At 47.1% G+C, this 72,089-nt stretch overlaps 1 protein-coding gene and 1 long non-coding RNA gene across 5 annotated transcripts; one reads left to right on the top strand and one right to left on the bottom strand.

Annotated features, from left to right (window-relative positions):
• Window positions 1-36,710: 36,710 nt before the first annotated feature.
• Window positions 36,711-55,920, bottom strand: Asb1 (ankyrin repeat and SOCS box containing 1). 2 transcript variants are annotated; one of them, XM_059278032.1, is made up of 6 exons: window positions 55,580-55,920; window positions 55,076-55,188; window positions 51,114-51,255; window positions 48,188-48,490; window positions 41,038-41,423; window positions 36,711-38,027 (listed from the first exon to the last, which is right to left on the bottom strand). In XM_059278032.1, the coding sequence occupies exons 2-6, from the start codon at window positions 55,122-55,124 to the stop codon at window positions 37,900-37,902; spliced, it is 1,008 nt and encodes a 335-aa protein (XP_059134015.1). In that variant the 5' UTR covers window positions 55,125-55,188; window positions 55,580-55,920; the 3' UTR covers window positions 36,711-37,899. The 2 variants fall into 2 exon arrangements, with proteins under 2 accessions (XP_059134015.1, XP_059134014.1); XM_059278031.1 differs by having other exon boundaries at window positions 55,076-55,920.
• Window positions 55,371-62,460, top strand: LOC131923122 (uncharacterized). 3 transcript variants are annotated; one of them, XR_009382526.1, is made up of 4 exons: window positions 55,382-55,914; window positions 56,951-57,046; window positions 59,363-59,489; window positions 60,751-62,460. It is a non-coding gene; the product is annotated as an uncharacterized LOC131923122 (long non-coding RNA). The 3 variants fall into 3 exon arrangements; XR_009382525.1 differs by lacking the exon at window positions 59,363-59,489 and having other exon boundaries at window positions 55,388-55,914; XR_009382524.1 differs by lacking the exons at window positions 56,951-57,046; window positions 59,363-59,489 and having other exon boundaries at window positions 55,371-55,914.
• The last annotated feature ends 9,629 nt before the right edge of the window (window positions 62,461-72,089 follow it).

Raw genomic sequence — 72,089 nt, 5'->3', positions numbered from 1 at the left:
CACAAAAGCTCTAGTTTGGAAAGGTTGTGGTTTGTTGTTGTTGTTGTTGTTTTGGTTTTTCTATTTTTAATAACTCCATGCACTTCAGTAAAACATGAGAAGATGTAAAGTCTATTTGAAAGTGTGTGAGAGAGAAAAAGAGGGGGGTGGAAGGGAAAGGGGAGGAGGAAAGAGAGGACAAGGAACAGAAGATGAAAGCAAGGGGCTTAAAGGGACTGAAGCCCTCCATCATGGAAGCTGGCCGACGATGTCTGACTTAGCCTACTGTTGCGGCAACAAAACACCGGATGCTGCACACTTGGTAGAGGAAGGAGGATCAAGGGGCGCACAGTTTGGGAAGGGCATCAGAATGGCGGGAGCAGATGCAAACGAAGCCGCCTGTGAGTCAGGAAGCCAGAGACAAGGTGGAGCCAGTCCTCCTTTCCTAACAAATCATTTCCATGGGAACTAACCAGGTCTCATGAGAGCTGCATTAGTCCTTTCCTCGAGTAGCACCTCAGTGGCCTAATGACTTTGCATTGAACCCCACTTTTCTTTTAATGTGTATGTGGTGAGTGTGTGCATGTGTGCAAACATGCATACATAGTGTCACCACAGGTAGGTGTACACAGGCATGTGCCTGTGGAGGTCCAAGGTTGACAGTGGGAGTCTTTCTCTACCATTCTCCGCCATATTCCTTGAGGCAGAGTTTCTCAGCTGAACCCACAGGTCACAGATAGGACCTGTCTAACTTGCTTGCTCCAGGGATCCCCTGTCTCTTCCTTCCAACACTGGGATTACAGATGGGCCACAATGCCCATGAAGCATTTACTCTGGCCTCACATTTCCACTGAGCCATCTCCCCAGGCCCAGCCCCACTTCTTAAAGCTGCACCTCCAAATGTCACCACACAGAGGGCCAAGTCCCCAGCACAAGACCATTCACAAAGCACACGTGAATCACGTCGGTGCCCAAAGTGAAGAACCAGACACAAGGAAACATGCTTCTCAGAGACAGCAGGGGAACACCAGAAGATTAAGACAGAAGTGTGGAAGTCCTGCTGTTTGCCTGCTTGGATCTTCAAATACTCTGCATGTACCACTGATTAAAAAAATTTTTTAATTAAAAATTTAAATCAATGTAGAGTCAGCACCAAGACTGAGAATTTTCAGCAACTGTCATTAGATGCCCAGGCAAGGAGATGTGCAGGTCCTAGGGGAGTACTGTCCTTCAGTCGAACTCCAGGCCATCCTTACACACTGCCCCCAGCCCCCACATACAGAAACAACGGTTCACACAGAGAGTCCAGGCAGCATCAAGCCAAGTCCTCTTAACCCTCTGCCAGGTTGTCTCGTAAAGTCTTCCTTGGTGGAAATTCCAAGGAAGACTGTGTTTGCTTATCACTGATCTAACAATTCACTATAAATCTAAAAACATCATGGGGTTATCGTACTCCTACCTGGGACTCAGAAATCCAAAGCCCATCTCCCTGGGCTAAAATCAAGCAGAGCCCAATCCCTTCCTCCCTTTCCCACCTTCTAGAGAACTCTCCATTCAGGACACCTCCATCCCTCCTAATCACATCTGTAACGGCTCCACCATGGTGCTCTTGTGTGCCTGCCTGCCCCCTCCTGATTCTGATTCGTACATCCATTTCTATTCTAGTTCCACTTCCAATACTGTGATAAAATATCTTGATAAAAAGCAATTTAGGGGCTGGAGAGATGGCTCAGAGGTTAAGAGCACTGCTTGCTCTTCCAAAGGTCCTGAGTTCAATCCCCAGCAACCACATGGTGGCTCACAACCATCTGTAGTGAAATCTGGTACCCTCTTCTGGCCTGCAGGGATATGTGCAGACAGAACACTGTATACATAATAAATAAATAAATCTTTGAAAAAAAAAAAAAGCAATTTAGGGAAAGGGGTTAAATCGGCTAACAATGCCAGGTTACAGTCCATCATAGCAGGAAGGGATGGTAGCTGAAGCCTGAACAAGCTAGTCACATCCAGTCAGGAGCAGAGCATGTGCATGCTGCTTGCAGACTTTGGTGTCGGGTCCAAAAGAAACCCGGGACTAACAGCTAACTCTGGTGCCTATTAGCATGCCAACGCACGTGCCAGCCTCTAGGCACTCTCTCAGCATTTCAAGTACCTATTGTCAGAGTCCGTCCTTGCTCCTCTCCGCTCTTCTCACCCTGCCCCTACCTTAAACTTCCCCAGTTCACAGGCTTCCTTCTCCCAGCTTCTCATTCCTATATAATCCTACCATTTCACTCATTTGCTCCTCTGCTTTCTTGGCTTTCTCTTGGTTCTCTCTCTCTCTCTCTCTCTCTCTCTCTCTCTCTCTCTCTCTCTCTCTCCCTTCTTCCCCCCCCCCCCGCTCCTCTCTTAGTCTTTCTTTCTCAAACCCCACCCCCCCACACCACCACAATGGCCCAGTTCACTCTACTGGCCATGTTCAGTATCCTGCTTTCTTGTGGAGACCCCTAGTGAGAACTTACTCAGGGTCCGAGAATCTGAGCTTGTTTTACCCAGCAGGGCTGCGTAAAGGGTGATTTGACCACAGGCGTGGTTACCCTGTGTTTGGAAGGGTCTACACTTGGCTGTGCAGTGTCTACTCTTAGCTTTGATCTAGCAAGGGGGAGGTCTTTTGCCCCGCCCCTTGGCATTGTTATAAATGTTTTGAATAAACGGAAAGGGCCATCGAGTATTGACTCAGGTCCTCCCGAAGCTCTCCTATGTTTCTGTCTTTCTCCTCTTTGCTATCTTTCTACCTAATATTTTCTTACTCCTCTCTCTTCCTCATAAGAACCCTTGAAAAGGTGGGAGCTGGCCTCCCACACTTTCTCTCCCTGCTCCAGACTCTCCCATATGCCTCTGGCTATATTCTCCCTCAAGTTTGCAATAAAGACCTTCCTCTCAACCATACCTTGGAGCGGCCATGTCCTCACTTTATACACCTGGTGCCAAAACCCCCACTTTATACAATCAGGACCTCCTGCCTAGGGAATAGTGCCACCCACAGGGGACTGGGTCTTCCCACATCAATTAATTAAAACAACCCACAGACATACCTAGAGGCCAATCCGGTGTAGACAATCCCTCGTTGAGATGCTTTTCCTAGGTGGTTTTTAATTTGTGTCAATCTCATGATTTAAGCTAACCCTCACACTCCTAACCCCGGTGTGACGGGATACAATGCAGAGCCTTTGGGACGTAACGGAGCTACTAAGGCAGAGCCCTCATCAATAGGATTCGTGCCTTTCTGTAAGAATCTGAGAGCTGTTTGTCCATCCTGCATTTGAGAAGACAGTGACAGCATTTGTGAAGTAGTTGAGGCCTCACCAGACATGGTGAGGCCCTGCCTCATCAGTGGAAGCAATACACACCCGCTGCTTCTGAACTAGCCAACCCACAGTGTTTTGTTACAGCAGGGGAGTGGACAAAGATACTCTTCTGCTACCTAACGGAACACTCACAGTTCTGCAGATTATGATGGGACCTATGAGAAGCCAGCACTGAACCGTTCAGTCTGGCACCAGAAGCCTCAATAAGGAAAGCAGAGGCAGAGCCATGCAAAGAAGGGGATCTGAACCAAGGGGCTCTGAGCTAAGGGATGCAGGTAGTTCTGGAAGTTGTAATACATAAGGAAAGTAGGTTCCCCTTAGAGCCCTAGAAGAATCCACTGTGGACCACTAACCCCAGAACTGTAAGAGGATAAATGTGCATTGTTTCAAGCCACTAGATTTGAGGTTATTTGCAACATGGCTTTGGAGACACAGCCTTCCTGTAGTGGCCACTGGGCTGGAAAGCAAGAACTAAGAGAAGAAAGGCCAGAGAGAGTGAAGGTAGGGCCCATGGGTCCTAGGTGACCAAAGCTACCTAAGAACTCTGAAGTAGGCTGCATACGTCTCAGTCTGTGGGTCCCCCAGGGAGTGATCAGGCATCATGGCATCTAGAAGCAGCTCTTCTGGGCTTTCATAGCCAGGGCATTGACTCTGAAGAGCAGAGACATGGGCTCCTCATGGCCTGGGACAGTGCACTTCCAAAGTCAGTAAGGCTGGAAATGGCCTTGAGTCACCCCTAAGGTGGTATGAGCCTTGGAAACCTTGGCTAATAGACCCCCTTGGGGAAGCAAAGCCCAAATATCACAGACACAGGAAACCCAGCCAGGACCTGGTGCTTCTCTGTGGAGCCCAGGTAGAGGCAGAGGGTCCCGAGGCATTCCGGAGAACTTTCACACTGTCTCAGCAGTACATTCAGAACTCAGCCTGCAAGAGGCTGCAGAACAAGGAAGAATTATGACTTGTGACCTTGGAAATCGAGATCCAGCCTGGGCCTCCCAACCCCCACCCCCAGGAGACACTGGGGTGGGAAGTTCAGCGCAGATTTCAACTGCGAAGACCAAGGTGATTTAAAAGGTAAAACATTGGCGTTTGTGTCAGATTTCTGCGCCTTCCCCCTCTGGATCCCGGCTGCCCCCGCTTCCCACACCACACACTCCCCTCGCAGCCTGCTTGATGACAGCTGGCTTTGGGGGCTCATGTCTGCAGGTTGGAGCTCCTGCAACCCTCTTGCTCTCTGGGGTCCCATTGGAACTTTTCCTCGGGCTGGATTAGACGCAGAGGCCACCCAAGGGTGGTAACACTCCTCCCGACTGCGGTCTGGGTGCACACAGGGCCCAGCGCACACACTGCTCCATTGTACAGCTATGCTGCCTGGCCAGGGGCCAGTCTTGCCCCGGCTATTCCATGTTTTTCAAATCCCGTTTATGAATTGGGTTTGGTAGCTCTAGTTGATGGTGTACTTAATTTTGCCACTATATTGAGCCTTGCCGGACTGAAAGGAAAACACACAGATCTGCAACAATGCCTGGCCGGGCGCCCCGGGCACAGGTGTTTCTCATCTGCATTCTCTCCTGCATTTGCTCTGCGCCACACTCTGCTCCATCTTCTCCTCCAGGGTGAGCTGTACGGGAGGCAGGTTCTTTTAAACAACTGTGTGATAACTGTCTACTCTCTACTCCTATGGCAGATGATAAGCAAAATACCAGGAGTCCGTGCCTACCCAGGGAGGAGATTTACACCTAAACACACCCGTCCTTGAGAAAGGACAGAATGACACAATAAGAGGGTGGCCAAGTAAACCTACAAGTTTGGGGACAGTTGCTTTTCTATGGTACCTTAACTAGGGGGGGACACTCAGGTCAAGGGCAGAAATGTGTCTTGAAGGGCCTCAAGGTTCCCCTGTGTCTGACACCTGAGACCCTGTGTTTGGTGGTCACAGCTCCTACTGTCACCGCCTTGAGATCATAAAGACAGTGATGATGCAGCTACTCATCTCCCGATAGCAAGTGCCTCCCCACACACACCACCCCCAGCTCCTGCATGGGAGAGTCAGGGGAGGATGGGAGCCAAGGAGATGCCTCCCCACCTGTCACCTGTACCAAGTCACAGAGTGGACTTGGACTCCTGTAAGAGTCTAAATCTGTACGCTATTAAATAAGGATTTTAAAATACCATGACGATAGCAATCAAGAGAAAAACCACAGGAAAAGCTTCTTGAAGTAAGAGCAATATGTTTCTACTTTTCACTAAGCTAACAACCTGGATTCACCTGGGTCCCAACACCTCTGCACCCATCCCCACCCCTGCACTAGCAAAGCCAACTGGTGTAGGCCAGTAGTCTCACCTACTCAGGAAGCTAAAACATTAAGACTGGAAGTTCAAGACCTGCTTGGGTTACACAGCAAGTTCAAGGCCAATCTGGGCAAGTTAGGGATCTCCTGTCTCAAAATAAGTACAAAAGAGCTCAGGGCAAAGCGTTTGCTGAGCGAGCAACGAGGTCCTAGACTGAACCTCAGAATTTTTTTTTTTAATTAACCTCTATTAGGATGGAGCCAGGGCATAAAGAACCACAAGGGAGATGCTACACCCAGCACATGAGCCCTCACAGGGAGGAGTGGCTGGAGAACCAGGCCAGGTCATCTGGCAGGCCAAGTGTGGCTGCAAAGGCTGTGTACACAGGAGTCTCCTTGCAGATGATGTCTACAGCTGTTCCAGTGGAGCACCCAGACATCCTGAGGGGACCATTGAGCCTCCAGGGGAAGACGAGTGACCCCATAGGACATACTTACATGAGTAACAATCTAGGAAGCTTCAGGGAAATATATAGAAGTTTTAAGGGCTTCTCAGGACAGGTAATAGGATTTAAATTCTATTTTTTTTATATTTCTTATATGTCTCAAATTTTCAACAATGAACAGACACTGCAAAAGCTACCAATAAGAATCAATCCCTCTGGGTAGACTGTATGCACACTGCATAGATTCACTCACATTCCCAAGGCTGAGTCTGGCTGTCCCAGCAAGCTCGGTGGGCATCTCACTGGATAGCAGACCTAAGTGCTCATACTGTATTCCAGTAATTAGGCCGCCTGTGTATGTCCAAGCCACAATAGGTCCCAGCCGCTGACGAGATGTATGAAAAGCTAGATGCATGCGAGGCACACCCCAGGATACAGGGACCCTAGAAAAAAGCAAGAAAGCACGGAAGGGTTTGGAGTCTTGTGACACCACCCCATGTGCCCTCCCTTGGCCCTTCTCTGAGCCACAGGGCACTGCCTCTCATTTTCTGGGCATTCACTGCGCTGAAAAGGGACAAGATGAAGAAGTTGCATGTGATATGACAGGTGACAGACACTAAGTCCTGAATCCCAGCTCTGCCAATCAAATTGCTACACAACCACAAAAGAGTTCCTTTACCTTTTGGTGCCTCCATTCTCCCACCTAGAAAGTAAGTGCTGGACTCCCCATGGATGCTCTGACATGAGCACCTGACCAGGGACCACTCTCCACACAGTAAAGGCCCAGATACAACCTGTTACTTCCTGTACACCTGTGTGCATACACATCTATGCAAAGACACACAGGTGTCCTGGCTAACTTTATGTCAACTTGACACAAGCTAGAGTCATCAGAGAGGAGGAAACCTCAACTGAGAAACTGCCTCCATAAGATCAGCGTGTAGGAGGGGCAAGCCTCTAGGGCATTAATTGGTGATTGATGTGTGAGGGCCCAGCCTAATGTGGATGGTGCCATCCCTGGGCTGGTGGTCCTGGGTTCTATAAGAAAGCAGGCTGAGCAAGCCATGAGGAGCAAGCCAGTAAGCAGCATCCCTCCATGGCCTCTGCATCAGCTCCTGCCTCCAGGTTCCTCCCCTGCTTGAGTTCCTGCCCCAACTTCCTTCAGTGATGGACTGTTACTTGGAAACATAAGATGAAATAAACCCTTCCATTCCCAAGTTGCTTTGGTTATGGTGTTTCACCCAGCAACAGAATCCCTAAGACAGCAGATGTGCACACAGACATATCCACATGCATAGACACTCACACCACCTCCCAGTAAGCATAGTCCAAACTCACCCCACATCCCTTTTCCTTACAAAGCCCAGACTGGGTCCTTGCACATCACGAGAAATAGATGATTAATAGATAAATGCGTGGTGCCCTTTTTACACATTTGTTTTGCTCTTTCTGTAAGCCTGGGTGGTCCTACTCTTGACCTGCATGGCAAGTTCATCATGGCTGCTCTGAAACTCAAATCACGCACTTTCTTTTTCTTTTTCATGTAACCCAGGATGACCTCAACTCCCTTTGGAGTTGAAGATGACTTTGAACTTGAGGTCCTCCTACCTTCTCTTCCTGGGAGCTGGAATTACAGACCCACACAACCACAGCTGGTTTATGGGGTGCTGGGGATGGAACCCAGGGCTTTGCCAGTGTGACGTAAGCAGTCTACAAACTGAGCTACATCACCAGCCTACTTTTGTTCATTTCCAATGTCCTCTGACTCACAGGCAGCCTGGGACTAGAAGCCTCAGTGATGATCCACATCACAGCTCCAGCTTAGGGAGGGCAGTGGGTCAGGACATGAATGTGCTCCCTTTAACACCCCCATTGATACGGTGTTCTATAAGCCTGTATTTAAGACCTCCTCCCTCCTTCAATAAACGGCATTCAGCATTAAAAAAAAAAAAGCATTGACTTGAGGCTAGAGAGATGTGGGCAACGTGCTTGCCACTCAGCATGAGGACATGAGTCTGATACCAAGCACCCATGCTAGAAATGCCTGGTGAGTTCGGTAGTGGGGATTATAATCCTAGCACTGGGGAAGCAGAGATGGGAGGATCCCTGGGGCTGGCTAACCAGCCAGCCTAGCCTGCTCGGCCAGTTGGTCAATTCCAGGCTAGTGAAGACCCCGTCACTAAAGAAAAGAAAGAACAAACGAACCAATGGACAAATGGACTGGGACACACACACACACACACACACACACACACACACACACACACCTGTACACATGTGGAAACACAAAGAAACAAAAAGTGAGATCAATAGCAAGGTGTTTTCGGGTTTTTTTTTTTTTCCTCTGAGAGAGCACCAATGAATACACATGTCTGTCACCTACGACCAGTCCCAAGACATTTCAGCCAGCGTCAGCATCCTCTAAACTCCTGGTCAGAGCTAGCCCCGAACAAAAATCACCACGTAAGGACCCTGACAGCATCCACTTGGCAGGCAGCTTTGCTGTCACAGCGCCCTTTGTATTCTGCTCATAGCTAGGCTTGGGGAGAGAAAACGCATTTGCCAAAAGGGTTGTTATCACCTTCTCCGTGATTCATGGGAAGGCTCCCCTCCTGGGAAGGGTGTTTTATTATGACTTCTCAGCTCTAGCTCCTTCTTACCCACTGTGGGCTGGGCTACATTCCTGCAATCCTGGGCTGTTCATAAAACACAAACAGCCCATTCAACAGGCCTGGCCTCTGGAGGATGCGTGGCCCGCACCTAACCCAGCTGTCTCAGCCTCTTGCCCCTGATGAGCTGGCCAGGAGCCCGTGGGGACCTTGGGCTGAGGTGCCCTCTGCATCCAGGCCATGATTATCTTATACAGTACTCTCAGGCCTTGGGAAGAAAGACATGACTACCCCCATTCCCGATACTAGGACTTAATGAGGCCCCTGGGATGGAGACAATGGGATGGACCAGTGACCAGGTCCCCCATCTGCTACATCCTGTCCCACCCATGCTGACTCCATCATTGGCTGAATGCTCAGATCCTGCCCAGTCATCCCCCAGAAGAACTGAACAGTGAAACACCAAGAGAAGGTGGCCTCCTGTGGAGGTTTATAAGCAAGTCAGACTTTGCTAGAGAGAGAGCGTGCACAGTGAGCACAGTGCACTGTGGTTCTTTCCTCATCACGGAGACAAAGTACCTGCCAGAGAAGTTCAAGGAAGGGAGGGTTTGTTCTGGCTCACTGTGTGAGGATATCATCCATCATGGCGGGGGAGGCGGCTGGTCCTGCTGCATCCACAATCATGAGGCAGAGAAGGGTGAATGCTGGCAGGGAGATAAGATTCAGGTAAAGCACGAAATACACAGTCTGTCAGAATCAGCATTCTGTCCATGAGTGATAAATAAATAAACGTAGTGAGGGCACCTATGGGCCCAAAGTGCATCACCACTCATTAGAGACAAATGTCACTGGTCATCCTTGTGACAAGGGAAGAGAGAAGAATCCTTCTCTTCACATACTTAGGGAACTCCCAGCCCAGTTTAGTAGAAGAAGCCTGGATGGAGAGTCTCTGACATTCTAGGATCCAGTGGAATTGATAGAACAGAGGAGGCCAAGGACAAGAACACAGGAGCTCAGTTGTGAGGACACAAGAACCTAAGGCCTAAGGTGCAGGGAATGAAGAACGAATGTAGGGACCAAGAAAAGAGAACACAGGGATAGGGACAGGGACAGAACACAGATAAGGACAGAACACAGAAAAGGACAGAACACAGACAAGGACAGACATGGGGACAAGGACAGAACATGGACAGGGACAGAACACAAACAAGGACAGACACAGGGACAAGGACAGGACACAGGGACAAGGACAGACACAGACAAGGACAGAACATGGACAAGGACAGAACACAGACAAGGACAGACACAGGGACAAGGACAGAACATAGTCAAGGACAGGACACAGGGACAAGGACAGGACACAGGGACAAGGACAGAACATGGACAAGGACAGAACATGGACAAGGACAGACATAGACAAGGACAGAACACAGATAAGGACAGGACACGGACAAGGACAGGACACAGGGATTAGAAAACCCTGAAGTATAAAGATGTTCTTGGAGACCCTGTTTCCCCAGAGCTAGGTTGTAAAGTCGGGGGGGAACCGAGCCATCTAGGTGTGGAAGCATTTTCTCTGGCTACTGCCCTTGTCACCTACAGAGGACTCAATGGCTGCCCACTGGCTCAGTCAGCATTGGCATCATCCAATGGGCTGTGATCCCATTCTGCCTACTCTAGAAGTCCAGACTGTCACTGCTCAGATCCAGGTCTGCAGGGGACCCAAGGCCCGTTAGCAGATGAGGCTGGAGAGAGCTAAGAACCATTGCTCCAGAAGATGGTTCAATCTTTGTGTTCAGCTGCCTTCAACTCTTTGAATGTGCTTTTTGTTCTCTTTTATTCACATAGAGTGACTCACAAAAGGCCAGCATCCAAGAGGTACACATAAGTAGTCCAGAATGTATCCAGGGAGCTTCCCCTGGGTGGACCTTCAGTGGTAGACCAGAGCCTGTGGTACACCCAGCAAGTAGGGTGGGAGGCGTCAAGGAGGGCTCTAACTCTATTCAGAAGTCTGCAAACCCAGGCACTAGAACCCGCTTGCTCTAGCAAACTCATTGCTGTGGCCTAGGGTGTCCTTGCATGCCTACTGTGTAGACTGGGGGATCATGGAGTCCCTGGAGAACTCCTGGTGTGAAGGCTATCTCCCTACCCCTGACAGAGAATGAAGAGCTATGCAGGCCCCAGGATAGGACTGAAGTGGCCCTTGTGGTAGTACCATTGCCCTACACCACAGGCCTCAGGTATGAAGTCCCCACAAAACCATGGGACGCCTCAGAGTTCTAATGACCAGTGCACACACACCGCACAGACCCATCAGACCACCTGTGTATAGTCAGAGGAGTAGGTGACCGGGAAAGGAAGAGGGCTCAGCGACCCTGAGACCAGACATGGCTTCCGATGAGGAGTGACCAGAGAGGGGCCCACCCATCCAAGTAGCCTGGGTAGGAATGGCAGTAAGAGAGACAAGAAGGGTAAGATGCCAGGCAGGCAAGTGCCCTGGAGCTGGGCATCTCTTCCTCAAGGTGGTGCAATTATGCAAGGTGCCAGCAGGCGCCCATCTAGAGCACTAAGTGCTGGACCACTCTGCGCCACTTCCTTTCCGTCCCAAAGTCTCCCTGGGGGGGAGGGCGGGTGTTGAAGACATTCAGAGAACTCTATCCCAACAATTGGGATGTGAAGAGGAGGGGAGGGGCCTCCCGACACCCAGCAGCTGTCCCCAAAGCAAGTCTCATTCCTCCTCACCCTTTTCCATCACACATTCCTTCCATCCTTTAACCACACACAACCCTTTGCTGGCCCCACAGAGACACCGACTAGTTAGTGGAATCATTCAGGGCCCCAGCTTCTACACTATTCTCAGGGCTGGACCAGCCCCTGGAGTGTGTTGGGGGGGGCCGATGTCCCGGGGGTATCAGTCCTGCAAGAGAGTGATTCCTCACTTCTAAGCCCTTCTGCAGAGGGCTACTGGCAGTTGGTGAGTCCCTATTATAAGGAGCCCCACAGGCTCCCTCTGGGAATAGGTCCTGCGGGAAGGGCGGCTCTTGAAAACAGCCAGAGCCTGCCATGGTGAGTCGACTTGGCCGGGTACAGGAGGACCCACAGTCCAGGTCACTCCAGCCTAGCTCCAGGCCTTTCCAAGTGGGGCAGGGAGGGAGGGTTGGGAGGGGAAGAAGTTTGTCAAGATGATGACGGCCAGAGTGCAATAACCACTCAGACTGTGATCAAAGGGCAGCCTCTCCCACTTTTGAACAATTCTAAACACTTTGTAAGAATGTGAACCCCACCCCCAGCCTCAGCCATGTAGGCCAAAGGTGAGGCTAATTAGAAACAACTTTTGGAAAGTCTTTTGTGGGATGTGGGGCATCATGGGAGGGAGGTCCCAGCCCACGGAGCAGCATTTAGGAAGCTGTGCCAGCTAAAAGCTGACTCAAACCTTGTCCAAGATGATATCATTAAACGTGAACCGTAAAACCACAGGCCTTTGTACAGGCTACCATCCATCCACCCTCCCTCAAGTCCAACTTTCTATGGTGTTCTGGAAAAATCCTCATATCCAAAAGTCACCTCCATTATGAGGCCCAAGGCTTTCCTTGAGGTCCACGGGCCCCAGAACACTGGAATCAAAGAGTCAAAATCCATCAGGTACTCAGCGGTGATGGAGCCCCACGCCACAGGGTCAACATGACAATCCAGCAACACACTTCTGTTGTCTGTCCAGAAGGACAGGGCATACCGTCCGTCTCTCCAGCCAGCTCCTACAGCATTTGTACAATCGTTATCAGCCTCATGCAGCTGCCACCCAAAGTCCCACTCTCTGGAGGCACAAATTGGTCTGTGTCTCACCTCCAGATCCCCCTCTCCTTACTCTCTCCAAGGACAATAAGCTCATTTAAGTCCCACCCAGCCATAGGAAGATGTCATCTACCACACGGGTAACCCAGGTTGGCACCAGCCCAGCCATCGGAGGACACTGTCAATACACCACAAGAATCTACCAAGTCCTTCGGCAATGGGCATTCCTGCACGGGAAGGGAAGGTAGAGATGCAGGAGACCAGGACCATCATCACCAGTCCCCACATCCAAGATTCTAGCAATGAAAGCAAAGTTCACTTAGATCGTATCCCAAACATGTTAGCCAAACCACAGCCATGAGAATATACACGTAGGGTTAGATGTGCTTATGTAAGGGGTGGGGCAAATGGGAGTGTGGTGTAGGGTGTGTGTGTGTGTGTGTGTGTGTGTGTGTGTGTGTGTGTGTGTGTTGTATATGAAATATGTGATATGTGTGGTGTTTGAGGTATGTGGTGTGTATATGGTATACATAGTATATGGAATGAGTATATATGTGATATATATAGATATATATAGATATATATAGTATGTGGTGTGTATAGTACATGAAGTATGGTATGTGCATAGTAAATATGGTATGTGAGATTGGTGTGTGTTATGTGTAGGTCAGTGTGTTATATGGTATGTGTAATGTGGGTCTGGGTGGGTCTAGTGAGTATAAATATGCTACACACTGCTCGTGGTATTTGTCATGTGTTGTATGTGGTGTATGTGATGCATATGGTATGTAGCATGTGATTTATGTTGGGGAAAGCAGCTGTGAGGTGGTTTTATGCTATTTATGGTGTGTGGGTGAGGAGTGGCCATACGGAACTATAAGATGTTTAGTACATATAGTATGTGGTTTGTGGGGTGTGTGTTGTATGTGTAGTACATATGGTCTATTGTGTTATAGTAAGTGTTGTGTGTGATGTGGGAGTGAGTAACTTTTGTAGGCATATATGTGGTGTAGTGATCATGGTAAATCCCATGTGTGGTATGTATAGTGTGTGTGTGTGTGTGTGTGTGTGTGTGAGAGAGAGAGAGAGAGAGAGAGAGAGAGACAGACAGACAGACAGACAGACAGACAGACAGAGACTGGCATATGGTGTGTATATATGGGGAGTCTGTAGCATATGTAGGGAAACTGTAAGCGTGTGGGGATTGTGTATGTGGCACATGTGGATGATGGGGGGGCATGGGGATTGATGAATGTTTGTGGTGTGTGTGATTGTGGGGGTAGAGTATGGGGTGTATGAATGGGAGAGCTATGATGTATATGGTATGTATATATGTGTGTGTGTGTGTGTGTGTGTGTGTGTGTGTGTGTGTGTGTGTGTGAGGAGTCTTTGTAGGTAGAGGACTAGATATGCTTTGTAAGATAAAAAATATATATATATTTTTGCCGGGTGGTGGTGGCACACGCCTTTAATCCCAGCACCACTCCGGAGGCAGAGGTAGGCGGATCTTTGTGAGTTCGAGGCCAGCCTGGTCTACAGAGCGAGTTCCAGGAAAGGCGCAAAGCTACACAGAGAAACCCTGTCTCAAAAAAAAAAAAAAAAAAAAAAAAAAAAGAAAGAAAGAAAGAAAGAAAGAAAATATTTTTAAGAACCCAGGAAAGGGACTGAAGACATAGGTCACTCTTGGCATGTAGGAGGCTCTGGCCCAATCCCTGGCACACAGACAGCATCTCAAAAAATGAAAAGCAGCCACCAGGAGAGCAGGGCACGGTGGTGTACACCTGTGTTCTCCGCTACTCAGGAAGCTGAGGAGAGAGAATTTACATTCGAGGCCAGCTTGGACAAATGTCCTGGTTTGCTTGTGGTTTCCAGGATAAAGACCATGATGCAAAGCAACCTGGGGAGCCAGGGTTCATTTGGCTTACACGTCCTGATTACAGTCCTTCATTGAGAGAAACCAAGGCAGGAACCCAAGGCAGGAACTGAAGCAGAGACCATGGAGGAATGCTGCTGACTGGCTTGCTCTCTACAGCTTTCTAATACAACCCAAGACCATCTGCCCAGGAGCCTCAGTGTGCAAAATGGGCCGAGCCTGCCCATATCAACCATTAATCAAGAAAATGTTCCCACAGATTTGCCTACAGGCCAATCTGATAGAGGCATTTTCTCACTTTAAGTTTGCTTTTCTCAGATGACCCAACTTGGATCAAGTCGACCAAAAAAAAAAAAATCATCATCATGACAACTAAGCCCTGGCTCCACTAAAAAGGGCTGAAGGTGTAGCTTGGTGGTAGAGAGCTTACCAAGCATGCATGACCCAAAGCCATGTTTTTAATAAAAATAAACCAGGAAAGCATGTGTAGCTTCCCCAGTGCAGGATGAGGTAGGAACTCTTTCACGGTGGGGTCAGTACTCAATGAGAGGTGTTAGCTTGGGCTGCCACAACAACATACCTCAGACTAGGCAGATGGCACGACATGAACTTATTCTCTCACAGTCCTGGGGATGGAAGTCCAAGACCACATGCTATGTGGCCAGCCTCTAGTGAGGACAATCCTCTGACTTCAAAGGTTGACTCCCATTCTGTCCTCACACAGCTTCTCGACTGGTCTCTCTTCCCTTTCTTATGTCACCAGTGCAGTGGATGTGGGTCCACCCTAATGATCTCACTTAACCTTAATTACTCCTCAAGGCCCATCTCCAAATTCAGTCGCATTGAGAGCCAGAACTTCCATGTAAGAGTTGTCAGTGAACAGGATTCAGTCCATAGCAACAGGGAGTTTGGGGAGAGAGATATCAATGCCAACATTTCTATTTACAAGACACAGAGCTCTGAGGAGAAGGGAACCACCAGGCATGTTGGGAAAAAGGAGGACACCACCCATCCCCTCTCCAGGAGGTTGAGAGGTAGGAGCACACTGCATTTGGTAGAGACTCTAGGAACCACATGTGAGAACACAGATGTGTGGGCTAGATCCACACCTACAGGAAGCACTAAGAAGCTTCCAGATCCTCTGTCAGGGGTCAATATGCTTACACGGGGTATGAAAAGAATGTGGCCCCTGGGAGCCATGTTATCACATGCTGAGGGTCAGAAGTCGGATTCTTAGATCACACGTAGACTCCAGGAAGCTCAAACTGAGAGAGCTCCAGGCTTGAGGACTAATGGTAGGGATCAAATACTATCTGTTCTAGAAGATGGACCCCATCCTCCAAAAGTGCAGTAAGAAGTCAAATGCCAAAGATGATGGGAGGTGTAGACACATGGATGTCAGGCCCTCACCCCATTCTCTCAAACCCACTGTGGAGCAAGCGCTCTGTTAGGGTCAACTCAAGACCCTACTCTTCCCCCGCCACCTGGGAAAGTTCTGCAGATTTCCCGGGAGGACATAGGCAGAGTTCCTTTGGTCTCTGTGCTCTCAGAGGGAACAAAAGTGGAGTTTGGGGCTCCGAAGTCAGCCAAGAGCTGAGACACTAGGACCAAGTGAAGTTCATGAGGCTGAGCCCAACACCACGTTGCTTCGCTCCCTACGGTGATGGCCAGTTTGCCCTAGAGAGAGCAAACGTCAAGGGTCTGAAAAAGCTACCCAGAATTCCAGTGTGTCGCTTTGCTACAGAAGAATTAGTTTAGGGCACGCCAAGGAGCACTGAGAATAAGTAGGGATGACCAAGGAACGAAGGAGCCCGACAAAGACAGCATCACCTTTTCAGCACACTACCTTCTTGGGCTAACTTGATCCATACCAATCTAACTGCCTGTAGTGAGCAAAAATGAACATTCTCTAGATGCTAGAGTCTAGAGCAGGGTTTCTCAAACTGTGGGTCACAACCCCTTTGGAGGTCAAACAGCCCTTTTCCAGGAGTCACATATCAGATATGCTGCATATCAGATATTTACTTTATGATTTATAACAGTAGCAAAATTACAGTTATGAAGAAGCAACGACATAATAGTTGGGGGTCACCACAACATGAGTTATTAAAGGGTCACAGCTTCAGGAAGGTTGAGAAACACTGGTTTAGAGGAAGGTAACATCATTCAGAGCTACAAAAAATATGACCTCAATTTTTATGCTCAACATGCATCAGAATTACCAAACACGGGCTGGAGAGACGGCTCAGCACCTGTAGAGCACTGGCTGCTCTTACAGGGGTTCCCTTCTCAGTCCCCACATGACAGCTAACAAGCAGCCATCTAGAACTCTAGTTCCAGGGGATCCTGTGCCCTCTTCTGGTTTCTGTGGGCACTGCATACACATGGTACATAGATGCAGGCAAAACACCCAGACACATAAAATAAAACTAAATCTTCTTTTTTAATTACCAGACATGCTGGACATGACACCGACAGAGAACGGTCACAATACTGTTCTGGGAACAAATGTCCAACAACCAAAGAACTGATAAGTAAGACATGGGGGACTACATACAGGGTTGCTACACAGCAACAAGGGCAACTGCTCTGGAACAGTGTGAGGAGACACAATAAACAAAATGTACGAGCGCATACAGCGGAACCCATTACCAGGAAATTCAAATACAGACAAGACCAGTCTGTGGCAGTAGATAAAGACCGATTATCTTTCAGGGAGACATCAAACACAGGAGACGTGAGGAAGACTTTGGAGTAATGGGAACTTAAAACACCTCGAACTGGGTGAACTTTGCAGGAAAGGTGTGCACAGAGCGCCTCATCAGGCTGAAAACACTGGGGGCCTGTGTGCTTTGCTATAGGTAAACCATACCTCATTGCAAAATAAAGAAAGCCCTTCCTTATTCAAAATCAGTGAACAGAACCCAGTACCTGTCTCTCCCAGCGGATTGGATGTCGCTGAAAGGACGGAGTCCCTGAAGGAAAGTCTGGAGAAAATTCCACGGAGAGAAAAACGCAGCACTGGGGAGATGGCTGGGAGAAGAAAGCTTTTGTTGCCAGAGTGTGAGAGTCTAAATTAAGCCCCAGGACCCACGCAAAGCCAGTGTGATGATAGTGTCCTCACACCCACGCAAAGCCAGTGTGATGATAGTGTCCTCACACCCCAGGGGCCCTATGATGAGATGGGCAAGAGACAGAAGTCCCTGAAGCTCACAGGCCAGCTAGCCGGTGTATGCAGGGGCACAACAGAGACCTTGTCTCAAAGTAGAAGGGGAGGACTGACAGACAAGGGTGTCCTCTGGCGTTCACACATGTGCTGCGGTACACAGATGAGCACAGACACACGCACACACAAACACACACAGAGACATAAACACGCACAGACACGCACATGCACACACACAGAGACACACACACACACACACACACACACACAGACATAAACACGCACAGACACACACAGACACACACGCACACAAACACACACACACACACACACACACACACACACACAAAGGACAGAGAAAAGAAGTGACCAAGCAGTGAAGAAGGGCCGTGGAGACATCCCAGTGGATAAGGCGCTTGCTGTGCCAGCGTGAGGACCTGCGTTTGAATTCCCGACACTCAGGCACAGCAGATCCAGTCTGTAATCTGGTGAAAGGCAGAGGTAGCAGGATGCAGGGCTCAGTATCCAGGCAGAGTAGCCAACCAGTGAGTTCCAGGACTCGTGAGAGACCCTGTCTCAACAACAAGTCTGAGAGTGACGGACGAAGACAATGTTGACCTCTGGCCTCCCGCGTATTCACATACTACATACTTGGCCTCCGTCCACAGACACGGGCAGTGGCAGACACACCCGGGAAAAAGGAAGGAGAGAGGGACTTACTGACAGATGTATGAACATGGTCCTCACTGGGAACCCCCACTGAGACTCACATGATCCAGAAAACTGTTGAGAAATGTGTGAACAAAAGCACCCCTTTTATAATATAAACTGACAGGGAGAGACTTAGCACTTAAGGAGAGGAGGCACCTCGAGTCTGCACACCCTGTGACAAGGAGGCTGGAAAACTGTTCCACATCTGCATGTAACCTTTCACCCCGGAGAGCAAGATGGCCCAAGGGGGCAGAGGAAGCAGGCGCTCAGAGGCAAGGTCATCATTTAGCCCTCAAGAGCAACCAAGAAATTTCTCATATTTGCTTAGCTGGACTTGAGAACACCTTCAGGCCAGTGACTCATTCTGTTTTCAGGGTGGCTGTGCCCTGCCTGGGACACCACTGCCCATGAGGCACAAAGCAGAGAGCTGATCATTTTAGTATCGTGGGCACAAAGATTTCCGTCTGTATTCCAGAGACAGCAAACTTGGAGATGCTTGACCCATGCTTGGGAGGAAAGGGAAAGACAGACGTAGCTGAAGGAGCATTGGAGTCTGCTCCTGTTGTTACTAAATCCCATCAACTGGGGTGGGTAGGGGGGTTATGGGCAACATGAACCCCCTCTAACAGTTCTGGAAGGTGTTAGTCCAATGCCAACGTGCCTGCAGATTCAGCATCTGGAGAGAGCTTGCCCTCAGGTTCACAGACTCCGCCTTGTGGTGTGGTCACATGATGGATGAGGCGAGGCAGCTGGAGGTCTCTAGGGCACTAACCCCATTCAGGAGGTTCCACCTCATGACTTCATCACCTCAAGGAGGCTCCACCTTCCGGTACCACCACTAGGTTTTCAACATGAATTTGGGGGTGACACAAGTATACTGCAAAAAGGAAATAATGGGGTAAATTTGGGGGTGGCAAAACATTCAAACTGTAGCAAGGGGGTACAGTTTTTAACAAGTTTTTTGTTTTAGCATTTTATGGAGTATGTGGCTGTAGTATGACCTAAGAATGGATAAAAAGGGGGGCCAGACCCCACCTCTGAGTACCAAATGTTATATCCCATTAATCTCCCCCATACTTTCTCCCACGTGCCTCACCATGCCTCAAATTGAACATCTCTATGGCCAAGCCACCTAGCATCTCCCAGCTTAGAGAACAAAATGCCCTATCCAGCAGCATGAAGCAAAACTCTAGGCCTCACCCTGACACCCTCCTCTTCCTCACTATTATTATTTGACCCTCAGGGCTCAGAGCACCTCCTGGCCTCAGAGCACCTCCCTTCCTAAACAGTTCCGACATCGGCCTATCTCCACCCACCACTACCAGCCTAGTGCACATGACCAGGGTCAAGTGGATTCCAGCAGTAGCCAAACTGGGGCCTCTCCCAGGCATCAAGACCACTCCTGCAGTCAGAGGCTCTTTCCATAGAGCAGACCCCATTGTGACTCCTGGGGCAATCCCTGCCAAACTGTCATGTGGATTCTCCAAAGGCTCACAAAGCACTGACCTGACCAAGGATGCTCTGTGGCCTTTCCTACTGGCCAATGGGACCTCCCCTGCTCCTCTGCCTCTGGCACACTCACTACCTCTTTGGCCCCTCAAGGTGCCAGTGCATGTCCCCATAGGTCTCTTCACATCTGCCCCTTCCTCAGTACCTACTCCCAGATGTCAAATGTCAGCCAAGCGCAGCTTCCCAGAGAAGCCCCCTAACTAGTCTGGAGGGATGGCCCACTAGCTAGCAGTCTTTGCTCAGAACCGCCTGTTAAACCTCAAGAGAGCAGTAGCCGGTTCTCAGCAAGGACCAATAAGTACGTGCAGGCCCAAGAAATCCCCGTTGAGAGCAAATGAACTCCTTTCACCTATGAGACAGGCCCGGGCAACATGCATCCTTGGTTTCCCTCGACAAAGCCAGAGAAATGAAGGGAGATGGTCAAACCGTCACAAAGCCCAGGGCAGGCGCCTCTCCCTGTAAAAGAAGACGAGGCTCCGTTCGCAACTGACTAATGAGGCAAAAATAAGCCATGGGGACTGCACGCATTACCTTGAGAATTCTGCCACAAAAAAAAAAAAAAAAAAGGAGAAATAAAGTGCGGGCAGCGTAGGCATGTCTGCTCTCCCACCCCCACGCAGCCGCTCTCGTCCTGTTCGGTAGCTAACACGTTCCTTAAGTACTTCCCAAGGAAACAGCCCAAGCGGTCTTTCCCACAGATTTGAAAATTCCTTATAATAAAAATGTCAAGGGTGAAATAAGACAATGCATTTTCCCAGCCCTACATCAGGCCAAATTACATATAAGAGCCAACATCTGAACAATAAAACCCAGAATGAGGCTCACCTTTAACTTGCTGGAACCCTGGCTGAGGTCGGGATTAAATCGCTCAGAGGTTGAAGTGAAATTTTTCATTTCCCAAGGCTTTTTCAGACACGAGGCACAAATCTCCTTGGCCCCTTCCCAGCCTCCTCCCTGCCTCCTTCCATCCTGCCCTGCTTGACCCCTGTAGCCTGCAGCTAGACCCTACAAACCCTGGAGAGACACCGGTGACCGACTGCTGGGAAACCATCTTTACCTTGTGGCTGTTCCTAACCCCTCCATCAGAGGACAAGAGGAGCCATTCCTTCCTTGCTCTTGGCTGGGCAAGGGAGGGTTGCCATCGTGGATGTCCCAGACTGCAGTTTTAAGGGCCTTTGGGGAGAATGTCCGTGGTAGAGTTGCAGGAGATAGACAGAGTCTCTCTGATGTGCTCATCCACAAGATCTCATGCTCTTACCCAGGACAATCAGATTCCAATTCCCGACTCTAACCTAATACTCAGAGTAAATCCAATTTTCCGTATTGCCTTCTTTTCCCTACTGATTTTTCCCATCGCAGACAAGAACGGGATGGCAAAGCAACACAGAGTCACCCTGCAGAGACACCAGTCCTTCTCCTTGGTCTGCAAAGAAGAAAAACAGCACCCAGAGCAGAGACCCAGGCAGCCCACACTTGAAGCCTTCCCTGCCTGACAGGTTCTCTGTCCACAGTGAGACTCACCTTATACAGAAGAGTGTGGTCAGCCCCTCCCACACAAGGCCCTTCTGGACTTCAGCAGCGCGGCCAGGTCCGCGCCTCTCCTCCTGCTTGCCCACCTGGCTCTGGAGACTACTGCTTTGGTTTTCATCCCGGGTTCTCTGGAGAATGACAGAAAAAGCTTGAAGTCAATGTACCTCTGAGTATCACTGGCAGGGCAGCATTGGGCACAGGGCTCCCTCTGAACAAGACAAAGGAGGTCTACCAATCCCATAGCCAGGGTGGTGTCAGAGAGGGCCATACAGTCATGAAGCATTCTTCTCTGTCAGATGGAGGCCCAGGATGTCAACTCTCTTCTAAGTAATGAAGCATCAGAGGAAGCCTGCTAAACTAGAGCAAGATCAGGATACCCAATACAGCTGGAAAGCACTCATCACACCAAGAAACAGAAGCATCCTGGCTTGAGCCAGAAGAGGTCAATAAACAGTGACATAGGAAATTAGTGGTGAGGATTCTAGGGTAGCCATCATCAAAACGCTTCCACAAGGAGCTATAAACACACTGGAACTTATGAACTAGAAAGTCTCATCAAAGGGATAGAATCTATGCCGGGCAGTGGTGGCGCACACCTTTAATCCCAGCACTCGGGAGGCAGAGCCAGACGGATCTCTGTGAGTTCGAGGCCAGCCCGGTCTACAGAGCGAGATCTAGGACAGAGAAACCTTGTCTCGGAAAACCCAAGGAGAAATACAAAAGAGGTAGAATCTAAGAAAAGGGGGGAAATGGAAACATTGCAACTGGAAAAACACAGTACCAAAATAAAGTGGAAAACTCATTGGATGGGCTCCCCCAAGAACGGAAAGCAGAGGAAAGAACGTGACTAGAGAAGAGAGGTCACACACAACCCACTGCGAGCAACAGCAGGCATCAGTGGCCAGGGAACTAACAGAGCTCAGAGGCCTGTGAGGCCCTAACCAGGAACGCCACACTTCAGTCCCTCCGCTTCATTCATTCGGTTCTGAGAGAGAAGGGAGTGAGGAAGAGATTGAAAAACCATGCCAAGAAAGAAGGAGCTGAAATTTCCTGAGACGGACCAAAAAGGGGGTTGGGGGCGGGGGCACAAGCCCATTGTCCCAGCTTTCTTTCTGTTGCTACAATTAAAAAAAACAAACTCACCTCTGACCAAAAGCCAACAGGGAAAGCGGCTACATGGCTGCAGTTTGGCAGTTCCAGGTCACCGTCTATTGTTGAAGGAGGTGAAGTTCCAGCCATGAGAGACTGAAGACCTGAGTTCGGATCCCAAGTCCCCACTAATGGCTAGATGCTGTGACAAAGTGCCCCCTAGCACTGGGGAGGTGGACACAGGAGGATTGCTGGAGTTCATCCGGCAGTCAGTATAGCCGGATTGATGAGCTTCGAGGTCAGTGAGAGACCCTGTCTCGAGAATAAAGGCAGAAGGGTTGGAGAGATGGCTCTGAAGTTGAGAGCACTGGCTGCTCCTCCAGAGGACCCGGGTTCGATTCCTAGCACCCATATGGTGGCTAACTGCAGTCTCAGGGGATTCTACACTCTCTTCTAACCCCCTCAGGCACCAGACATGCATGTGGTACACAGACAGACATGCAGACACCCATAATACATGAAGTAAGTAAATCATTCAAAAAATTAAAATAAAGGTAAAGAGAGGAATACATTCAGTGTTGACCTCTGGCCTCCATGCACACATGCGCACACATGCACATATGACACTAACAAGTACATTCAACACACACACACACACACACACACACACTTTTTTAAAGAGAGAAAACAAGCAAATGGGAAATCAAGACCTTCTCATGGTAGGGCATCTTGGAGTGATAGAAAGAAAATGACCAGAAGAATAAAAATACCAGTCAATCAGCACTGGAGAGATGACCCAACAGTTAGCAGCACTTACTGCTCTCCCAAAAGACTCAGGTTTGGTTCCCAGCACCCACATAGTGGCTTACAACCAACCACTTGTAACTCTAATTTCAGGGGATCCCATGCCTTCTTCTGACCTCCATGGACTCCTGCACATATGTGGTACACATCCAGACACTCATACACATGAAGTCATTTTTTTAAATCAGTCAATACAATAACCCAGGCTTTAGGGAAGTCTTATGCTAAACGTTCATGTTTTCACACTTGAAAAACATCTCAAGGTTCCCGTTGGCAGATAGGGAGCAGCTGGGAAATTGCTGAGTCTCCATTAGGTTGTTTGAAGCTAATTTAGAAGAGGCTCATTCAGTCTCATTAGGAAAAACAACTTCATCTGATCACTCTGCTTTTCAAAATATTCCCCCATCCTTATTTATAAGTTAGATTTCCCACAGAGAGCGTCATATATTCATAAAACTTGGAATTTCAATCTCACGCTTATGCCAAATGGAGATGCCAGGTTTAGCCAATAAAAATATAAGAGGCTCGATTATTCTGTTCAAATATTGCATGGGCACAGTCATGGTAAAACCGTTCACTGTTAACTTGATACTCACTGAGTGAACATCCTGTACACAGGGTGTCCATGGGCTGGCAGCCACGTGGGATGCAAATCTCTCAGAGTCTGTGACAGAAGGGTTCCTTCCAGTCAAAGGAAACAACTGGGAACCCCACCCTTCCAAGAACCTGCCAAGGGACCCACACATCCCAAGTCATCAGTCCCGGTAATTAGTACAATCATCCTCAGAAGTATCGCAAGGTCTTGGTGCAGCAATAGACTGAAGGATGGCTCTCAGGGTTCCACACGATGGAACCTAAGCCCCAGTGGGATGCTATAACAGGTGATTAGGGCGTGAGGGCTCCATCCTTATAAATGGGCTTGTGGGAACTAGCCTGAGTCTGCTGCCCTTCTGTCCCTTCTACCATAAAGATACAACACCCAAAGTGCCATCATAGAAGCAGGGACCAGGCCCTCCACAGACTCCAGAACTGCCGGTGCCTTGATCTTGGATTTCTCCGCCTCTCCAACCCTGGGAAATACACTTCCACTTATTTGTTATACCAGTGGAGACAGCGTAAGACACTTGCATGAGGATGCTCAGGGGCTTTTTCAAAGTTTTAATTCATACGTGGGTAATACAGATCTGGTCCTTGTGGTCTCTGAGGGGAAATGAAAGGTTTGTCAGGCAGAGACAGACTGGGCGCCTATCCAAGTGACCCTGGCATGTCTCTGTAACCAGGCCACTGTCCCACACATGTTCACACTACACCCATCCCAGCCCCTCGAGGCAGGGGAGTGGCCAATGTACATTCCAGCCATATAACAAACACTCGAGGTGGGACTTGGTCAGGATCACAGGCCTCTCAGAGCACTGAAAACAGCAGTCACCAACACACAGAGGGGCATAGGCAAGGGAGTAGCCCCAAGGGAGGCTAGGGGAGAGGCAGGCAAGCAGCCAAGGGTGCATTTGCTAGGACAGGGCAAGATGCCTTCCCAAGTGACAGCAGCGGTGGATGAGAAGTGGGAGAAAGCTGGACTTGGCAGTACTTGCCCGAAAAGCTTCTCAATGAAAATACAGCTTGTTCTCACACACCTGGAATTCCCATTGCATTTCACAAGCCCTGAAATTCGAGCTCTTGGTTAGAGCAAGACCCCTCCCAGCTGGCCCCAGGGTCTCCTGAACTGAGCTCAGAGTCCACAGCTCACCACAGCTTGGCTCAGGACCATAGTTAATCCTTCTGAAACAGCATGGACAGCCTACTTGGGATTTCCAAAGCATAAATGCACATTTTCCATGAGCCCCTTATCAGGCTGCTGGGTGTGAAGCCAGAACTCAGATCCAGGAGCTGGGAGAGAAGTCACCAAAGGAACCTCCGTGGCCAGGATAGGACAACAGCACTCCATGGCCTCGGCAGATGGTCCTCCAGAAACAGGTTCAACCTACAAAAGGAATCATTCTTGTCAAAGCATATCATTCACTCATTTACTTATTCATTCATTCATTCATCCAGCATTTATGAAGCACCTACAGTATGCTGGCTCTGTAGGGGTAAGCAAGGTACACAGGAAGGGAATGGGTTGCCCCTTCTCTGACTACTGGCACAGGCTTCTGTGAGCAACACCAGCTGCTAAAAAGTCCCAAAGAATAGCTTCCTCTTCTGCCCAAGGGCATTGCTATGGTCCAGGAACCAGAGGACAGGGCCTAGTGTGGAAACAATCTGGGCATGTCCAACACCATCATGCCAGTGGAGTATGACCACAGCCAGTGGCATCTCTGCCCCATCCTGAGCATCCAGGTCCTCAGTGAAGGTAAAACCAAGCTGGATTCCATGGGCCACTCAGGGCCAAATAAACCCTCAAACCAGGGCCAGTCACCAGCTCCACCACCACTACCACCATTGTGCCATCCCAAAGTTCAATCTCTGGGAAGCTTGGAGCCGGATGACAGAGCAGAGACTGGCAGGGGCAGGAGGGGCATCCTTAGTTTAAAAGCAGTGCCACCGGGTTCTGGATCCCGCATCCAAAGTGCTCGGAGCCAGAAATGCTGCAGACTTTAGATTTTTTTTCCCTTTGGGTAATATTTACATAGAAATAATGAGAAGGTATCTTGGAAATTGGGTCCAAGTCTAAATATAAAATTTATTTATGTCCCATAAACACTATATATATATATATATATATATATATATATATATATATATATAATCTAAAGGTAATCTTAGGCAATATTTTTAAGAACTATATGCAAGAAGCAAAGGAACAAGCTTTCATGACATGGAAATTCTGAATTTGTGGTGTTGGGTCAACGCAAAAAAAAAAGCTCCAGATGTGGGAGTATTTGGATGTTGGATTTTCACAAGATATGGGAGCACTTGGATGTTGGATTTTCACATCAGGAATGCTGGTATGTAGCTCCAAAGGAGAAGTGAAGAGGAACTTCTGGCCTGACCTCAGAACATGGAGAGCAGGTGATCCTTGCCAGCAGCCTTGAGTTCAGAGATCAAACCGCAGGCCTGTGGGGAACTGGAGGTTTCTATCATTGGTGCTCAGGGGGTCACATGTGCACTTTGGCTTTCTGTGGAAAACCAATAGCAGCATCAGGGGCCATTAAGTCATTGAGACCTTCATTCTGTCAGGCCTTGACCCCCTCCAATCTCACCAGGAAGGACCAAGTGCTTCCGAGTCACTGTGGCATCATCTCCCCTGATCTGTCATAGCCCTACATGACAGTGAGCCACACAGGAAAGTCCTTCATGGCACCACCACACAGAATAGGCGAGTCACCAACAGACATCCAGCACCACTGTCCGTATTCTGCACTCCTTCATGTCGGGGAGCCCTGAGCAGTGAATGGTACATCCCTCTGTCACAGTGTTCGGTGACCCCTCTACCAACACAGGCATCCTGGATACCTGAACCATGGGCCACACACTCCACCGAACACTGGACCTGCACCGTTGTTAATCCTTCCCAACACACCGCAAAGGGTGGTTGGCCATCCACATCCATGGGTGCTGCATCCATGAATTCAACCAACCACGGATCAAAAATACTCAGGAAATAAAACTTCATCTGTGCTGAACAGGGAAAAAAAACATTTTCCTTGTCATTTCTCCCTAAGCAATAGAGTACAACAACCATGGGGCCATTTGCATTATATTAAGTATTTAGGTATTGTAACTAATATATAGGTGATTTTAAAGATAATGGAGGCATGCATGTAAGCTACATGCAGATACTCAGATACAATGGCCTTCTTGTCTAGGCATGATGGTGCATACCTATGATCCCAGCACGCAGGAGGCAGAAGCAGAAGAATTGCCATAAATTTGAGGCCAACCCGGTCCCCAGCTTATGCCAGTCCAGCCAGGGTTATATGGTGAGACTCTGTCTTTTAAAGTTAAAAAATAAATAGATAAAAATTATCCCTTTTATATCAAGACTTGAACAACCTGGAGGTTTGGTTTCCTACTTTGGAGGTCCTGGACCCAATCCCCCGTAGATCCAGAGGGGTAGCCTTACATCACCCTGAAGGCCTAGCTTATAGCTGCAGGGACAAGTTCAGGTGTCCCACTGCTCCTCCAAGGCCCCACCCACACTGGGGTTTGAACCCTAGTCTCAAAGCCTAGCTTGAAAGCCCCAGTTCAGCACCAACCTCAGATAACCATGTTGTCTTACTGTAGCTAGAGTTTTCCTGCCTGGCCAAAGGTCAGGGCAAATCTCTCTCACCTGCCAGTCCCACAGCCACTCAGACCCGACCAAGTAAACACAGAGACTTATATTGGTTACAAACTGTATGGCCGTGGCAGGCTTCTTGCTAACTGTTCTTACAGCTTAAATTAATCCATTTCTATAAATCTATACCTTGCCACGTGGCTCGTGGCTTACCAGCATCTTCACATGCTGTTTCTCATCGTGGCGGCTGGCAGTGTCTCTCTGACTCAGCCTTCCACTTCCCAGCTTTATTCTCCTCCTTGTCCCGCCTATACTTCCTGCCTAGCCACTGGCCAATCAGTGATTTATTTATTAACCAATCAGAGCAACACATTTGCCATACAGAACATCCCACAGCATCTTACTTTGGGTTTCTATTGCTGTGAAAGGACACCACGACCACAGCAACTCTTATAAGAGAAAACATTTAACTGAGGTGGAGGCTTACAGTTTCAGAGGTTTAGTCTAGTCTCACCATGGTGGTGTGCAGGCAGACATGGCACTGGCTACATCTTGATCAGGAGGCAACAGGAAGTGGACTGTGACACTGAAGGAAGCTTAAACAAAAGAGACCTCGAAGCCCGCCCCCACAGTGACACACTTCCTTCAACAAGGCCACACCTACTTCAAAAGACCACACCTCACAATAGTGCCACTCCCTATAGGCTTATGGGGGCCAGTTACATTCAAATTACCACACATATGTATGGTGGGAGGTGAAGCCAGGCAGAAGCTGCTCACTTTGCAGATAAAAAAAAAAAAAAAAAAAAAAAAAAAAAAAAAAAAAAAAAAAACCTACAGATCTTCCTTGAAGATCCTCCTGAAGCTGTGTCTTCAACGTCAAGCAAGGGGATGAAATCTAGCAATCCAGTCTCAGAGCCGGCTCCAAACTATACCACAGAAAAGCTCAGGGCTCGGGGATGGAGTTGGGATCAGTAAACTAGCCTACAAGTCTGGCTGTGCCCCAGCAGGAGCATCTATAGGTTGTGGATTTTTGTTTTAACTCAAGGACAATTTTACTGGGGTCTGGGAGAGAAAACACTGGGGGAAAGCAAGCTGAGACAGTCTCACCAGCTGCTAGAAGATGGAGATAACGCTGTGAAGCAGACACTCCCACCCAGGGCCTCACAAGTGCAGGCTTCCATGGCCAAGGCAGGCTGGCTTCTCAGAGGAATGGACATGGAGATGGTTTCTGGAGGTAAATGCGTCTTTTGGAGTGTCCCAGGCCCCAGTCTGTGGGAGGGGAAAGGATACAGAAGTAAAGCAAAAAATGGACCTCAGTGCAGGCTGGTCTGTGGGAAACACAAACGCTAGTTCAACAATTGGAAGTAGAGGTGTGGTTTGTGTAACCGGCCAAGCCGAGAGCCCTGATGTCCAGAAGACCTGCGCCTGGTGCAGCGTCCTATGGAGTGCTCCTCGTCATCTGCAACCAAAAGCAGGAAGGGACAGAGAACACGGCCATAGCTTGGCCTAGCGTTCCTAGTGACATACTATCAGGGCCACAGCTCAGTGAGTGTGCCGTGAAGGAAGAACCATCCTTCTTGGTGGACAGCCAGCTGGCAATACCGTAGATGCCCACTATGGTCCCAATGCATTGTGTTTAGTATGCTGCTAACCCCTCTAACCCCCTTGGGAGTTGGCACCTGTGCTTAGCAGTGAGCTGGGCCAGTATGAGTTTCCTATCTTTCTTAAGCGTCGAAGATGCACCAACTTAACATGAGTTTTCTGGCACCGATTGACAGCACACGTCTTTGCTTTAACTCCACCTTGCTTTGTCCTGCTGCCGCGCTGGATTCTTCCCTTGCCTGCTGCCTCAAGTTTAGGCTCTGTCCGCCAGCAGAGGTCGCCAGAGTAACACCAGAGGAGGACACACCATCCTTTCTGGCTCTGATTTACCGGTCTTCCTCAGTCCATCCACTTGGCCATGGTTACAGAGCCTCAACCCAGTGGGGGGCTCACCTACCAGTGAGTTTAGAGACAACTCAGCTGGCTTCCCCATAGAGGACTCAGAGACACCCAGAAAGTAGTACTATAGACACCTCAAACTGCCTCCATAAAGGGCTTCTTAGCAGCTGACCGTTGAGTCCAGCTGTGCACGCAGGCTTCTTAGCAAGTTTAACAGCACCACCCGTCCCCACAGGTACCCACGAGGTGTGCTGGGGGAGGGCTCTGTCCTATGGCAGCTCAGTTCCTTGCTTCCTCATTCTTGCCTAATAAACACAGACCATCTCCTGTCCTGATAACCCAGGAAAACGTCTCTGGTTTCTGTTGAGCTAAAACCACACGTGACCTCTCCATTAGGGTCCCCACTCGTGTCTTAGGAAGGGCTTCGTCCCCTGCCAGCTCACCCACTTCCTTGGGTACCCTTCCTGAGGGTATTCTTTAGAACTATCCCATCTCCACAGGAAGTTACAGGTTCTCTCAAGCCTTCCCTGCTCCTATGAGGGCAGTTATGGTCACATGGAATTAGTACCAGAGATGGAGATGGGCTCCGAAGGATGGGTTTTGAGACTGATCTGAGATCATACTTGTGGGCTTATGCAGGGCTCAGCTCCCAGCCAGTGAAAAATAGGATGCCTGTGCTCAGAACTGACTGCTGCTCACCAGCATCAGAGCAAGCTGTCACCTTCGAGGACTGTGATAAAGCCACCTGAAGCAAGGGCCTTGGGAGCCCCAGTAGCTACTGGGCCAGTCCTATCACAATGGTAATGACCACAGGGGCTATAGTGTGAGACTGGATCCTCTGAGGGCACTAGGAGCTGGCAGAGAGGAATGACAAATAGGTTTGGAACCCAGCACAAAATGGTGAGGCAGTGAGAACAGAAGAACTCTCACACACACGCATACACACACACACACACACACACACACACACACACACACACACACGCACGCAGGCACACACGCACGCACGCACAGGTGGCTAGTCTGAGATTCAGAAAATACCTAATTGCTTTGGCTATGAACAGTGCTGCATTCACAGCTTTATCAGTCTCCCAGCAAAGTCAGGGCATTGCCAGGGCAAGGCGGAACCACAAAACCAGGAGCAGAGATCGTTGTGGGCCCAGGAGAAACTTAAACCCCAGGTCATTTTGAGTCTCCACTGCTATGAGCCGTTTGACTTCCTGTGACATCAAAGATGTACTTCCTTTACCTGGAAGTCCAAACTCTTCAGGAGTAGATGCTTTAAAAGGATTGCTCATTCTCCGTATTTATAAAACCCCTGTTGCTATAGTCCTGCTGCTAGGGCCATATGTACATGTGTCCAGTGTGGCTGGGCTCCCTAAGATCCATTGATTTCTGCCTTGTGTCCAGTTGCAATTTAGTGTGATGGTCTCCACTTACTGTAAGGCTTCTTTGATGAGTGGTGGTAGCTTCATTTAATCTGTGGGTATAAGATTTAGAACGCAGTAAGGACTTATGCCAGTCTAGCAAAGTGGCGGGAGCATATTCTTTTAGTAATAGCCAGGCATGGTGGCATCCACCTGTCTGTAATCCCAGCATTTGGGAGACTGAAAGCAGGAGGATCAGGAGTTCAAGGTCATCCTCAGCTACACAATGAGTTAGAGTTCAGCCTGGGCTACATAAAACTTGTTTTTTTAGATTTGTTTGGTTGGTTGTTTTCAAGACAGGTTTGCTCTGTGTAGCCTTGGCTGTCTTGGAACTTGCTCAGTAGACCAGACTGGCCTCAAACTCAGAGATCCTCCTGCCTCTGCCTCCCGAGTGCTGGGATTAAAGGCATGCGCCACTGCCGCCCGCCACCCACTGCTGCCACCATCAAGCTTAATTTATTATTTATTAGTGTTTTGCCTGCATATATGTCTGTGTATCATGAGCATGCCTGGTACCCACAGAGGTCAGAAGAGGTCATCAGATCCCTTGGGACCACCGTTAGATGGTTGTAAGATGCTATATGGATGCTAGGAACTGAACCTAGGGTACTCTGCAAGAGCAGCCAATACTCTTAACTGCTGAGCCATCTCTCCAGGCCATACATGAGACTCCTTTGAAAAATGTTTCACAGTATCTATGTCTTCTTGTCTACTACCTGGGATTACCCCCACATGCACACTTTTTTTTCTCTAGGGGCAGTAATTCTGGACTCTGTTATATATTTGGGGTATGTCTAGTAAATTTCTGCTCTTTGTCACTTCTGCTTACTGTTCTCTTGGCTGTTTTCTACTATACTAATTCTCAGCCTTTCTCTCTTTGGGGTGACTCCTCACCCCTCTCTGTATATAACAGGGACTGTTTAGCTTCCACTAACACGTTTATCCTCCATCTTCCATCACCACCATCTGACATGGCTAGACTTGCTGGCACAGCTCTATGCAACAATCCTTCCATCAGGAACACTTACACACGCGTCACAGCTGTCATGGTGGTTTCTATTGTGTCGACTTTTCCTTGCTTAGCTTGTTTCCATTGTTATACTTATCAATACTTATCAATACTTGTGGCGTCCAGTGTCCAATGCTGAAGACTGAGCAGACATCCCACATGCCTGGTGCCTTCTCTTTTTATTTTGGAACCTCGGTTTCCTCTGTAAGCCTTCTTCCTTCTTGGCTTTACTCCCTCATTTTGAAGAATATCCTCAAGTAATTTCCTAAACTTTTAGAGTTCCTAAGTCTTTCAGAGTGGCTTTTAATTGACCTGGAAATAACTTCCCTTCAAAAATTTGAATCAGAAGTCCCACGGTCTTTCATGCCGCTTGCTCACGGCACCTTGTGCAGCCACTGTTTACCCACACCAGCAGTTCTGCAGTCTGAGATCACAGCGATCTTCCCGACATTAACACAAGCCTTCCCTGGCGATCTGGAAACTGAAGCCTGGTTCTCAGGACCCTCTCACTTGGAGTCCTCTGAAAGGTGTCATTTCTGTGGCCACATACTGCACGGGTATCTGAGGTCTTTCCTTTGGAGCTGAGGTGACTTTTCAGAGAAGCCTCCTGCTGCTGCACTTTCTGCCTGAAGAGCATTATGGAGCTGCAAGTCCTGCAGACTGAAGGGGGTTCAGCTGCCAGGTGTGTGGTGGGCAGGGGGTACCTGCTTCTTAGAAGGCTGGTGGCCAGTCCTCCTGATTCACCCTGCCCCCCTCAAACACTTCGGGGGCACCAGAACTGTCAGTTCCAGAACTCCAGGAGCTCAGATTCTCTATGTTCCCTTGTCTCTATTACAGTATTGTATTCTCAGGCTGTCTGAGCTATCATTCATCCATTTTCTTGAAAGGCATCCATTTCTGTCATGTCAAGGGGATTAGGAAGAAGGAATGGTAAATAGTCACACTGAATCACACAAGTGATTGAATTATGCAGCTTTCACTGGTGTGAATCAAAGCGTCCAGCCTCCAAACTAAACAGTAGCATTATGAGGCCAGGCACAGTGATGCACACCTGTGATCCCAGCAGGAGATCAGGAGTTCAAGGTAATCCTTGGCTACATGAGACCCTGTCTCACAAAAATAGTTCCACATGGAAGATGGAGATGGATGGACAATTCATCCACCCATCCATGCCAGACAGCCTCTGCTGCACAAACAGTTGAAGGAAGGTGGAGAGGGGCTGGGGACACCTTGTTTCCTTTCAGTAGTTGATCAGGTGTTAAGGAATGGAGACAACCTCTGAAAGAGAAGACACAGAGGGCACGCCAGGGAGCCAGACACTCAAGATGAAGGAATACCTTTATTCAGTTCATTCTCTCCAGGCTTATCTCAAATTGCACATCTTTACCGTCAAACAGGCAAAATAAGTCATATATAACATGGGACAGAAAATGGCAGTGTCCACCACGTCCCCACAGCACAGAACGCTGTACAATGTTACTGGCTGGAAAGCTGTGAGATGCAACTCTCTTCAATCCAGGAACCAGAGCCACCAGGTCAAACAGGGTGTTAGGTAGTTTAATCCTGGGCAACACTATGGGTTCCTCTCTGCAGCCCCAAGATCCCCTGAACAGCTGTAAGCTCCTGCGTCAGAACCTTCTCTGCAGTCACAGGAAACTGCAGGAGTCAGTCCTTTCTACTCGAACTGTGCACACAATTGCACATGGGGGCCGGTAACACGACTCAGAGGATAAAGGCACTTTCCACCATGTGACTATCTAGGTTCAATGCCTGGAACCCACATGGTAGAAGGAGAGAACCACCTCCCATAAGTTGTCCTTTGACCTCCACATCCACACCACAGCTTACACAGGAATGCGTGCACACACAAACATACACATCACACACAATGAATGAATGAATGAATGAATGAATGAATGAATGTAAATAAAAGACTGCACGTGGAGGAAGCTTCTACCCAATGAGACACAGGCCACAAAATTAAGGCATTTTGGAAGGAAATCAGAGAGCAATAAAGCATTTATTATAACAATATATCAAAAATGTCATTGTATTTTTGAAAGCTCTTAACTAGGCACAAGGGCAAAAACAATCTGTCCTGGCCACTGCAAACAAGCACACACTCACCCCAACTAGGAAAGAGGGTGGTAGTGAGTATGTCTGCAGCACAAGCACACAGACCCCAGCGCAGACACTGCACACGCCCAACACCAGCAGCAGCAGCAGCGGAAGCCAGGCAGACACTGCAGGGAGAGCAGGGCTGAATGCACGGACAAGAAAGCTATGTTCTCACAGGCCCAGCTCAAGTCAGATTTGCAAACATCCTCCCATTACTTGGCTAATCTAAGAAACCAAGAGGCTGAAGACACAGTTCAGTGGTAGAGGGCTCGCCTCACATGCACAGGATCGGGGTGCATTCCTGACACTGAATGTCAGGCATGGAAGTTCCCCTGGATCCTCCTCACTTCATCATCCTCTGTCAGGCTAGAGTGTATAGCAAATGCTCCACAAATCACTGTCCACTTCAAAACTTGTATGTTCTCATCTGTGGGGCCTTCTTGGAATGACCGCAAGTCCCGAACCAGTTACGCACATGTACCCACCACTTTACTGCACACAAGGGGTGTGGGAAGGAGAGCCACGAGGTGGAAATGAGCAAAGGCAAGAAAGGAGCTCCCACGCCAAGAGGCACTTCCAGGAACCACTGTGATGAAGGAAAGTCATTAGACCCCTCAGGCCGGGATTAGTCACCAAGTGCCCAGTGGGCAGGCAGTAATGGCTCTTCTAGCATCCTTGGTGCCACTGGTTCCCAAGGCCTGAGTGGGGGACAAGCACTCCTCACCAAAAAGGTCACACTGACTTCCTGTGGGTGGCCTTGTGAATTTGGGGTGGTAGAGGTCCATCAAAAGCATGTCCAGACTTCTCAGGCCATTCACAGTGATCCTAGAGATTACCCTTGGACCCCAGGCAGTGGGAAAGCTGCAATGCCTTTCACCATGCAGTCAGACTATTTAAGATCCCAAAACTTCTCATTAGTTTGTAACATCCACTGCCGCCCGATTGTGCCAGGATTTCAGCAACAAGCAAACTTGGAAAAAAACAAAAACCTTCTGTGGATTGCAATCAAGAGTGATTTAAATGCAAAGGCCTAGCCCCGCACCATCACCTTCAAGCGGACATTCCATTATTTGTCAGGAAGAGCATGAAGGCAGACTACAGACAGTCCAGTCAGCTAAGGAAATGTGATTTCCTCGAGTATTACATGCTGTCCTTATCCTCCCCCCCCTGCACAGCTCTCCTCAGATGAGAGCTGTGGGCCTCACCAGAGGTCAGCTCTGCATCTCCAGACCTCCGGCCCTCAGCACTGTCACCACTGTAAGTACACTTCCAAAGTCCTCGCCTGTGTCAACTTTCACAGGACCTCACCAGAGTCCACTGAACGGCACAGCAGGAAGGTCCTCCTGTCTGCAGTGGGGCCTGCACAGCGTCAGGAACTGGCTGAGACAGGGCAGGGCAGGGCAGGGCAGGGCAGGGCAGGGCAGAGTAGCTCTCAGGCATGTTTTCCTCTGCTCAGAACCATACTCATTACTTTTTCTTTCAGAAAAAATTTTATATTGAAAAATCATGCACAAAAGAGCAGAGGGAAAACTCTAAAACTGATGGTCCTTAAGCCCAACAACAGAAATGGTCAACATTTGAAAATTGCTAATTACCTACCTAACAAGCATTTTTGTCTAAATTTACCTAATATCAAAACAAAACAAGAGGAGGCTGGAGAGATGGATCAAAGGTTAAGAGCACTGGCTGCTCTTCCAGAGGTCCTGAGTTCAATCCCCAGCAACCACATGGTGGCTCACAACCATCTATAATGGGATCTGGTGACCTCTTCTGGTGTGCAGACAGAACACTGTATACATAATAAATAAATAAATCTTTTAAGAAAAAAAAAAAGAATCTCCACCTAAGCCCTTTTATGGAAGAAGAGTATGAATGAATGAATGAATAAATAAATAAATAAATAAATAAATAAATAAATAAATAAATAAATAAATCAAGCAAACATCACAAGTGTAAAATAGCTACAAAATGTATGACAATGGTAGATTTCTGGAAATATGTCTAAAAGCACACCAAATTCTGAGGCATCAGCACTAGCTAAACTCCAGCCTGGCCAACTCAAGGCACAAGGCTCTGTTTAAATCAAGAGGCCACCCCAGGAATAGCCACCATCACACAGACACCCCTCGGATGAGAGGGACAGCCTTCAGGTTCCTTCCCTCTGGGCCACTGAGCTCCTCTGCCGGGGCTGGCTCAACCAGAAGGCAGTAGTTTCATCAGGTCTGCCACATTTGCATGCTAGGGAGGACACAGGTACCCATAGCTCAAGTCTGCCGGGTAAAGCGGCAGTCCTCACCAAGGCCACATCAACTTCCCATGGTGCCTCTCATGAACTGGAGCTGCTCACGGCAATAGTGCTGCTCTTTCCTACCCTGTACCTCATCCTTGGTAACAACCAAACGTGGCGCTTTCACAGTGCTACTGGAAACAAGCAAGAACACCCTCAGTCAGCACCAATGCCTTTTCACATTCAGATTCACCTGCTGGAAGTTTTGAACAAGCAGCAGAACCTCACAGTGCTGAGATTCTGAAAAGCCTAGCACAGGAGAAGCTACTCATGGTCCAGGGAAGAGCTGAGGCCTGGGCCACCTACAGAACAGCTGGGGAAGGCTGGGGAGGAGCAGGCGCTGGCCCAGCTCACTCTCTCCCCAGAGACAGTACTCACTGGCCAGGGCTGGGCAAGGCCCACTAGAACTCCATGTAGTGCATTTGGATCGGCTTGGTGCTGCTGCTGCTGCACAGGGCCATTCTGAGACACTAGGACGGGCTTTGGAAATCCATCTACAAAATACAAAGACCATCACTGCCCGTCTGGTCAGCTAAACCACACAATGGTACAACAGTAAAGTATCATTACAAGTTAGATTTCTTTTACGGCCAAAATCTAAACAGATTTAACATCTGCTTGTGCCTAAATATTCTCAAGTCTACAATCAGCACAGATCCATACAACAGTCCTAAGAGGCTCAAAATGACAAAATACAACTTTACCAAAACAGGAGCAACCTGAGGATGCTCAAGGTAATGCATAGTTCCTGACCTACCTGCACATGACCCTCACATCTGCAACAAGCTCATCTCTCTCGCTCACCAACAAGCCTGGGCAAGACGGGGAAAGAGCTCTAGGAGTGCCCACAAAGGCACTGGACCAGAAAGAGGGAGGAACAGCCTGGTGGGCACCAAGCAGCTGGAGCCTGGAGCCACCCAGGTGGCCGACACAGTTCCCACTTTCCGCATGGAGCACCCCGGTGTCATCTTATCCTGGGAGGACTGGCAGTGAGTGCTATTGGGATGATCCCTGGTCTGAATGTGGGCGGTCGCTTCCCAGCTAGTTCCAGGTGGGTCTCCTAAAGGGAATCACGGTCTGAAGATCCCCAGGGTGAGACATCCATCAGAAAACCCTTCCAGGACAGGTGCTACACGGCAGAGGCTGTGCGGGGACCTCCCTGGAGGCAGTGTCTGCAGACAAGAAACCATCTTGGAGGAAGATACTCCTGAGAGGGTGTGGCAGCGGCAAGAAGGGCTATGCACCTGACAGCACAGACAGACAAACGCGGGCAGGAAAACAGACTAGCAAGTGCAGGAACTGCATCTCTGCTCCCTGCATGTTTTCTTACCACAACTTCTTGTTTGGATATTAGAACTTAAGAGAACAATCAAATTGCAAAGTAGGAACATAAATAGAAGCATAACTCTGGAAAATACAAGCTTTCCCCACCAGGGCTACCACGAGGCTTGCAAGCTCACCCCACACTGCACACATTTCACAGCCCATTTCCTAACATATAACAGTACAAATCCAAAACAGAGATACTGAAGAACAAAAGTAAGTTTGTATGCGCCTCTCGGTTGTCGATGACTCAAGGAGTGTTCGATGGCCCAAGCACCGGAGACGGAACTACAATCCAACGTTTCATCTTCATGGACAGCCAGGGAACAAGCCGGCAGCGCAGGACCCAGTTCACAGGATGCAGGAGTCTGTGTCAACTTCACCGCAGATGATCGGCGTCCTCACTGCAGCCAACACTGCATCTGAATCCTACTCATAAAGCAGAAACTTCTTTATAGGGTCTGGCAGCGGCAGCGAGGGAACCAGATGCAGTCGGTATTTGCCAAGAGCTCTTCGTACAGCCACACGGCACAAACTCAGCAAGGTCCTGGGAATACCTGGAGAGTGTGAAGGGAAAGGGTTATTCCAGCCTAGTTCTAAAGGTCCTGGGAATACCTGGAGAGTGTGAAGGGAAAGGGTTATTCCAGCCTAGTTCTAAAGGTCCTGGGAATACCTGAAGAGTGTGAAGGGAAAGGTTACTCCAGCCTAGTTCTAAAGGTCCTGGGAATACCTGGAGAGTGTGAAGGGAAAGGGTTACTCCAGCCTAGTTCTAAAGGTCCTGGGAATACCTGGAGAGTGTGAAGGGAAAGGGTTATTCCAGCCTAGTTCTAAAGGTCCTGGGAATACCTGGAAAGTGTGAAGGGAAAGGGTTACTCCAGCCTAGTTCTAAAGGTCCTGGGAATACCTGGAGAGTGTGAAGGGAAAGGGTTACTCCAGCCTAGTTCTAAAGGTCCTGGGAATACCTGGAGAGTGTGAAGGGAAAGGGTTATTCCAGCCTAGTTCTAAAGGTCCTGGGAATACCTGAAGAGTGTGAAGGGAAAGGTTACTCCAGCCTAGTTCTAAAGGTCCTGGGAATACCTGGAGAGTGTGAAGGGAAAGGGTTACTCCAGCCTAGTTCTAGAGGTCCTGGGAATACCTGGAGAGTGTGAAGGGAAAGGGTTACTCCAGCCTAGTTCTAGAGGTCCTGGGAATACCTGGAGAGTGTGAAGGGAAAGGGTTACTCCAGCCTAGTTCTAAAGGTCCTGGGAATACCTGGAGAGTGTGAAGGGAAAGGTTATTCCAGCCTAGTTCTAAAGGTCCTGGGAATACCTGGAGAGTGTGAAGGGAAAGGTTATTCCAGCCTAGTTCTAAAGGTCCTGGGAATACCTGAAGAGTGTGAAGGGAAAGGGTTATTCCAGCCTAGTTCTAGAGGTCCTGGGAATACCTGGAGAGTGTGAAGGGAAAGGGTTACTCCAGCCTAGTTCTAAAGGTCCTGGGAATACCTGGAGAGTGTGAAGGGAAAGGTTATTCCAGCCTAGTTCTAAAGGTCCTGGGAATACCTGAAGAGTGTGAAGGGAAAGGGTTATTCCAGCCTAGTTCTAAAGGCCCAAAGCTGACCGACTACAGTGGACACAACTTCCTAATCTCAGAGCCAAGGAGCCCCGGAGGCAAGGAGGCCTTGCCATCTGTTCCATCTAACCTGCCCACAGGAGAGCCCACAGATGAGAGCAAATGACCTGCACTCTTGCTCTGTCCCAGCAGGGGCAAGGAGGCCTGGGAACACCAAGTGTGCAGGACTTGAATTCAGGGACTAGGCTGACAGTCCTGCTCCAGTTCAGAGACACAGCCAAACCCCTGCTTCAGGAGGAGAAGACGGTGACAATAAAAGCTGTGGACACAAGCAGCTTCATTCTTTCAGTCTGCTTCCCACCCGGCCGTCAGCCTGCAACTTGGAGAAAGGCTGACCAAGAACACGTTTCCGTGAACTGGCATGGGTATAGACGACAAAAACACACTGATATCAATGTTCTTCGGGAAAGAAGGGAGCAAGGACAATCCGTTCAGATGTCCTCTGACAAGACGGCAGGAAATGGACAGACACACAGGTTGATTTCTGAATTCCAGAGAGGGTACTGACAGCAAATGCAAGCACAGGTAAAGTTCCAACTCTCCTGACACTGACTTAGCAATTCCTTGGCAAATCCCACTACACAAATAAGCAAACTCCAGATTTCATTTTAACAAAAACGGATTACCACACAACTCGCTCTAAGGCTACTTGAGTGGAACTGAAAAAGAAAGGGCTCTGGAAAATGAGCTTATAACTTCATTAAAACACATGTGAAGAGGGGCTAGAGGGATGGCTCAGTGGTTAAGAGCACTGGCTCTCTTCCAGAGGACTGGAGTTCAATTCCCAGCACCCACATGGTGGCTCACAACCATCTATAATGAGATCTTGTGCCCTCTTTTGGTGCGCAGGCATACAGGCAGGCAGAACACTGTTTACATAATAAATAAATAAATCTTAAAAAGAGAAAAATACACGTGAAGAGAAAGGCAGGGGTAAGAAGGGCAGAGAAGGCAAATGTGGCTGCATTCCTGCTGAGCTACCCCCGGCCTGGCGACAAGTGACAGGCAAAGATGAGCAAGAAAGAAACATAATGACCCATGAGTGAAAACACCGTGATGGGCCAACCAGAGGGCTCGGAGGGAAGAATGCTACTTCCACACTTACCAACCCGTTGGATCCATGTGGCAGAAAGAAAGAATAGACTCCTGTAAGTTGTCCTCTGCCTTCTACACGCATGCTATGGCATGTGCATGCTTCTCTCACACACATATAAATAGATACATTAAAAATATTTTTAAAGAAAATGACATGAAACCCATCACTTGGTACAATGATCTAAGAAATTAAGGGGAAAAAAATAAAAAGGAAAAAATGTGAAAAAGAAACCATTAGCTAAGAATGGGGTCAAAAATCAGAGCAAAAAAGTTAGAGAATATAATTCTAAGAACTCTGAAAGCAAACATCTACTTCTGTGGATCTTTGGTTATCAGCTTCAGGAGTTTAGGAATGTCAAAATAACCATCCAGGGCTGGGGAGAGTTTAGGGTTAAGTGCCTGCCGTGATAGCACAGGGACTCACTCTCCCAAAGAAACGGAGAGGAGTGGCCCACACTGTAATCCCAGCCCTGGGGAGGGAGGAGGGAGGAGGGAGGAGGGAGGAGGGCGAAACACCCAAGGCTGTCCTCTGGAGAACTACTGGTCCTGACCGAGGGCTCTCATCAAGTGCTTGGCTGGAATTCCTTTGGGAGGGGTTGTTGTTTTGTTATTTAAGATGTACTTATTTATTCTCATGTGTACGGGGGTTCTGCATGCACGTATGTCCGGCCACCACACATGCAGTGCCCGCAGAAGCCAGAGGAGGGCCTCCTGAACTGGAGCCATGGACAGCTGTGAGCCTGGGCCAGCGCTCTTACCAGCTGAGCCGCTCCTCCGGGCCCTGTTTTCGTTTTAGTTACTATTACATCTCACTGGTTCAATCAACTCCAGACCACAGGACAGCACTGAGCTCAGGCCACTTACTTCTGGCCTCTTTAAAGACTTGCAGGGCCTCAGGGTCCATCTTCCTTCTGCCTCTTGCCTCTGGGCCCAGTGATTCCCACTTCACCAGGTTCAGGTTGGCTCCAAACTCTACCAGCAGGCTCACGAAGGCCGCCTCACAACCATGGCGCAGGACAGCATCCATCACACACCCAGGGGAGCCCCTGTAGAATTCCTGTGTGTTGACAGGGCCATTGCAATTGAAGTCAGGATTTGCCCCAGCCTGCAGGAGGAGCCGGAAGCACTGAAGGTTATGGTAGGCAGCACTGATGTACAGAGGGCAGACCACCAAGGAAGTAAGCCGCCTTGAGAAAGGGGGCCGGGTGTCAGGAGTCAGGTGATGGTTGACATCAACATCCGCCCCATACCTACAGGAAGAGAAAAATAAGTCATAATAAGTCAAACTCAGACCACAAAGAATGTCCAGCACCCCAAGGAAGGCATTCAACAGTCACAAGGGGAGCCTCTGGAGACTGCACAGGTCACAAACACTGCCAGCCCTCTCTATCTGCAGGCACTGTACCCAAAGACTCAACTAACTACAAGTCAAAAGTACTGAGGGAAAAACTCAGCCTATAGTGAACATGCACAGTCACTTTCCTGTCCTTACTGCCTAGACAAGAGATTCCAGCAGTTACACACACCTACAGAAGAGTTGTATTTTAAGTTGTCTGTGCGCCGAGACTACATGCAGAAGTACCAAGATCTCAGAGTTTGGTATTAAGAAGGATAGGAAACTAATCTCCCTGAGATACCCAAGATGACTGAAGTATCAGTACTTCCTGCAAGAGAAGGCAACAAGTAAAACATGGAATCCATTCGTGCACACAAATTCCAAAGGGAAGTCTTTCAGATCTTTAAAAATAAAGTAATTCCAAGACTACAATTTCAGAGGTAAGAGAAGAAAAACTTTCAAATGCATTGTAAAACTAATACAATAACCCAACTCAATTTCAAAATCTTCAATAAGCAAAAAATTATTATAACAAAGAAAATCAGAACATATATTTAGAAAGCAGTGTACCAAAAACTCATAGGGATTACCCTAAGAATTCAAAACCAATTCCAATATTAGAAATTCCATTATTATAATATTATAATATATTGTATTAATGAATCTAAAAGAAAAATACTGATTATCACTAATAATGCAAAAAGGGCAAAAGTCAACTGTTATGCATGATTTGAAATACTCTATGAAACAGAAAGTGACAGCTATTTCCTTAAAAATGATAAAATACATTTTCTCAAGCCAGAAACCATCATCTTATTTCACAAGGAAGGACTAGAGGTGCCCCTTGCTCCAAGGGAAGCACAACACAGACCCTCCACCTGCTGGCCTCTTGACACTGATGCTGCAAACAGGAGTGTAACTGGCAAAGGGAGGCAGTCAGAGAAACAGGACTGGAAAGAAGACATGAGCCATTTTCTATGCTCAGAGGAAAGGATTCCAAAATCCAAAAAGGCCTACAAGGAATGAATAAACAACAAGCAATAAGATAATTCACTAAAGCAGCAGACTGTGAAATGACAGCCTTCATACACACACACACACACACACACACACACACACACACACACACGTATAACATACATATACACACACACACAAAAGCCCAGTTTAAAGATTAGGTAGAAGAGCAATAGCCCTTATGGCAGCAAAATAATTCTTAAAATGATCTATACAGCATAAAAGTAACAACTCAGAGTTACAAGAGAAGACCTAAGAAAATGGAAAGTCACATCAAACACTAAAAGAAGCTCAGAATAACATGACTTTTCCCTAAGTCGATTTTATGAATGAAAACACTGTTCTTGAACTACTGAAGCTAACTACAGAGGACCCTGGAACTATATACGTCGGTTCTAAAGTTCATCTGGAAGATGAAACAAGATTGAAAAGCAAAGCAACAACACAGAGGAAACAGCCCCACCATAAGAAGGGCTTGGTATAAAGATCTGTAAAACTATGTAGCAGGAGCATGTGGACGAGCCAGCAGACCATGCAAACACACAAAACATCTCACAACAGACCCAACTGCAAGCAGAAACTCAGTATGCACAGTAAGGAAATATCTTAAGGGGGAAGGGGGAACTTTTTCGTACTTTTTCCCCTAGGACAATTGGAAATCCATACGGGAAAAAATAAAGTTAAGTCCATTTATCACAGTGCACACAAGATTAATTCCAAATAGATCAGAATTTACAAGTAACTATGTGGTGGTATTGTGTTCCCCAAAATATTGTGCACCCTAATAAACTTATCTGGGCTCAGAGAACAGAACAGCCACTAGATACAGAGGCTAGAAAATGGTGGCACTCACACCTTTAATCCCAAGAAGTGAGCCTTTAATCCCAAGAAGTGAGCCTTTAAGCCCAGGAAGTGATGGCAGAAAGCAGAAAGGTATGTAAGGCGTGAAGACCAGAAACTAGAAGCTTTTGGCTGGTTAAGCTTTTAGGCTTTTGAGCAGCAGTTCAGCTGAGATTGATTCTGGATGAGGACTCAGAGGCTTCCAGTCTGAGGAAATAGGATCGGCTGAGGAACTGTCAAGGTGAGGTGGCTGTGGCTTGTTCTGCTTCTCTGATCTCCAGCGTTCACCCCAATACCTGGCTTCAGGTTTGATTTTATTAACAAGACTTTCTAGCAATTCGTGCTACATAACTATAAAACCATATGGAAACTAGGAGCCATTATTTAGGTCAAATTTGCCACCTGGGGCTGGTGAAATGGTTCAGTGGGTAAAGTCCCTTGTTGTCAAGACTGATGGTCTGAGTTCAATCCCTGATACCCACACTCCAGAAGGAAAGAACCAACTTCTGTAAGTTGTCCTCTGACTTCCACACCCATGCCATGAAGTGCCCATCTCTCTCTCTCTCTCTCTCTCTCTCTCTCTCTCTCTCTCTCTCTCTCACACACACACACACACACACACACACACACACCACACACACACACACACACACACACACACACACACACACACACACGGATAAATAAAATGTTGTTGAATTGTAAAGTACCCTAAGATTCTACTTCGTGCCTGTAGGGTTGGAAAGCTCCCAATGTTGACTGGCTGTGCTGTAATAGAAACAAAACTATCACTCACTGCTATGGCAACTGAAATGAAGCAATCCCTGTGGAGAGAAATTTGGCAATTCTATCAAAATTACACATGCATTTACCCTTGAACTCATCCGTCACACTTCTTGGGACTTGTTCCCAAGACACACTTGCAAAGCTAAGATGTGTGCACAAGGCAATTCATTAAGGCATTGTTCCTACCAGCTCAGCCAGGAAACCACCAACAGGGACTGGCTGGTTTACCCCTAAGAAGCAGAACTGAGAAGCTATGAAGGGAAGGAAGGAGGAATACTGCTCTATACTTCTCTGGAATGTCCTCCACAGCACATGAATATGTGAGAAAGGTGAGATAAGAACATGTGTCGTATATACTTATTTTACAGGTTTGCCATGTGTAAACATAAACTACTCAGCCACACACATGCATTTACTCATTTGTAATAGTGAAGGACAGATCATAGACCTAACTGCTTACCTGGAGGGGAGGGACAGATCAGGACAACGAGACAAGGTTAGAGGCTAGACCTTTTCAATATACCTTTTGTACAGACCACAGTTGGAGCCATGTAAACACTTCACATGGTGAAGCAACCACTGAAACCTAAGAGCAAAGAGGAACCAACAAACCCAAGTGCATCCACAGCTGGTCAGCCATGCTGTGCTCCCCAACATGATGAGTCCTCTTTTCCGACAGTCTAACATTCCGGCTCAGGGAATGGCAGGGATACTCCCAGCATCAGATTCAATTGCAAGGACCTAAGGACCTACGACAAGAAGCATGGCTTGCCGGCAGGGCAGCGTCATGCAGCCCTGCCCAGGAGGCAGGGGCACAGCAGTCAGAAAGTGATTCCTAGAGCTGACCATTCCTGACTCCCAAGGACAGTCCAGGTGGGAGGACTATCTCTCACCAGGTGCAGATGCTGAAGGACCCACAGCCAGTCTTTTTCGCCTGCCCTCGGTATGCTCCACAGACACCCAAATACATGTATGGCATTTAGAGTTGTCTGAGGTCAAGTACAAACTACCTATCTCTTTTACTCTAACCAGGGGTCAGCCAGCTACAACAAGGAGGGCAATCTGGCTCAGGGGGCAGAGTCCTGACAAAGTGAGGAAGGTACCTGCTAAGGACAGGGGCTTGGCATAAGACAGTGGAGCCCAAATGGGGCAAGGAGGAGGGAGGGGAGGCAGTAAGAGATGCAGATTAACTCCAGTCACTGTATAACGGGAACAGAAATGTGATATGGACACGCGCCCCCAGCTCCAGGGATGGAACAATGCTTCCAGAGTAGAACACACTCCCGAAAGTACTTCAGATCTTGGTTTCTTTTCTTTTCTTTTGAGACAGAGTCTCATTATGTTACAGTCTGATGGCAAAGCTTTCAAACAGCTAGGTTACAGACATGTGCTACTCTGCCCAGCTTAGATCTTTGTTTCTTCACTGAAAGAAGACTGGACTCTGGGAGGACTTACTCCAGGACCGACTCAGGAAAGTCTACCTGAGCTTAGACTATCCTGTTATGTAAGAACGTAAGGAACTGCTCACAAAACAGTAAGGACATGTCAAAAGAACACAGAGCTGGCTTAAACCACCAGTAACCTTAATGTGATCATCAAAGTAAGCAACAATGATGGATTGTAACTCCCCCTGAACAAGGTAAAAAAACCCTACGTCTACACTAACATAAATAAAAATTTGAGATGAAGCACAAGGCATATATATGGGGGCAAAACGTCTCCCCACAAAATTCGAATTACAAAGGGAGGAGCAGCTTTACAACGAAAATCCCGACACCACTGTCATCAAAGGATCAGAAAGGAAAGCGGGAGTAATAGACCAACGAGAGCAGGACTCACGTCTGCAAGATTCCTGCCCAGTAGGATCCTCTAAAATAGGCAAACACCTGTCAACTGTCTACTTACGCCCTCCCTGGCCCCTGATAGTTCTGTGATGTCTCACAAACTGTGTCATCACCTGAGTATTTCACTTGAAACAGGAAATGACAACATATAGGAAGCAATGATGAGGGGACTCAACATGTGGGGACCTAATAGTCAGGATCCAGAGAAGATAGAATAATACCATTGTCCCTGCCTACACGACAGATGGCCAACAGTCTCAGCCAGCAGTCCTGCTTCATAATGGTTCTCTAGCACTTCAGGTGTGTGTCCAAAGGACCTGGAATCAAAAGTGCTTCTTTAGGGCAGCCCAGGCCTGAGGACACACAAGGTCAATATCCTTTCTTGGCACCTCTCCTCTACAAAGAAAACCTTACCTTTCCTCTGAGGCTTTCTAGGAGAGAGGAGAACACTCTACAAGCAGGAAACTGATCCACCTCATTCACTGCACTTTTCAACTAACAAGGAAATCTGCATCTCACATAGTAATTATTTCTTCCTTCTTCATGGGAAACATGTCTTCCAAATTGTTTACAATCTTGGTGTGACAATCTGGTACCAATTGGGCTGTAGGAAAGACAGCCTTTGAAACTCATAAAAACATACTGAACAGGAACCAGTTCATTTTAATCCTGAATATTTTCTAAATTTCTCTATTGCTTTTATTATCTCTACACACCCAAACAACTGAGAGAAAACCAACTCCCACAAGTTGTCCCCTGACCTCCACAGTCATACTGTGGAACATGCATGAGCGTGCATATGTACACACACAAACACATAAATATAAAAAATTCAAAAACATAGCCGGGCAGTGATGATGCATGCCTTCAATCCCAGCACTCAAGAGACAGAGGCAGGCAAATCTTTGTGAGTTTGAGGCCAGCCTGGTCTACAGAGTAAGTTCCAAGACAGCCAGGGCTGTTACACAGAGAAACCCTATCTCAAACAAAACAAAACAAAACAACATTTCCACATTAATGCCTTAAATTCTTTAAGATGCAAAGGCATGAATTTAAGGTAGCTTAGATCGTCATGCTAGAAACCCTTAAATGATTTTTTTGAAGCCCAAACTTTATCACCTCCTTGATCATTTATCAATTTAAAACCTCCTTGATCATTTATCTTCCCCCATACCAAGTTTATAGCTCATTAGTATATAAGACTCTATTTCCAGAACCTGGTTGAGAAACCACGTTCTGTACCAGGCACGGATGCTCACTCATCTGACCCCACTGATGGCAGTCTTCAACAACAGAACTTTTACTTGCTCCTTTTCTATACAAAACACTCTCACTCACAGCTAGCTAGCTAAGCTACACTGGCCTAACCTAGAACTAGCTTGCCTCGACAGTAACGGATGAACACGATCTCTATGGCAGAAAGATGTTACTGAAAATACGAAAAGAGAGAACACAAGCTGGTTCAAACAAAAGTAACTGTAATATTAATATAATTAAATCACAACACTCAGAGCAAACCTAATTGAAATGCAGAGGCAACTGACAAAAGGCACAACAGTAATTACAGACTTCAACATTTCTCTAAATTTTGGCAGATCTGATGGCAAAGAAAAAAGGGGAATCCCGAAGAGAGGAACTTAGGCTAACACCCCATGCAAGCATTCGCAACAATGTGTGTGAGCGGCATTAATAATGAAAAACTTCACTTTATTACAGAATCCTCTTCCATACCTCTAAGAATGAAGAAGAAATCAACCTCAACTACAGGTATTGAAGAAAATAAGCTTTGGGGGCTAGAGAGATGACTCAGAAGTTAGGCATTTGCTGCACTTGCGAAGGACCAGAGTTGAGTTCCCAGTACCCACATCAGATGTCTTACACACACACCGCCTGTACCAACTCCAGGAGATCTGATGCCCACCTCTAGTACACACATGCACGCATGCACGCACATGATAACATTTTTAATATTTAAAGATTAAGAAACTTTAGGGGATATGGCTAAAGCTATAAATGAAGGTAAATTACATGGAAAGTTTACACTGTTAAAAGTGTAAGGCATCATGGGTCAGAAAGCAATGAAGAACACTAATGAAGTAGTCCTTCCAAGTCCTCTAACAAGCACACTCCTAAGGCAGGAAATGCAAGTACAGGAACATGGAGAAATGGCTGCGGACCCGGCAGTACTGACCTGATGAGAGCCTTCAGGATGTCATCCCTACCCACTCGAGAGGCATGGTACACAGGAGTGCTGCGGTGGTGCCGGCTGCCATTGGGGTCAGCGCCAGCTTCCAAAAGGATCTCGGTGCTCTCCAGGTGCCCATTCACTACAGCCACATACAGGGCAGTCTGCCCCTTGACATCCACCAGGTCCACCTCGGCCCCTTTGCGTATGAGGAAGTCCACACAGTTCCCGTGGCCTGCAGTGGCTGCAATTCTCAGTGGTGTACAGGGGAGCCAGCCACAGCACCAGACAGACTTCTCATTGATGCGGCTACACGGGAAGACAGGGAGTTTATGAGAGTCACCCTAGGCAACGAGCTGCTCCCCTCCTCTCACCCTGGCAGAGGCTCCCCAGAAAGACAGCCGTTTAGGGAGCCGATCCTCTGGTTAGAATACCTTCACTGTGTTCTGTTTTCTTTCCCATGGTGCTGAGGATCAAACCCAGGATGTTGTACATGCTGTGCAAATACTCTACCCGCGAGCTACATTTCCAGCCCTTTGTGTTCTGTGTCCTGAAATGCTTCCACAATTGCCCCTGCTGAACTTGAGCAGAGAAAATAGGTATCCAGGGCCCACTGACAAGGAAACTAGAGGCTTCGGCAGAATAATCAGCACTAAAACTGAGATTTCTAGTTCTTAGAGTCCTAACCCACATTCCAAAGCATGTTCCTCTACAAAATACATATAGATCCATCGGGGACACGAGCAGGACAGGCAGGGCCATGCATACCCTCTTACTAGTGACCACCTCTAAAGGTCCAAGGCTGGAGTCCTCTCCAGATAAAGACAATCAGTAGTAGTAATCTCTGTCCTCCTACCCTGACCCACAATAACTTCGAGCCTAGATTATTAAGGTTACAAGGGCTGCAGTCTCGGCCAGCAGTGGCGCCAAACTGTCCAGACGCAGCTCTCAGACAGTATGACCACATATAACTAGCTGCACTGTCCACTGACCCTCCAGGTCCACTGACCGAAGCAGAAACTAAGGAACGTGCCATAGGCAGTGTCTCACTAAAGCAAGCCCTGGTGTTCCTCCTCCAGTCACACATGGACTGATAGGGGCTAATAAAGCCCAAGAACCCTCCAGAACTCTCCACCAGAGAAACGAACAGCAAAAGAAAATATGTTAAACGAAGAGGACATTCATGAGCCCTGAGTTTAAGAAAAAAGGAGCCAGTGTGGTGGCATGGGTCAATAATCTAGAACTCAGGAGCTGGAGGCAGAGACAGAAGGATCAGGAGTTCAAGGCCAGCCTGGGCTACAAAGCTACATAAGGGCCAAGTGGGGAGGAAGAAGTGGGGAAAAAAGAGAAAAAGGGAAGAGAGAAGAGAGAAGAGGGGATAGGGAGAGGGAGGGGGGAGCACAATAAGAACTTTTCTGAACTCTTTCATTCTACTGCTATATCTGTGTACTTAAGTCTTTCAGGGTTGACACATTAAATGAATTTAATTTCTGTGTTTGGTTTTATTAGATTTATTCATTTTATTGCATGGATGAATGTTTTGCCTGCACACAGTCTTTGTACCACATGCATGCTTGGTGCCTGCAGAAATCAGAAGAGGATGTCTAGTGTGAGTGCTGGGAATTGAATCTGGGTCCTCTGTGAGAGCAACAAGTGCTCTCAACTGCTAGGTCATCTCTCTAGCCCTCTAGTGTTTTGGCTTTTAAATACTGACAAGTGCTCTATGAAATAATGCTAAGACATTAGAAGGATAAGAAAGGAACACACTCCTGGCTGGTTAGGAATCCTTTGCTTGGGAATTGTCTACACAAAAGCAGTAGTGTAGGTCTCCTACAGGGACTTCCATCAATTAACTGCGTCCACTCCTCAAGGCAAAGTAGAAACACAGAAGCATAAAGTGCCAGTGTCCGTTGTATTCAATATCTAGTTAAGATGTCATTCACACAACGTACTCAAGGAACCTCCAGAGAGAATGATGGGTGCTCTCCCAGCATCCCACACAGGGAGACACAGCAAGACTCTCTGCTCTAAAGGAAGAGCCAGGACTCAGTGACCGGAAGGATTTGTAATCAAGAGGCAAGAGGCCAGGAAAAGAAAACAAAGGAGATGGCAGCCACCATATCCCTATAGTGGGAAGTCAGCTGGCCTATGGCTGATCACTACAGACCCGAGAAGTGAAAAAGAACACCAAATGAATGTCAAGAAAGTGGCTGTCGAAAAAGAACTACTCAGGATAAAGAGCCACAGGAAAAGGGCCGGAGAGATGGCTCAATGGTTAAGGGCATGTGCCACTCTCCCAGAGGACCTGAGTTCAATTCCCAGCACCCACATCAGGTAGCTCACAATCACCTGTATCCCCAGTTCCAACGATGACCTCTTCAGGCCTCTGTGGCCACCTGTAATTACATGTACATACCCACCCACCCCCCATACACACACAATTAAAATAAATAAAATAGGTATAGTGGTACACACCTTTAATCCTAGCACTCAGGAGACAGAGGCAGTCAGATCTCCGTGAATTTGAAACCAGCCTGGTCTACAGAGTGAGTTCTGATCCAACCAAGGCTACATGGTGAGACTGCTTCAAATAAAAAACATCTTTTTGGTTTTTTAAAGAGCCATGGGGGGGCTTGGAGGGGCGAGGCCACTACTGACATCTCTAACACTGTCTTCAAGAAAAACACTGAGGAAACTAATGCCCAGCTAGAACAAGCTGCCAGAAAACACAAAGGTCAATCACAGGGCCAGACTTGGACCCAGGGACCCCTGCCACAGTATCTGGCCACCAATAATTCTTCCTTTTGTTCCTCCTCTGAAATCAAGGTGTACTCCTGTAGCATCAGTCTTACCTGCAATCCAAACCACAAATGTCAGCCTCCTGAAGACCCACAGGCCGATGCCTGGTACCAGCCCCAGCAGGGATGCTCACCTCCGGTAGCTCTCCTCTTGCAATAGGTTCCTGAGGGTCTGGAGGTCCCCTACATAGGCTGCATCATGGAGCCTTGTATCTTCACAGTGCTCTAGGGGATGGTCACAGAACTGCTCCCTCAGCCACTCCTTCAGATTAGGACCTGCACTGAAGAGAGGGCCTCCTATCAGTGTGGGAAACCGTTAGCAAGGCCAAGCAAATGGGAGGCCTTCTGCAGTGGCTCTTCCTGCCTGGCTACACAGGAACTTTCAAACCCAAAAAATAATTCATAGAAGCAAGCTGTAAAGTTCCCCTTATCAAATTGGCACACTTCTGACACCAAGCCTGATAAGAATTTTTTTCTGAAAAGAAAAGAAAAAAATGTGATGGACTAGGGAACAATGGAACAATGAGCCACAGTACTTCATAACATAGAAGATCCAAAAGTACTACCAAATTAAAATTTAAAATATTATGCTCCAAAAAAATCTAGCCTGTAACTACTCTAATTTATCCCAAGTATGTAAGAAGACCTCTAAATTTGGGCATTAGAAAAGAGAATGCTAGCCATCTCCTTTACTACAAAGACAGCTGGTTAGCCAAAAGCCAAGGACCAAACAAGGGTTATTACCTGGAAGGTAGGTGAGTTCCCTACCATGCTGCTCCAAGAAATAGTAATAAGGGTATCTAGATAAGAAACAATTCAGCAGAGTACTACTGTATCCACAGAGGTCCATGTGTTAGAGGCGTGGTCCCCAGTATGCTAGTGCTGGGAGACAACAGAGACCGTTAACCAGTGTGGCATCACATGAGGTCACAGGGTCAGGGAAAAGTATCTTCCTGCAGGACTGAAGAATTTCTCCTGGGATCCTGGCTAGTTCTTATTGGAGGGTTATTATAAGAGCTTGAGACCAGTCCCACCTAGTCTCTGGTAGCCTGGAGATCACAGTTCTCCCACTGCTGTCTGCCTCGAGGTGCCATAGGTAAGGTGAGGGGCCTATATCAGAACCTGCACCATGACATCCAGCCTCTAAGACTGAACTAAATCAGTCTCTTTTCTTTAGTTATCCTATTTTAGGATAGCAATGAAAAGGAAATAAATCTCAAAGGTACACATTTTGTATAAAAATTACACTTCAAGAGGGTGGGGAGATGTCTCAATTGGTAGTACTTGCCATGGAAACACAAGTTCTTAAGCTCAGATCCCCAACACTCGTATAAAAAGCCAAGACCATTTGCACATGCCTATAGTTCTACTGGGGGTAGGGGAGGCAGAGACAGTGTTGTGGATCCCTGGGCTGGCTAGCAGCCAGCCTAGCTAAATCCAAATCTGTAAGCTCCATGTGCAGCGAGAGACCTTGTTTCAAAAATAAGGTGCAGAGTGAGGATAACAATAATGTTGACCTCTGACCTCCACATATACATGTGCACACATACACACAGAAAAAAATTATACCTCAGTAAAGTAAAAAACTAAAAGATATATGCACAAATACAAATCCAGCCTATATAACAAAAAATGGAGAGGACTAAATAGAAAAACCAAACATACCATGTACTAGAATGAGAAGATTCAATATTAGAGAAATTCTCAAGGTTACCTATAAATCAAGTGTAGCCCGTCTCTTCAGAAATTTGATACTGGATATATCAAAAATATCCCAAAATTTAATTGTAGATATACATAAGGGAAAATTGCTTTTTGTTTTAGTAAGAATAATGGGTAGGGCAGTGGCATACACCTTTAATCCCAGCACTTGGGAGGCAGAGGCAGGCAGATCTCTGTGAGTTCAAGGCCATCCTGGTCTACAGAGTGAGATCCAGGACAGCCAAAGAAACCCTGTCTTTGAAAAACAGAAAACAAACAAACAAACAAAAGAATGATGGCATGAAAAAAAAAAACTCTACCATACTAGATAACAAAACTCTCACCAAACTAAACAACAACAAAAACAAACAACAACAAAACAAGGCATCAAAAGTGGAGAGAGAGATGTAGTCAATGGAGAGTATTTATATAATTAATCACCTGCTTGGAAACACTTGCATCTTTACTCATATCACAGCCCAAACTTAACTCCAGGGGATTGACAAGCCTTATAAAAAAAATTGCACCAACAGATGTTATAAAAATAGCACAAATTCTAACTGCTGAGATACAAGCCTCCCACCCTGTGATGGTGTCCTAGCATGTGACCAAGCACGTCCCTTCAAAAGCAGGCTTCTTCTAGATATTGAAGTTGTTTTCATATTCAAATAAAATGTCCTTTGAGTCTCTGCTGAATATAAGACTTTCCTAAAGGTACAGCGTGGTGATGACTAAGTGTCCTTGCCCTCCAGGATCTGAAAGTCCACTGAATGGGGCAAGAAACCACTTTTTGTTTGTTTGTTTTATTTTTTATTTTTCGAAACAGGGTTTCTCTGTGTAATTTTGGTGCCTGTCCTGGAACTCTGTGGACCAGGCTGACCTCGAACTCAGAGATCGTCCTGGCTCTGCCTCCCGAGAGCTGGGATTAAAAGCATGTGCCACCACTGCCCAGCCTAGAAACCATTCTTTAAGGCCCTATCCAGAGCCTCCTTCAATCATGACCCTCCATTGCAAGTACAGTGCAGTTACCAATGGATATCAAAGTTCAAAGTCAAAGTTGGGGAAGATTCAGATGTGTGGGAAAACTGTCAGCAAGTGGGCACCAGAGGACTTGATCAAGTCTTTGGACCTCCCTTTGCTCACAATCTTCAACACTGCCAGCCCGGGCCAAGCCACCTTCAGAACCTCCCCCAGTTCTAGAGTCAAAGGCCACTTCGAGTTGGTGTTTGTCTGATCATCTAATCCAATAACAACACAACTACCGCCAAGACAGCACTCAAGACCTCCCCTCCACCCCAAGCTGGAAACACACTAACAAAACAGGTACTGAAAGGAGAGGGCAGGAGGCCAACACCACTGTTTTTTCCACAGGACCCTTCTCTACGCTAAGAAATAACTGCCTTTGACCCATCTCACACTCCTGCATGACAGGGGACTCCACTCACAGATCTTGTCTGTCCCTGAGAACAAAGTCAATGCCAACCAAAGTTCTTGAGCCTTTTCAGGTCATCCTGACAGTCCCAGGTGAGCTAAGCCAACAGTAGACCATCAATAAAGTTTGTTGACCAGATGGAGGGAGGAACGACAAAAGCGTTTGTCATTTGTGTGGCCTTCTGAGATTCTGGATACCTAAGAGAGTTCCTTGAACAAAACAAGTGCCTCTCCAAAACCAGAGATGGGCACAGCAAGTTACCTACGACACACATGGCAGTCTCAGAAAGACCCCAGTGGGAGACTCCGTACCAGAAATTCCTTCTCCTGGGAATTCTCAGCCTCACAGTAGCAGCACTGCGAAGTGGAGATGCTAAGCCAGGTGGCGACCATCTGCCTTTCTCTGCAGGTGGGTCAAGCGCCGCCGCTGTCAGCGCTGTGTCACTGGCAGGCTGGCTGGGGACAGCGCGGTAGTTAAAGGGGGGGGGGGGGGGGGAGCGCGCAGGGGCTACCATGCACCATCTCGGCCATGCGCTGACTGGCGGACGGGATGAGGAAAAGGAGCCTGCCCTACAGAGGGCCGACCTCTGAGGACCTTTCCCGACCAGTGCGCTCAGACCTGGAAGAGGATCCGTGCCCCATGTCACAGCTGGGGTCATCGCAGACTAGGATCGGCTAACAGGGTGGCAGTTTCAAGGCCAACTCCACCTGGCCTTGTAACTCCACCTTGGAAAAAAAAAAAAAAAAACGCGGGGGGGGGGGTGCTGTCCACGAGAGGCCGAGAGCGGGGATCGCGCCCTGGGCCCCGCGAAGCCTGACGCCTACTTATTGACCCGGGGTGCAGCTCCGCGGACCTGGCCGACGGGGACGGAGGACACAGGGCCGGATCGCCCGAAGGCCACTCTGGCTGGACCCGAGACGCAGCGCCCCCCCACTCCCCACCACCCCACGCCGCTCACGTTACCTGCGGGCCCTGGGCCAGCCCTCCCTTCGGGGCTCCCGCCCTCCGCCATGCCGACTCCGGCCCTCAGCCTCCGCGCTGACCACACCGCCCGTCCGTCCGCCTACGCAGCGAACCTGTCAAAGAGCAACCCTGTTAGAGATACACCTCCGGCGCTTCCGGCAGGTGGGCGTGTCCGGAGCTCGGCTTCCGGCCAGTTTGCGCCTCCTTTTCGCACTTCCGGCTCTGCCGGTAGGGCGCTTGGGTCTCCACTTCCGGCCTAGCTAACGGACTTGAGCGCCGCCGATGAGTGAGGAAGGCAAAACTATGCAGTGGCGTCTACGGAGGAAGCAGGAAGTCTGGGGAAACGCCTTTCCCCTGGGGGCGGAGGCTTATTTGCATGCCTCGGGAACTCCTGGTTGGCAGGTTCTGTCCCCGCCCACGGAAGAGGCGGGACGTGGGCGTGGCCGTCTACGGCCAAGCAGACTGTTCACTGCCTCCCGCAGCGGCTGGAGGTCGTCTAGAGACCTGGGGCCGCGCCGCCTGTCCTTGCAGTGCGGCTCCAGACGGTCCCTGCTGAGTCAGTGACTTGTAAAGTGGTGTTAGGTGAATGCAGCCCAGAATGTCTCCATGGAGCCAGCGGTGTTTGCAGCCTGGCAAGGCATGTTGACCGAGTGGCTTTCCTCAAGCTCTCCCGATTTTACACCGGTCACACCGTGTGCACCACATTCTCAACAGCTCTTAAGCATGGACGCCGTCTGGTCCTTCCATTCTCCCCTTCTCGACTTAGGGAAAGTTTCTCTTGCAGGGGAAGGACCCCAGTGAACCGGGGAGGCTGCGCCCTGCCGTCCGGTGAGGTGGAGGTGAGGCCGCAGTCCCCAACACGATGGCTGTGACTTGACTGCATCTTTGTGTGGTCATGGCACGCGAGCTGAGAGCTAGCAACCCATAGGTACCCAACATATCCTCGTGCCCGATTGGCTAAGTTGCACAGGTCTGTGGAGCTGGCTGGGGCAACCTGGAACAGCCACGGGCACTGAGGGTGTTGAGGGGACAGAGAAGAGATTGCTGCAGGGGTGTTTGGGCTTGATAACGGCAGAGAGCACCGCTGGCATGCGGGACAGGTGACACCAATGACGCTGCAAGGCAAAGAGCCAGGTGGCCCAGCCTTATGGCTCTACTCCACAACTGCAAATCTCCAGCTGGGATGCCCCAAGTGTCAAGCCACCCAGATGTGCACGGATGGATAAATACACATCAACCATCCATATAGCCTTAAAAAGTCTCTGTCCCAGGTCACAGCATGGACAACCCCAGAGAACACTATGCTCAGTGAAATAAGCCACTTATAAAGGGCAAACCGTGCATGATTCCACTCATGGGAGGTCACTAAAGGAATCAACTTCATAGAAATAGAATGGTATAGTGGATAGCAGGTTGTTTCCAGAAGAGGGAGTGTCAGTGGTGAGGGGACAGATAAAACTCCATGCTGTCATCCTAGCCCGAGAACGTCCCTTTATCTCTTAGAGACTGTAACACAGGCCAAACTGGATTCATGGCTTTGACTCAGACAAGAATTTTAGGACTAGTAAAATCAAATTTGAGGTTTTATTAAAGATATTTTAACACAGACTTCAACCACAAGACTTGGAAGAGAATATTAAGAAAGATACACCCACATGTAGCTCCTCAAGGGAGTCACAATCTTAGCACTCGCTATATACACCATTGTGATGGCTCTCAACTTAGATCTCAGAAGGTTGCTTACATATATGTGTGTTATGAGATTATAGGGTGGCTTCAGACATGCCTTGGATGGAATTATAATCTGATAAGGTAAAACCAGGAGCCACTGGTTGCATAAGGAGTTTTGTACATGTCCTTTTCCTGTAAATAAAGTTTCTGATGAAAGTCCTGGAAAACTGCAGATTTATAGCTGAGGAGGGAGAAAGGTCTTGAGCAGTTAATTGTGCCGGAATTCCTGCTTCTCTGTAGGTAAGAGGCTTCGACCAAATTCCTGGGTGAGGGGGCTCCTCTTCCTTCTCACAACCTCATACTTTCCCTTTCTACCCTACCTCAGGAGAAATAGGAAGTGAATACATTTTAAAGATTTGGGGGGCAGGGGTGGAGACAGGGTCTTACTCTTGGCTGGCCTAGAACTCACTATGTAGACCAGTCTTTCCTTGAACTCATAGAGATCTACCTGCCTCTGCTTCTCAGGTGCTGGGAAAGTGCACCACCATACCTGGCAAGATTGTTTTTATATTTATTTAAAGTATGTGTGTGCATGCTGTGAGCATCTTGTGTGTGCAGGGAATTAGAAAACCTGGAGCTGGAGTTACAGGCAGTGGTGAGCTGGGTGCTGGGAACTGAACTCTGCTCCTCCACGGATTCATCTCTCCAGCCCCTGAAGTTAGTATTTTAATGGGAACAATATCAGTTTGGAAAGATGAAAAGGTTTGGGATTGATTATATCGTGTTTACTTATAGTCATAACTTTAAAAAAGGTTAAAATGGCTAATTTTATATTTCATCAGTTTTTTTGGGTTTTTTTTCGAGACAGGGTCTCACTATATAGCCTTGGCTGTTCTGGAACTCATTGTGTAGACCAATCTGGCCTTGAACTCACAGAGATCAGCCTGCCTCTGCTTCCCAAGTGATGGGATTAAAGTCACTGACCAGTGAAATTTTTTTTAAAGCGATTCTGGACTGTATGGGTTTTTTGTTTTGTTTTGTTTTGTTTTGTTTTGTGTGTGTGTGTGTGTGTGTGTGTGTGTGTGTGTGTGTGTGTGTACTATTTTGTTGTTGTTTTGGTTTAAGGTGTGGGGAAGGGAGGGAGAAAGAATCTCAAGTTGGGTCAGTGGGAGGATCTGGGAAGTTGGGGGAGGAGAAAGAATATGATCAAAATACATTGCATGAAAAATCTTTAAAATAAAATAACATTTTGGTTAGGTGGATCTTGCCTGGTCAGGTTTTCAAAGGCTCTGGGGACTAAGCATGCAGCCAACTTCAGCTGTACCACTTCCCTAGTCACAAGGAGCCCAGGTAGCTGTCCTATTTTCTCACAGCCTTTGTGTGTAGGTGATGTGGCCTGAGCAGAGCCTTACTCCTGCACCTTCATGCCCCTCATCTGCCTCTGCTGCTTCCCCAGAGAGGCCATCTGCTCTTGGAAAGAGACAAGCAGTCCTTGGTTCATGAAGGGAAGGTGGTCTCCCATTCCCAAAGCACATGGCAGCATTCTCAGTACCTGGAATAAGGCAAATAGAAGGCCCCATTCTCATTGACCCCACACTCTACCATTACCCCCAAGGTCAGGACCCCAAGGTCAGGAGCCTGATTAGTGTTATAGCTGTACTCAAGACCTCAGAGCCTGCAGCTAACTAGGTCAGGCCTTTACTCAAAGAAAACCTAGTCCCACATATCTCCCCTGTAGACAGAGTTTTTGTCATTGGGTCAAAAATGCTTCAAAAATAAATGCACAGAGACTTATTAATTATAAATGCTTGGCCGATGGCTCAGGCTTGTTACTAGATAACTCTTACATTTTAAATTAACACATATTTCTTATCTACCTTCTGCCACATGGTGGTACCTTCTTTCAACATGACTCGTTCATCTTGCTTCTTTCTGCATCTCTCGAGGCTCCTCTGGCTCCACCCTTCTTCTTCCCAGTGTCCTTAGTCTGGTTCTCTGCCTAACCTTATCCTGTCCAGCTATTGGTCAATCAGCTTCTTTATTAAACCAATAACAGCAACATATATTCATACAGTGTAAGGGAATAGTATACATTCTCCCCTACAAAATCCCAGTTCTTCCAAGTTTTCTGAGCTTAGAAGACCTACCCAGAAAGGAATCCAGCGAGGAGCCAGGATATCTCAAGCTCAGGCGCCCCTCATCCCATCTCAGCCTTTTCCCACTGCAGGCTGCTAGAGGGCCTTCCCAAAACACAGCAGGAACATGGGGCTACCAGGCTGAGTCCCCAGTTGCATATAGGGTAGGAAGCTGCCCCTACCCCATCAGGTGTGGTGACCCTCCACAGCTCATGCCCTGTAGCTAGCTACCTCTGAGAACTGGGCAGTAGACTGAATCAATGGGGGCCTGAAATGGACATCTCTCCTGGTCCTGAGCCTAGGGCAGTGTTGGGGGGGGGGCACCTGTTCCCAGCAAGCCTTATCCACTCTTCTGAAGAACCATGTTTGCAACCCTCCGTCCTTGGTGGAGGCAGGAAGATTCTTCAGGTCTCACCAGTGAGTCCAGATGATTTGAGCTTTGCCCCATAAACGTCTTCTCCTTTCCCTGCTTGCTCCATAGACATTGCTACCCAAGCCCCAGAGCCAACTTGCGAAGCTCTGGGAGGCAGAGTCCACATCCTGCTGGTGGATCCCAAACGAGGCAATTCCTCCACACATCAGTTCCCTCCCTGTCACTGTAGCTGGCGGTAAGTGCCACTTCATTGGGGTGATAACCCAAATTTGGGTAGTGACCCAAAATTCCATGAGTGCCATATACCAACAGATACAGAAAATTTCAGAACTGTATGGGCAGCCCCTGTGGATGTTCCTGTCATAACACTTGGCTGAGGGGCATTTTACTCTATTCAAATAAAATCACAAACAGAGGTAACTCTCTCAATGCTGACAGACCTACACACCTGAAACTTGCAAGCCAGGCTTCCAAACCTCAGAGCTTAGCATTCAAGCCCTGATAACTAGAGCCTTGTGGTCCCAGCCTTTCAAAGCTAGAAACTCAAAGCTCTAGGTACTCAAATCACAGCAATTCTTTGCCTTTAAAGGTGGCGGCCCTGGAGCCAGTGTCACAGCTGAGTGATCAGGTCCTCCACTACCTGAACCAGAGGCTCATTGCTCACTGCTTTACTGAAAGGCCAAGAACCGGCAAAATCTGGAAGAGAAAAGTTCTCAGCTTCTCTCTGCCCTTGCCTGTAGCCCTGTTCCAAATGATAGAAAAGATGAGCAAAGGCCAGGAAATGTACACCTGTACATACAGCTTCCAATAAACGATCTGAACTCACCTTTTCCTGGGGGACATCCAGTAGCTGCTCTTCTGGTGCCAGGGCTTTGGGCCCCAGTGTAGGAGTTTGTGAAATCAGTCAATCAATCAATTCAAAACCTCTCCCTCCTTCCCTTCTCTCCCCTCCCTTCTTTCTGATGGCCTCAGGCTCACGGCAAATCTCCTGCCTCGGTCTCTCAAGTGCTGAGATCACAGGTATGAGCCACCACACCTAGCTAAAACATTTTTTAATTAATATTTAAACCCTTTGAACACTTTAATTTCGAAAGTCAAAATCTGTCCACAGTTGACACACGGAATACAGCTCTCCCGTGAGAAGCCTGTGCCCACTCGAGTGTGACTGTTGTTCTCTTACATGTTTCCCTTCCTTTTGAGATGGTGTGTGTTTGTTTGTATATGCCATATACATACAGTGCCCAAGGAAGCCAGAAGAGGTTCCAGTGTTGGTTCCCTTGGAGACGGAGTTAAGGTGCTTGTCAGCCACCTGATACAGTTGCTTGGGAACCAAACTCAGGTCCCCTGAAAGAGCAGCAAGCACTCTTCTCCTCTCAGCCATCTCTCCATCCCAGTCATCGGCTCTTAATCCCCATGCTTAGATCTTTGTGAAAGCTTTTTCTAAATAAACACAAGGTTTGCTTTATCCTGACTCACACTGAAATTCTCTTCTGCAGTGAAGAATCCTGGCTTCCTCTGAGTGGAGTCTGGAAGAGCTCCATGAACAGGAGTGCAGAGATGACACTTGCCTGTGTGTGGTGCCTACTGTGTCCTGGAACTGTGGGAGATTTTGAGCTGAAGAAACCTCAGCCTGAAGTGGGAGAGGACCAGAGGAGAAGTAACTCAGACAGACACAGAGGATCCAAGAGTGACTCCCATCCCAGATCGGGAAGTTAGTTCAGGACAGAGGGGCTCCAGAACATAGGACTGTGGTTTCACAACCACGGTGAGCTGGGACTGCAGCCCCTCTGCAGCCTGGACTCTGCCCTCACTATGTGCTCCTCACTGCCAGGTAACATTTTCCTCCCGTAAAACATGGCTTCTATCAGTTGGATTCATAAACCTGCTAATGATCCCTGAAGGCCAGCCTTGTGCCCCATAGGCAGACATCTGAGGCCCTTCATTAGGGAAGCCCAGCTACCCACCCCACCCCCACCTCCCATGTACACACACAGACATGGCTTCTTTGCCTCCTCACACCATCCCAGGAGCTCTTTCTCCAGTTCACCAGGTATCCCGTCTGACCCCCAGGGCCCTGGACTCCCAGCCCTGCTCCACCCATGTGATTGCTGGCATTTATCACCCCACCTCACAGCTGTCCCAGAAGCTATCTCCTGCAGACACTCACTTCTCCCTCTGCTGGGATGAGTGTGTGTTTCTCTCAGGGGAACTTGCCTGGGCTTATGGGGACAAGTGGATCAATGTCACTCAACAGCCAGAGCCAACAGTACCCAGAAATGCGGGAACAACGAGGAACACTGTCCTTTGGAACCTGTGGACCAGTGTAGAGTGTTGAAAAGTGGCCTCAGAGAACTAGCCCCTGTGAATGTAAGCCAGCTACCCAAAGGGTCTTTGCAAATGCCAATGAAGAACCTCAGAATGAAGTCACTTGGGGTAGGGTAGACTCCTAGTACAGTTTATTCCCAAAAGACACAGATATTAAAGGCCTGGCCCCCAGTCTGTGGGGCTATTAGAAGTTGGTAGGACCCTTAGGAGGAGGAGCCTAATGTCAGAAACTGGGGTGATTGGGAATGTCCCATCAGATTGTGGGGCCCAGACCTTCCGCATTCTCTTTTACTTCCTGGCCATGCAGTGGGTGGTTTTGCTTTGTCACATGCCCCCATAAAGTGCCATCTTGCCAACAGTTCAAAAACTGTGGATCTGCTCTGTGGCCTCACCAACGGGCCACCCAGCTCCTCACTCAGCAACGGAAGGAGAGTTTTTCACCGCCTGCCCACACTGTCTCAGAAAGCAACACTCTGATTTCCCTCTGGATCAGGAGCAAGTTCAGCTGGACCCCCAACCAGGACAGAGGGTATACAAAAGGCTCCCCTAAAGGACTTGGAAGACAGGAGAAGGCAAAGAAGTCACAGCATGTAACTGCTCTTAGCCGTGTTACCCAAAAGCACTCTTTGGGGGACTTTTCCTTTCAGAAGTTAATTATTCTCACACTTAGAATTTATTTCCTCATAGGCCCCAAACCAAAGGGCACAAGCACAAAGGGGGTGTTGTGGAAGCTGAGGCTCCTGCAGAGGTCATGTTGGGGTCAGAATCGACGGCACTACCTTGGGCAGGGAACCAGCAGAAGGCTATTTCTGAAGCCATAAAGGCTCAAAACACCCTGCATTGCAAATTAATAAATATCATTGTTGATAGACAGGAACAAAGCCTGCCTTCACTTCTTGATTTGGTGGCCTGTTTGGTGAAGTACTTAGAACAGGCTCAGCCAACATACACACATAATGGCTTTAATTACATCCTGTGAATTTATTTTTCCAGAGAGAAATATTCTGAGGGGAAATGTCCATAAAAGTAGCTTTAGCAGAGTGTTATTGTGTGTGCATTTCCTATAGGAAATCTGTTTAGTTTAAATCCCAGCTTGAGGGCTCAAAGTCAGGGGACCCAGAGCAGCCTGCTGACAGCCCAGAGGGGGTGGGGTGGTGGTCCGGGGCCACTGTGCCCTTTGCCCTTGAGATGACTCTCTCAGTTCTGCGCTCATTAATTCCGACTTATTCTTAGGAGAACGAAGAGGCTATGCTTTCATGGCTTCATGCTGGGCACTGTCCTCCTCCCAGCTGAGACCCCTTCCGGTTAGTAGGACGACAAGGACAGTCCGAGATGGAATCCTATTTTCTTAGCTCATGTGGAACCACAACTTCTACTCTTTTCCAGGGACCTGTTCCCCTCCCCCTCCCCGAGACCCCTGTGAGCTGGCTGCCTCCCAAACTGTTGTTCTAGAGTTACCATTGACTTGTAGGGCACTCACATGTCGATGTTATATCAACACGTCTTCTTTATATGCCACTTCTCTACTTTTGCATAACCAGCATCGCAATGGCTGTGAACCACTCTTTATGACTTCTTGAACCTTTGGCTCTCCAGCTTGCAGGACAGGCCTAACATCCACGCACTCAATCTACACTGATGGATGCTGAACTGGAGTGCACGGAGGGAATTTTAAAAACCAAATTAAGTTGCCTCCAGTTACTTCAGTCCTATTACATGCCTACTTTCGAGCGCTGAGGAGACAGCTCAGGGGTAGAGTTGCAGCAAACTCCATAGGTTTTTGGGCTCCAAAAACCACAGGAGTTAGCTGCTTTCACAAGTTCCCGCGTGCATACAGTGGGCTCTTTAGTTTCTTCCCTTTGGCTTTCTCTGGGCTCCTTTCTCCAGCTGCTGCCAATAGTCATCTGAACTGTCATTGTCAGCAGATTTGGTAAGTTAATTGGAATTTCTTAAAGGGACAAATTAATTAAAGGGAAGTTTTCCCACACACACACACATTAAAAAAATAAGAAACATTTTTAAAATGGAAGGAGTTTTGTCTCTGTTTGACTATAAGCTAGACAGTCTAAAAATGGAACAATTAAATGAGAGAATAATTAGTGTAGATGGGATTTATGTAATGTCAATTATAAATAGTTTGATCATTTCTGTTTTATCATTAAAAAAGTTGGTTAATATGAGTGCCAAGAAAAAAGTTTTAGAAAAACTTGTTAAAACAGATCATTGAGACACTCAGACCCAGACAGAGGAATTTAAAGAACCACTTTCAGCATTGCATTGTAAGTTTACAGAGAAACAGCCAACCTTGATCTATCTAGTAACCTTACAAAAACTGCCAAATGATAACTATCCCCCAGGCTGTGTACAAGCTAAATGGACTCCTGTGCAAATGTTAGATTTGAAGAGATTCAAAGAAGCAATAATCTCATATAGCATGCACTCACCTTTTGTTAAGCAGAGGTTAAACTCGTGGTCAACTTGTAATAGAATTATCCCTCAAGACTGGAGAGATTTGGTTACAGCAGTCTTGGAGGCTGGACCCCAATTACAATGGAGGACCTGGTAGAAGGATGAGGCTAAGACCATTGAACAACGAAGTAGGACTAGAGGTCTTAAAATATCCCAAGATCAACTTCTTGGAGAAGGTGATATACAAAGACAATCTTTAAATGATGACCACACTCTAGTTTCATGCTGCATGACAGCCTTGAATGCTTAGGACAGAATTGAAGAAGTAGGAAAGAAAATTGAGTCATTTACAAAAGTTCTATCGGGCTCAAAAGAAACCTTCACTGATTTCTTACAAAGACTGACTTCAGCAGTAAGTAAAATCATACCAAATTCAGAAGCTAGACAAATATTAATTGAATCTCTGGCTTTTGAAAATGCTAATGCACAATGCAAAAGGGTAATTAGGCCATTAAAGGCAAGATCAGGACCCTTGGAGGAATGAACATGAGATATAATTTATATTAAATTTCATGACCATGATTATGCTTGGATAGGAGAAGTGATTTCCAGAGGTTTGAAGAAAAATAGTAATGTCAAATGTTTCAATTGTGGTAAACAAGGTCACCTAAAAAGGGACTGTAAATAGGGCATTCCTAGAAAAATTCAAGGAACAACAGCCCTTCTGGATTATGCAGAAGGTGTGGCAAAGACAACCATTGGACTAATGAATGCAAGTCAACAAGGGACAGACAAGATAATACCTTGCCTTTGACGTCTGGAAACTCCCTGAGGGGCCTCTTGCAGGCCCCCATGTCAAATTTTGTTCAGTCTTTTCCTGTCATTGTGGAGCAAACTCCTTCCCAGAGCAAGTAAAGAACCTAATGCCTATTGTAAAGGAGAACATAGAAGAGAGAACAAAAAATTCGGGAGAAACCATAACATGGATTTTTTGGCAAACTTCTATAAATGAACAAAGACCAAAATTAAAATTACAAATAAACGACATTGTCATTGAAGGTCTTGTAGACATAGGTGCAGATGTAACAATAATTACACCAGAATCTTGGCATTCAAATGGCCTCTTCAGGAGGTAAACATTCAGTTTTTAGGGATTGGAACATTATCTCAAGTGAAATAGAGCACTAGATAGGTTGAATGAATAGGGCCAGAAGGGCACAGAGGAAAATTAAAGCCATATGTGACTAATATAGCTATGAATCTATGGGATTGTGATTTGTTACAGCAATGGAATACCCTGATTAACATTCCTCCAATCTCAGAAACAAACCGTAAACTAACATATGTTTCTGGAGAAAATATTAGAAGGTATTAAAAAGAACAGTCACCGACCATCCAGATTGTACCAGAACAGGGCACAACAGCTGCTGATCTTCCAAAGACACCAACAGCTCTACCTTTAAAATGGTTAACAGATAAACCTGCATGGGTTCAGCAATGGCCTTTAACAATAGAGAAACTTCAGGCCTTGAAATAGGTGGTACAAGAGCAGTTAAATGCTCAGCATATTAAAGAATCAACCAGCCCTTGGAATTCTCCTGTATTTGTGATTAAAAAGAAATCTGGTAAGTGGAGAATGGTAACAGATCTAAGAGCTGTTAACAAGTTGCCTACTCTGTTACCTAAAGGATGGCCTTTTATAGTTATCAATTTAAAAGACTGTTTCTTCTCAATACCCTTACAAGAAAAAGACAGGGAAAAATTTGACTTCACAGTGCCTACTTATAATAATTCTCAGCCTATTAAGAGATATCAATGGAAGATTCTCCCACAGGAAATGTTAAATAGCCCAACTCTGTGCCAATATTTTGTACAACAGCCATTGGAAGTAATACATAAACAATTTCCTCAGTCTATAATTTACCATTACATAGACAACATTTTACTAGCTGATTCAAATGTAGATACTTCAGAAAGAATGTTTGGAGAAGTAAAAAAAAATTTTGCCTTGTTGGGGATTACAAATTGCTCCTGAAAAAATACAAAGAGGAGATTCTATTAATTATTTAGGATATAAAATAGGTCTACAAAATACTATACGCCAAAAGGTGCAAATTAGGAGAGAATGATTACAGATTCTTTTTTTTGTTTTGTTTTGTTTTGTTTTGTTTTGTTTTTCGAGACAGGGTTTCTCTGTGTAGCTTTGTGACTTTCCTGGATCTCACTTTGTAGGCCAGGCTGGCCTCAAACTCACAGAGATCCACCTGGCTCTGCCTCCCAAGTGCTGGCATTAAAGGTGTGCACCACCACTGCCCAGCAATTGCAGATTCTTTTTTTTTTTTTAAAGATTTATTTATTTATTTTGTATACAGCATGTATGACCAGAAGAGGGCACCAGATGCACCAGATCTCATTACAGATGGTTGTGAGCCACCATGTGGTTGCTGGGAATTGAACTCTGGACCTCTGGAAGAGCAGTCAGTGCTCTTAACCTCTGAGCCATCTCTCTAGCCCCAATTGCAGATTCTTAATGACTTACAAAGATTGCTAGGAGACATTTCCTATCTATGAGTAAAAAAAATGATGAAGTGAGTAATCAGTTCAAAACCTTAGAAGGTGACAAGGACTTAAACAGTCCAAGAGTATTATCACTGAGAGAGAATTGGCTTTGGTGGAAAAGAAAATACAGGATGCACCATTTGGATCCAAAGCTTGATTGCATTTTGGTTATTTTACCCTATAAGCATTCTCCTACAGGAATTTTAATGCAGAGAGATCATTATCTTAGAATGGATCTTTTTACCACATAAACAGAGTAAAAAATTAAAAACTTATTGTGGAAGAGATCTCTGAGTTGATTCTAAAAGGAAAACTGAGACTTCATCAATTAGCAGGAATAGACCCAGCAGAAATTATAGTACCTTTTACTAATGATGAAATTGACAAATTATGAGCAGAAAGTGAACCTTGGCAAAGAGCTTGCAGTAATTTTTTGGGAGAGATTAACAATAAATATTCCAAAAGCAAAAGAATTCAATTTATAAAGAGAACTAACTAGTTCCTGCCTCATTTTACAGGGAACACCCATATCTGGAGCTTGTACATGTTATACTGATATAAACCAAAAAGGAAAGGCAAGTTACAAATCAGAAAATTTAAGTGGTTCAAAATCCTTATAATTCTGTCCAAAAATCAGAATTATATGACATTCTTATGGTATTAATGGATTTTATGGAATCTTTCAACATAGTTACTGACTCTCAGTATGTAGAAAGAGTTGTCTTACACATTGAAACTGCTGGATTTATCCCTGATGAGTCAGAATTAACTCCACTATTCAGTTACAAAAAATAATCAGGAATAGGAATCATCGCTTATTTATAACTCACATCTAATCCCACATGGGCCTGCCAGGCCCTCTAGTACAAGATAATGATGAGATTGACCAACTATTAATAAAAAATGTGCTGGATGCCTCAGAATTTAAAAAAAAAAAAAATGAAAAAGGATTTTTCCATAACCTGGAAACAAGCCAAGGAAATTATAAGAAAATGTCCTTTGGAAAAGCCAAATCTCAAGGAGTATTTGGTGTTATTCGGCTTTTAATATGTCAGCTATTTCCTGCTATGAATTTCATGTGCGTTCTCATACTTCCCCAAGATCTTCTAATAGTGTATTTTATTAAAATACCTCTCAAGCATCCGAAGCCAAACTGCAGACAAGAGTAAGCCTTTCAGACCAACCACAGGTCTCCAGAATAAAGGTAAACACCCTTATGGAGACACTGCCTGATAGGCAGATGTTAGGTGCATAGCTTTGTTTCTTACGCAAATTAAGCTCAGACCCTCAGGCAACTGACTCAGAACAAAAGGGTTTTTGGCATACCAGGTACATGAAGCTTCAAAGCAGGTTTCCTAGCTCTGAGCAGTCAGCCTATCCTACCAGAAAACGGCAGGAAGAGGAATGGGAAGAAATGAGGATGGAGAAGAACAAAGGTGATGAGGATGGAGACAGAAAAGAACTTAGAGTTCTGAGAGGACAGGAGGAGAAGGGGACAGAGAGGAGCTAAGTATGAGTACAGAATTGAAGCTATGTAGATAGAATCTTGTTTCAGGGGAATAAAGTGAATGGACTGTAGAGCTTCGTGTACTTAGATTCACTCCCTCAGATTATTCTTGCAGTTGGGAGAATCTCTTCTGGACCCCTGGGAAGGAGACTATAAAGGCTGGACCCCAATAGGTTCCATTAATGGCACACACCTTTAATCCTAGCACTCGGGAGGCAGAGATCCATCTGGATCTCTATGAGTTCAAAGCCACCCTGGACTACATGAGACTGAATCAGTCAGCCGGGCGGTGGTGGCGCACGCCTTTAATCCCAGCACTCGAAAGGCAGAGCCAGGTAGATCTCTGAGTTCGAGGCCAGCCTGGGCTACAGAATGAGTTCCAGGAAAGGCATAAAGCTACACAGAGAAACCCTGCCTCAAAAAAACAAAACAACAACAACAAAAAAAAAAAAAAGAGGGAGAGAGAGATTCAGTCTAGGAGAGAAACAGAGCCAGGCAGTGGTGGCACACACCTTTAATCCCAGTACTTGGGAATCATATGGCTTTATCCCAGCACTTGAGATCTCATGCCTTTGCTACCAGTATTTGGGAAGCACACACATCTTTAATCCCAGTACTAGGAAGGAAGTAACATGGCTGGGCAGAGAAAGTTATATAAGGTGTGAGGAGACGGGAACTAAAGCCTTTTTTGGTTGAGGAGCGCTTTTCAGCTGGACCCCTTTCGGCTGAGGAGTCAGAGACATTCAGTGAGAGGATTTGTGGGGTTGGTGAGGTGAGAAGTGGCAGTGATTTGTTCCTTTGTCTCTCTGATCGTTCGGTATTTACCCCAATATCTGGCCTATTATCATAAGACCTATTAGACTTCATGCAACATAGAGTGCCTGGTGTACAAGTGTGAAGAGCTAAATTTGGATCCCCAGCACCAACATAAAAAGCCTAACACAGTCACATAGGACTCCAACCCCAGTGCTGAGGGATGAAAAGGGACAAAGAAGGAGGATTACATGGACTTGCTGGCCAGCCAGCCTAGCTGGAAAAGGAAAAAAAAAAAAAAAAAAAAAAAAAAAGATGAGTTCCAAGTTCAGTGAGCCTCTGTATTAAAGAGTAAGGCAGGGTGTGGAACATCCAACATCCTTCTCTGGCCTCTGCACATAGGCATGGGCACATGCACACACATGCATATACCACACACACACACATACCCATGCCACACATAAGTAAATAAACCACTTTGTCTATGTCCTTACTCACAAACATATAAAACTGTAACCGTGGTGTATAGATACACTCCTTGTTTTCCTTTTTATCGTTAAGTTTAAATTGTGTTAGATTTAATTTACGCATATGGGTGTTTGCCTATATGCATGTGTGTGCCCAAGGAGTTCAGAAGAAGACAGGGGATCCCCTGGAAGAGGAGTTACTGATGGCTGTAAGTCACCATGTCGGTTCTGGGACCTGCACCCAGTCCTTGGCAAGAGCGGCAGATGCTCTTAACCACTGAGCCATCTCTCCTCGTCATGAATTTAATGCTTCATTTATCTGTGCAAAATTTGCTCTGCTTCTCATGTCACAGTGGGGGGGAATCAAGATCTAGTTAGAAAAGAGATGTTCAGAAGCTATGGTTTGTGTAGTCTCAAAAGCCATTAGAGTACCATACACAACATAAAAAGCACCTTCTTAAATCCTGTTTTCAATAAATACCAAGCAAAGCCCTTTGTTAGGGACAGGCACAAGACATCAGAAAGGCAGAGCTGAGACACACAACAGACCAGAGGACAGACAGGCCAGTCATCACAAACTACACACAGAAGGAAGAAGAATTCAAATCTGGGTTTACACTTGGTCAAGAGAGTAAGAAGCAGGCAGAGTCTGGAGGTGACGAGAGCCATGTCCACTCTCTCCAGAGGCCTCTTTGTTCTGTAGACACTGTAACCTTCCTACTGTTAAGGAGTCTAAGTATTTTAACAGCAAGATAGATGCCTTGACAGGTTTCAAAATAAAAATAAAGAATGAAGAAGTCTTGAGTTTTACAGCCAACAGGAGAGCTCTCTTGGAGAAACAGCCTGCTGCACCTGGCATCCATGCGACTCTTCTGAGTGGGTTGGGGAGCAGCGGCCTGTGAGGCGCCTAGAAGCAATGCTTCTGTCCAGAGCCTTGCAGGCGACAGGGCCTTCATGGGGTACTTACAGGAAGTTTCCAAATTACCTGAGCCAGTTCAATGCTTAAAACCCATAGCTAGAGTTTTTCTCTTTGCTTGGCTGGTTTATTTGAGCACATCAAAAGTAGAGGGTGAACTTGGTTAGTTCAGGGCAGCTTGGAAAAGCAAGTTAGGATCACCGAACCATTTGTCAACACTGACTAGATGCCTATCCACCCCTATCTCACTGGCACTTTAGGCACAAAGGGGAGGATACCTCTGTCTTTACATATTTACTCACTACTATTTTTTGTAAAGTTGGATCACTGAAAAGAAAATAAGTATGGATAATACTAAAGTATAAAGCATGAACGTTATAATGCCCTGAGCTACTGTTTTAAGCACCTGTGTGTCTGGGTGTGTGTACGAGTGCAGGTACATATGTGGAAGTCAGCCCTCACTTGCCACCTCATCTGAGGCAGGGTCTTGTTTGCTGCTGCATAGACCAGCCTGGTCCATCCTCTGAGGATTCCCTGTCTCTGCCTCTCATCTTGCTGTAGGAACTCTGGGACTGCAGATGTGAGCTAGCTACCACATCTGGCTGTTTTATGTGGGCTCTGGGAGTCCCTATCCAGGTCCTTACACTTGCAGTAGACACTTTACTCACTGGACCATCTCACCACCACACCCCATGCTTTTTCTACACATTTCCTCTAAGCTCAGATTAACATCAGCTGAATCTGTAACTTCAAATGCCTAATGTGTGACTCCACACTTCTAGAAAACTTATAAACCACAGTAGGGAAACAACTAGGAATTTCATTTCTGAACTCTCTCAAAATATGGTCAGGGCTTAATTTGTATATCCCAAGACACAGACAGTTACACATACGGGCCTTCAGAAATGTCCTTCTAGCAGAGGATGAGCAGACTCACAAAGTGTCAATCACTATGGGAAAAACGTGTCACAGTCTGGATGAGAAGCTGTTTCCCCTGGATTCATCTGAAAATTAAAATCCAAAAGCTTACATTTTTTTGTATGAACTTGACAATCCATACACTTATAGGAAAAATAGGTGATTATTTTAATGATTTATGTATAAAAGAAAAATAAAACTTTATGATACAATCTGATAGACTACAGCATATAAAATTTACTCACATACAATGTATGTAATTTTTGCAACATAAAAATTCTATTCATATATACAAATTTATAAAAGGTTTTATATATATATGTATATATATCTTAACTTGGGCTGCATAGGGTCCACCTAGGGTTATGGCTAAGTCATTCAATTTAGTAGAAAAGAGATTATGAACATACAAAAGACTGGTTGACGAACAATCCTTCCCTCCTCCTCAAACTATTCAGAAGCATCTGGTTGGTAGAGCAGTGTGGTGCCAGGAGAAGGACTACCAGCTGAAGGGAGTCTCCACATGGTCCCGATGTCCCCCAGCTGAGAACTGGGCTGCTGCCCTCAACTGACTAAGAAACACTAGCTGCGCCATGTCTGCAAGCCTTTAGGAAACAGAATGTGCTCCAGTAGTCTTTGCACTTACCAGGGCTTGCCTTAGTGAACATAATAAATACTCAGAAACAGAAGGATGATCTCAGACCTTAAGCCAGTAAGAACATCTCCTAACACTGAGATCCTTTATACAATAATTCAAGACTTCTATAAGTATTTACAGTATTTTATGTAGGTGAAAAACTGAATATAAACCATAAAAAAAAAAAAACCTATGCTTTAAAAAAAAAAAAAAAAGGATCTTTAAAAGGGGGAAACCAACACAAACTATAAATTCTTGGTGTACTCGCTTCTTTATATCTCTCCTCACTCCCAACTCTCAGTGCACACACCTACACAGAGGAAAAGGAGACTGCTGCCTGCCCT

Source organism: Peromyscus eremicus, chromosome 13 (assembly GCF_949786415.1).
Source record: "Peromyscus eremicus chromosome 13, PerEre_H2_v1, whole genome shotgun sequence".
NCBI lineage: Eukaryota > Metazoa > Chordata > Mammalia > Rodentia > Cricetidae > Peromyscus > Peromyscus eremicus.
This window is presented reverse-complemented; position numbering and strand designations above follow the sequence as displayed.

Bases quoted from the DNA above. Each gene is read 5' to 3' on its own strand.
- Asb1 (XM_059278031.1), bottom strand. From the start codon at position 55,124: ATGGCGGAGGGCGGGAGCCCCGAAGGGAGGGCTGGCCCAGGGCCCGCA. The intron at 48,491-51,113 runs GTGAGCATCCCT...CTTCCCGTGTAG, and splicing joins CAAGAGGAGAGCTACCGGAG to CCGCATCAATGAGAAGTCTG. The intron at 38,028-41,037 runs GTAAGTGGCCTG...CACACTCTCCAG, and splicing joins AGTCTTTAAAGAGGCCAGAA to GTATTCCCAGGACCTTGCTG.